The sequence below is a fragment of the Anser anser genome, assembly GCF_964211835.1.
Source record: "Anser anser genome assembly, chromosome: 29".
In the NCBI taxonomy this organism is placed as follows: Eukaryota; Metazoa; Chordata; class Aves; order Anseriformes; family Anatidae; genus Anser; species Anser anser.
The window spans coordinates 579,720-650,107 of NC_139750.1; the positions used below are offsets into that span (position 1 = coordinate 579,720).

Consider the following 70,388-nt stretch of genomic DNA (forward strand, 5'->3'; position numbering starts at 1 on the left):
GCTCCACCAGTCTATCTCCCGCTCACACTCCCTGATAGCCCTCAACCTCTCCACCTCCTCCCTGAGCTTTGCCACCAGGCGGACCAGGTCATCCACCTGCTCACACCTCACACACGGTGCCTCTGCCTCCCTCAGATGGCAGCAACAGGCTCAGACACTCCCTGCACCCAGAGACCTGAACTGCCGCATTGTTGGGCAGGCGGTCAGTCTGGGTGGTTACAGACTGTCTAGAGAGAGCAGTCTGCCTGGTGTAGACCATTGCAGCCCAGCTAGTGGTCGACAGCCGTTAGAGGAGTTGTTCGTATGGGTGGGGGGGGGAACGTTCTGCCATCTCTGACCCCCCTGCTCACCCTGCCTGCGCGAACTGCCGCGCAAACTGCTGCCCCCCGCCCTTCTGATGCGTCACGCCCTGTTTGCCTGCCCTGTTCGCTGCGCTCCTGGTCGCTCGCGCTCCCTAGGGGCTGCTTTTGAATGGCCGGGGAGGAGGCGCTGCTGGCTCCGCCTACGCCTCGTCAGCCTCCCTCCCGGGGGCTGCCGGATCCTGGCGGCTCCCTCGAGTGGCCTCGATGCTGGAAAAAAAGCCCTGCCTGTCCCTATCCCCCGCTCCACTGCAGAACGCGTCTGCCCCAGAGCCGATCACCTCGGCAAGTGGAGTAGAGTAGGAATGACCTTGAAATAAAGATTTACACTAGCTGCATGTCAGCAGTTCCTCAGTTGCTTATGAGAGCAAAAATGGTATCCTCATTGACCATCCATGTGCCTGAAGGTGGCCTATCAGGTCCTCAGGCAGAAGTGCCCTGACACCCATTTGCACAGCCATGGGCCTCCTGCTGCCTCCTGAGATCCTGAGGCACAGCTGACCACAGCTGACGACCCATTTCCTCCTTGAGCCCTATGACCTGACCAGGTCCATGTCACCTTACCTGCCTCCACCAAGACCAAGCAATTGCTACAGAAACTCTCAAGCCCTTCTCAGCCTCATGGGGCCAGGCAACTTGAGTTTTGTGATAAGAGTGCAGGAATGAGGGATTTGAGGATTAGGTATTCAAGACAGAGTTTAGGGATTAGATCTTGCATTCCATGTTTAGGGATTGGGCAGAGTCTTATAGGGAGGCTTTGGTGTTCTGCTTTGAGTACCCAGTCAGTGTTTAGGGTATGAGATAGATTTCTGGTTAGGCATTTATTATATGGTTTGTTATGGGACGAGGGTTGGTGTTAAGGCTGGCAGTTTAATGCTAGGGATTAAGGGATATGGATTATCGAGAGCAATGAGTTAAAAATGGAATGTGCTGATGTGGTGTGGGCTGGACTTCAAAGTAGGATTTGAGGTTGGGGATGAGAGCAGTGGATTCCTTTGAGTGTAAGGGATAGCATTTAGGGTAGCACCAGGTTTTCAGGTTCCTGGTTAGAAATATTGCCAGGAAATAAAACAAATATTTTTCCAGTGAGTCTTTTAGCAGCATCAGCCTTAACTGAACCCCTCTTACCTCTTCAAAATCTTTCTTTTCTGTTAGCCAAACCCCTCTTCCCTCCCCCAGATCTCCCACCTTTATTCTTCCAGCTTCCCCCTGGCCTCCTGTAACATGTCACCCTGTTGGGGGCAGCTTTCTGATGGCCTTTATGACCTCAGAGGCTCTGCCTCCCTGCTGTTGGCCAGCCAGGTGCTGGGACAGAAGTGACCTCACAGCCAGCATCCACAGGACCATAAGGAGCTGTTGTGCTCAGGAGGCCTCTTCCCAGCCCCCCCAGGAGCACCGGGCACAGGGGATGCCCTGCACAATCCCTCAGGTAGTCCGCCTGCCAACCAGCTCATGCTTCAGAAGGCCTCCCACACATCCGGAGTCATGTTCCCCATGCAGCCTTTAGCAAGTCCAGGGCATCCTGAAGGAAATGGCCACTGCTGTGTGGAAAATTTAATCAAGAACTTAATATATGTTGTAGGAGAGTGTTGAGAGCTCTGCAGAGAAGGAATTAGTGTGAAAGTCATGTTATTTGGCATTGGTCATATCCATATCCAGTGAACAAGGGCCCAGCCCAGACTGCACTGTGGTTCCCCCCAGCCTCTCCCAGGAGGCCAGCCCAGTCCAGACCCTCCCCAGCTCTCCACACCTCCCTCTCCTCTGTCCAGCCCAGCCAAGCCCAGCCCAGCCCAACAGAGGAACTGAGGCTGGGCTGGCCCTAAAGCAGAAAATGGAGAAGTGGAGGTCAAAGGCAGTGTCTCTGCTCCTGCCATCTGCAGGAGACTCCCCACCCCTGGGCATCCTGCAGCTCCCCAGGACAGCCCTGCTTCCCAGCACAGCACACTAAAACACTGCTGGCCCTGGGATCCTCAGGCAGCACTGCACACACACAGCGCCCTGCTCTGCTCCCGGGACACCCCATGTCCCACACAGCCTTGCCCCAGCCCACCACGTCTGGGCTGGCCTGAGCAGCCATTCCTGCAGACCCTGCCCATGTTGCCCACAGCCCCCGAGCTGGCGGTGCTGCTCTGCAGAGCTAGGGGGCTGTGGTGCGTGGGGCCGTGGGGGCACTCTGCAGGGCCGTGCTGGTCAGGCTGGGAAGGCAGAGCCAGCTGGTGGGGAGCACTGCCACTGACTGCCTCCCACACAAGTGGTTCTTTGGCCATGGAGGGTGCGCACAGACAGCCAGCCTTCTTCAGAGTCAGAGACTCATGGAAGAGAAACAAACGAAGCAAGAAGCCTCCTTTGAGTCCATCCCTTTGCAATATCCATGAGAGCAGCTTTGGGAGAAGAGCTGAGCCTTCAGACACTGCCCTCAGCACATCCCCTTTTATGCTGGAGATGCTGGTACAGAGCCAGCTGTGTTAGAGAAGTGCCCCTGGCCTGTCCCTGCCTGTGGACACAGGACTGCCAAACAGGCAGCACGGTGAGCAAGCGACAAGAGCAATCAGTCCTCACAGCAACAAAAGGGCTTTGAAGGAGAGCATGGGTGGTGAAGGAAAGCACTTCCAGACAGACCAAGCCCTGGGACTCCCTGACATTGCTGCTGTGCCAGGATTCTTTTTCCCTCCACCTCTTCACACAGCCAAGTGCCCCTGCAGCTCCACCACAGGTCTCTGAGGGAGGATCTCAGGCAAGCAAGTCATTGCCAGGTCCTTTCTATTATTTAAATACACAGAGAGCCTGGCTCCTTCACACCAGGTTCCTATGTCACAATAGACAGCTAGATACTGAAATGGAAGAGGATGAACAAATACATTTCTTATTCTATCATGAATAACGGAAATGAAATTTAAAACATAAAAATTAAAAAGCACCAAATATATTGGGTCTGAAGCTGTAATGTTACATTATGAGCAGTATGTAAAAGATGGGCAGTTTATTGCTTCAGAAAAATGTCCAGTCATCACTTTCCACACTGCATTCTTCAGCTCCTGGTTCCTCATGCTGTAGATGAGGGGATTCACTGCTGGAGGCACCACCGAGTACTGAACTGCCAGCAAAAGATTGAGGGAGGAGGAGGACATGGAGGGAGGTTTTAGGTAGGCAAATAAGCCAGTGCTGAGAAACAAGGAGACCACGACCAGGTGAGGGAAGCATGTGGAAAAGGCTTTGTGCCGGCCCTGCTTAGAGGGGATCCTCAACACAGCCCTGAAGATCTGCACATAGGAGAAAAGAATGAAAGCAAAACACCCAGATACAAAAGAGAAGCTAACAACAAGAAACCCAGCTTCTCTGAGGTAGTCATCTGAGCAGGAGAGCTTGAGGATCTGGGGAATTTCACAGAAGAACTGGTCCAGGGCATTGCCTTGGCAGAGGGGGAGGGAAAAGGTATTGGCAGTGTGCAGCACAGCGTTGAGAAAAGTACAGCCCCAGGCAGCTGCTGCCATGTTGACACAAGTTCTGCTGTCCATTATTGTCCCATAGTGCAGGGGTTTGCAGATGGCAATGTAGCGGTCATAGGCCATGATGGTGAGAAGATAAAACTCTGCTGCTACAAACACAAGAAACATGAAGACCTGGGTAGCACAACCTGCATAGGAAATGGCCCTGGTGTCCCAGAGGGAATTGGCCATGGCTTTGGGGACAGTGGTAGAGATGGAGCCCAGGTCGAGGAGGGCGAGGTTGAGGAGGAAGAAGTACATGGGGGTGTGGAGGCGGTGGTCGCAGGCTATGGCTGTGAGGATGAGGCCGTTGCCCAGAAGGGCAGCCAGGTAGATGCCCAGGAAGAGCCCGAAGTGCAGGAGCTGCAGCTTTTGTGTGTCTGCGAATGCCAGTAGGAGGAACTCGTTGGGGAAGCTACTGTTGGACATTTGCTGTCTCTGGGACCGGTCCATTGAGAAAAAAAAGAGAGAAAAGTTAGAGAAACTTCTCTGAGTAAAACCCACTCCTTCTCTCACCGAAATCACCACTCTCTGAGCTTGCATTTCAGCTATGGACATGACACTGCAGGGCAGGGACTCAGCCTCCTCGTTGTGTATCACACTGCAGGACACAGGCTCCTCTCTTCTGGAGGTCCAGCTGAGGAGGAGGTGGCTCATGCCCTAAAGCCCCTGAGGGCAGAGGCTGTGCTGGGTGTCAGAGGAGAGCAGGGGGTTGCTGCAGAGAAGGTGCCTGAACTGCAGGCCTGCCAGGGAGTGCCTGACTCCCTCCTCCCTTGGTGTTCCGGGCAGCAGCTCCCTCTCCCTCCCTGCCCAGGTCTCTGCTGCCAGGTACTGGCCCTGCTGGCAGCTGCTTCCCTGTCCCCACATCTCCTCCCTGCCATTGCTCACAGACTCTGTCCCACCAGCTGTGTGCTCAGGTCTGCCTTGCAGACACCTCCTGTCCCAGGACATATTTAAGGGACAACTCCCCAAGTTCAGAGTCTAAGGACCAGCTCTAACCTAAGAGAAGGTAACAAGAACGGGGGACTCAGTGTCTTTATCATAATGGAAAAATAAACTCCCTTCGTCGTCTGCCACCCAGTAAAGCAAGAGGAGAAATCTCAAAGCACAGAATGCTTCTCTTCAAGAATCCCTTGCTCTGGCATTTCTCTTGTGGAGTCCATTCTGAGACACCTTGGGAGTGCTCTGGAGCTGTGAGCAGCCTGCCCCAGGCAGCAGCCTCTGGGCATCAGGAGGACCCTGCCCTGTCCTGCTGGGGGGGGGGGCTCCTTCCACCCACAGCTTCTCCCCACAGCGCCCTGGGCAGCTCCCCGGGCAGGCTGAGTGCTGAGCCTGGCAGGCAGCAGAGGCCCTGCCCCAGCACACAGCCCCTGGGGCACAGCAGGGACCCTGCTCTGCACCACAGCCCTGGCCACCTCTGCCTGCACCCCGGCTGCACAGCCTGCAGCCGGCCCTGCAAGAATGAAGTCTCATGTCCTGTCCCTCTGAGAGCTTGGGCAGGTAATCCCTGCTCTGAACCTTGTCATTCTCTTCTCCAAAGAAACTCTGAGAGTCCTCCTGAAAGCTCCCATAGGCTATGGGATTTGCCAGCAAATCTGGAGATGGCTCCAGGAACAACAGCTGTATTGCCCTGCAGCCAGAGACTTACCCTGTTCAGGGCTGGGAAGATTTCTCCCGCAGTCAGCTCTCAGCAGCCCCCCTCCACACTGCCTTTAACATCTCCCTCCCTTCTCTCAGCCGCCCTTGTCCCCTGCAGGCAGTGCCCCCAGCTCTGCTGCGCTGTGCAGAGGAGCTGCTCCTGAGCAGAGCTGTCTCTCTGCAGCGCTGCCCGCTTGCCAGGAGCTCCCCTTGGGCCCAGGAGCCCAGCCCAGCTCAGCAGCACAGGGAGCCCTTAAGAAGTCCCTGGGCCTCCAAGGGAATTGGCTTTGAAACAGACTGAAGCAGTCACTGATTTTTCTTCTCTGAGCTGGAGATGGACATTTACTTCCAGTAGTGTCTTTTCCCTTAATTCAAAAGAAGAGTTTGGCATGAGAATCATCTTTTCTTGTCCCATTGTGAGACCGGACACCCACAAATGATGCAGGCTGCATTCCATCTCTTCCGAGCACTTGTTGTTTTTCAGGGGGAGGAAACTTTTTCACAGAAATAGAAATTCCTTTGTCTATACAAGCTACACAACCAATTTTGTGCCTCCACTCTCATAGAACTACGGAACGTCTTGGGTTGGAGGGGACCTTAAAGACCTTCTTGTTCCAGCCCCGCTGCCATGGTCAGAGGCACATTCCACAAGACCAGGTTCCTCACGGTCCCATCCACCCTGGCCTTGAACACTGCTGGGGAAGCGGGGTTCTACTTCTCTGAAGAACCTTTTCCAGTGCCTCACCAACCTCATAGTGAAGATTTCCTTCTTTAGATTTCAAGTAAATTTTCTCTATTGTATTTTAAAAAGATTGCACCTTGGAAGGGTATGGGATCTCCTGCAGATGGCAGCAGCAGGGACACTGCCACTGACCTCCACTTCTCCATTTGCTGCTTCGAGGCCAGCCCAGCCTGGGCTGCTCTGCTCTGCTCGGCTGGGCTGGGTTGGGGAGAGGACAGGGAGGTGTGGAGAGCTGGGGAGGGTCTGGGCTGTGCTGGCCTCCTGGGAGAGGCAGGGAGGACTGTCAGAGCAGGGGCTGGGCTGGGCCCTTGCTCTCTAAAGGCTGCATGAGGAAACATGAGTCTGGACATGTGGGAGGCCTTCTTAAGCATGAGCTGGTTGGCAGGCAGAGTACCTGAGGGATTGTGTAGGGCATCCCCTGCACCCACTGCTCCTGGGTGGGCTGGGAAGAGGCCTCCTGAGCACAACAGCTCCTTGTAGCCCTGTGGCTGCTGGCTGTGAGGTCACTTCTGTCCCAGCAGCTGGCTGGCCAACAGCAGGGAGGCAGAGCCTCTGAGGTCATAAAGGCCATCAGAAAGCTGCCCCCAGCACGGTGACACATTACAGGAGGCCAGGGGAAAGCTGGGTGAATAAAGGTGGGAGATTTGGGAGAGATAAGAGGGACTTGGCTAACAGAAAGGAAAGATTTTGAAGAGTTAGGAGGGATTCACGTAAGGCTGCTGCTGCTGCAACATTTAGTCGGAATAAATTCATGTTGGATACTGGTAATATTTCTAACAAGTAACCATAAATCCTAGGCCTACCCTTAAGTGCTATCTCTCATCCTGAAATGAAGCCTCTGTAGTAATCACCAACCTCAAACTTTACCCTGAAGACAAAGCCCATAACCACTTAGACATAACCACTTAGTGTTTTTTACCCCATTGCTCACTGTAATCCACAGCCCTTAATTCCTCGCATTAAATTGTCTTAACCCTAGCCCTCACCCAGGCAGAAATAAAACCATAACCAAAAATCCAGCCCATACCCTAAACACTGAATGGGTTCCCAAAGCAGACACTATCTATTCCCTAAATCCAAATCTGAACAACTAAGCCCTGAATCCCTCATTCCTGGACTTTAATAACCAAACTGAAGTGTCTGGCAGTGGTGGTGACTATGAGGTCACTTCTGCCTCTGGAGCTGATAGGCCATCAGTAGGAGCATGGCTGGGCAAGGGACTGGGAGCAAGCACGTGGCTTCTTTGTCTATCTGAGGAGCTGAAAGGCCAGCAGGAAGGCCACATGGCTTGGAAGACCCTGGTGAGGTTCCTTCTGTCTGAAGAGATGACTGGTCACAGGAAGGCTGATGGGTGTAGATGTCTGTGTGAAGGACAGTTTCTGAGATGTTGGAACTTTCCTTGGTCATGGGAAACTGAGTGTGAGAGAAAACTTTCTAGAAATTGAGGCTTGGATGGTGGAGACAGGGCATGAGAGGGAAGATATATCACTGAAAGGGTAATGCTTTAGTGTCAGAATTTCCCTGGAGGTAATATGTTATCACTCTATGACACTATGTTTCAGGGCACAGCTGGAGAGGATACAGACATCAATGAAGGCACAGAAATGCTAAGCTGAGAGCAAGGTAGGAAGGCAAGATGCATGTTTTCAGCCTGCAGGGAAACAGGGATGGGTATGGGACATCATAGGGCAGCCAGTGGTGGAGATGGACAAGGGCACTGGCAAGGATAGACTTAGCCAGGAATACCAAGGTCTTGTCCCCTTGGTTTTGACAGTTCTCTCTGGCACCAAGGCCTAGGAGGAGACATGTTGTCCTATTAGCAATGGGGCCTCATCACCTCTTTGCACCTCCTGAGGGAGGCCAGGAGGTGTCACACCATTGTCTTTCACTTGGCACTGCATAACCCACACCCCACTGCCTGAGGAAGAGCCTGGAGCCTCATGGGAGGGACAGGAGCTCTCTGCCCAGAACTGGCATCAGGGTTTGGCCTTTCTGGTTGATGAAACAAACCCAGCATTTTCTCAGTCTCAGAGCAACCTAAAAAGTGCCTTGGCCTACCTGTAATCATGGCCTCCAATTAACTCATCAGTCTCCTCTCAGGAGCTGATGTTGTTGGACTTTGCAGAAGCTATACTTTGGGGTTTATTAAGACACAGCAAAATCCCTGAGTGTCTCTTAAGGAGGTCTGGACAGGTAGGAGAAGCTTGACCCTTTATGGACATCTTTGCTCCTCATCTTCCAACCCCACTATTTCTGTCATTGCCCCACCAGGACTTGCATCACTTCTCCTGACATCAGACTTCTCCACTCAAGTCTGCAGTTGCACCTTGTAGATCCCTTGCACCAACTCCCTCCTTACAGAAATGGCTGCACACAGATACAGAATAATGACTCTTAAGTGCAAGCAAACAAAAATAAAGTATAATAAAGGTTAATAGGCAATAAAACACACTGCTCAGGTGTATGCTAAGTCCAGGCTGTATCCAATGATGCTAACCTCCTTTGAGGGATAATCAGGATTTTTTTCAGTAGGTTATGTAAAAACACAGCTCAGAAGTTGCCTAAAGAAACAGGGCACATAAAGAAAGGGGAATCTTTTACCTCCTCGAAGGTTAAAGCAGCAGCTAGATCACAGAATCATCAAATTGAAGAATCATACAAGCATTGGATGTTCAGCGTTGAAAGGGACTCAGTGATCATCTAATCCAATCCCCCTGCCATGGGTAAAAATCTCTTTCACTACATCAGGTTGCTGAAAGCCCCTTGCAACCTGACTTTGTACACTTTCAGTGACGGGTCATCCACTCCTTCTATCAGAAACTTGTTGCAGTGTCTCTCTACTCTCATCCAAAAATGTTTATTCCTTATACCCCACTTAAATCATCACCATTTCCATTGTCCTGTTAGTACCGACCCCTGCTTTTCTTTCTAGGAGAGCTTTTTCAGTCCTCTTTTCATTTTCGTGGTCCTCTTTTGGGTCCCCTCTAACAGGTCTATGTCTTTCTTGCACTGGGCACCTCAGCACTGGATGCAGTATTGCAGGTGGGGTCTCATGAAACTAGAGTTAAGCAGGAGAATCACTACACTTGACCTCCTGTCCACTTCTTTCATGCATCTCAGTATGCTGTTGCCATACTGCCAGATCATATTTTTCATCCACCAATATTCCCAAGTGCTTCTCTGCAGAGATGTTCTCAATCCATTCATCCCCCAATCTACACTGAGATTGGGATTTCCCTGATTCACATGAAACACATGTGAATCAACAATTTTAGGACTGTTTGCTTCTCAATTTTAAGCAAACACAAGCTACATAGATCTTTGCTGGGTGAACTCTTTGACTGATGAGGATATTTCTCTGGAGTTTCACAGAGAAACAAAATTTTTCTGAGGCCTGTAGCTCATCAGCTGAGATTTTCTCCAGATGAGACAGCCAGATGGGAGGAAGAAGAGGAAAAGGGCTTTTCTCTATCCCCACCATGGACAGTGACCCTGGAGGAATATGTATTAGGGAGTTTCCAAAGCAGTGAGCTGTTGCAGCCCACTGGGTGTTTCTTGGCAAAGGAATGAGGTGGGAAGGGTGGGGTCCAGCTCAAGGAGAAATACCATGCAGATGACAGTCTGTGAATAGGATGGGATGGCATAGCCTGGACATTCACATATCTCACATCTCAGCTGAGGATAGGGATTGTGTGGTTACTGCCACTTTTCTGATATCTTCCTCCTCCAGTTCCTGTGATGGCCCTGCTTTGGAATAATCTGCCTCATCTTCTTCTTCCTCCTTCCCCTTCTTAGCTGGAGTTTCTTCCCTTACTAACTGGGCTCACTTTCACATCCATTGTTTCATCTCCGATGTAGGGGTGACTGATACCGGCCTTTGCATTATGGTTGAGTGTGGCTCGGTAGGCATGGGTCAGGCTGCAACCCATTGCAGTGATCCATGTCTCTCTAGAATCGGCAGGATGACAGCCTACTTTTTCCAAATATTTTGCTAGTTTTGCAGGATGTTGCACTTTTCCTGGGGTGCAGTTCCAAAACATTGGAGGTGCCCAGTGTCCTAGGTACTTGCCCATACTGTCCCACGTGCCCTGCAACTCCTACTTGTCGTGCCTCGGTGCAGACCTCTGGGTGGTATTCTTCAATAGTTATTTAACATCAAACAAAGCCAGAAACACATTCAGGAGATGTAGTAAGAGGAACATGCTGATGTGAATATCCAAAGGATATTCAGTATTATCAAGGGCTATTGTTGCTGCTCCTACAGCGGGCATTTCATCATTCTCCTAGTCCCTGCCTTTGTATTCTGGGACTTGAGCAGTGTGGCAAGAGCTCTTGCCAGTGAAAACTGAGGCAAAAAAGTCATTGAGTACCTCAGCCTTCTCCATATCCCAGGTAACAAGGTCTCCTGTTTTCTTCTGGAGAGGGCCCACAATTTCACTAAGTCTTCCTTTTATAACCAATGTAACTAAAGACGCCTTTCTAGTTGCTCTTGTTGTTCCCGGTCAAATTTAATTCTAACAGGGTTTTAGCTAACCTGATCCCTGGCTGTTCAGACTGTTTCTCTGTATTCCTCCCAGGCTATCTGTCCTTGCATCCACCCTCTGTAGGCCTCCTTTTTCTACACGACTTTGTGCAGGAGCTTCTTGTTTGTGTATGCCTGCCTCCTGGCCTTTTTCTCTGACTTCTTCTTTGTTGGGATGCACACTGTGTAGTGGGTTTACGTGGCAAGCTTTGGGTAGCAGGGGGCCATAGGAGTGGCACCTGTGAGAAGAATCCAGAAGCTGACTCATGTTAGGTAAGGGGCCTGCTGCTGGCCAGACCTGAGCAAATAAGCGACGTTGTTTGTGTCTCTGTGAGAGCAGATTTAAGAAAAGGAATAAAGAAAGAAAAGAATAAAGGAAGTAAAGGAAGGAAGGAAGGAAGGAAGGGAGGGAGGGAAGGAAGGAAGGACGGACAGACGGACGGACGGACCTGCTGGGGAACAGCAGCTGAGAGATGAGGGAGAAACGGCCTTGCAGACACCAAGGTCAATGCAGAAGGATGGGGAGGAGGTGCTCCAGGCGCCGGAGCAGAAATTTCCCTATGGCCTGTGGTGAGGACTATGGTGAAGCAGGTTGTCCCCCTGCAGCCCATGGTGTACCATGGTGGAGCAGGGTTCCATGCTGCAGCCCATGGAGGAGACCATGGTGGAGCAGGTGGACCTGCACTGAAGGAGGCTGCAGCCTGTGGAAGACCCCCACCAGAGCAGATTCTGGGCCGGAGCTGTAGCCCGTGGAGAGGAGCCCACGCAGGAGCAGGTGACCTGGCAGGAGCTACTGCCTGTGGGGGACCCAGGTTGGAGCAGTGTGGTCTTGAGGGATGGACCCCGTCGTACGGAGCCATACCTGGAGCAGTTCTTGAAGAGCTGCTGCCTGTGGGAAGCCCATGCAGGATCGGTTCAGGAAGGATGGCATCCCATGGGAGGGACCCCATGTTGGAGCAGGGGAAGAGAGAGACCGAGAAGGTCAGAAACGAAGCGCTATAGTCTGACCACAGACCCCATTCCCCTGTTCCCCTGTGCTGCTCGGGGGGAGGAGGTAGAAGAGGGTGGATGGGAGAAGGGGTTTTGGGGTTCCTTTACTTTGTTTCTCACCTCTCTAACTTGCTAGTAATAGGCAATAAATTTTACTATCTATCTCCCTACTCTGAGTCTGTTTTGCCCATCACAATAGTTTTGAGCAATCTCCCTGTCCTTATATCAACTCTTGAGCCCTTTGCATCATATTTTCTCCCCCTTTCCCTTTGAGGAAGGTGGAGTGGTAGAGTGGTTGTGGTGGAGCTCAGCTGCCCACCCAAGTAAAACTACCACAGCTTGGAAGAGGAGATCCTTGAAGACTAAGCAGCTTTCTCTTCCTTGGCCCCTTTTCCCTGAAGGACTTTGTCCCATGGTACTCTACAAAGGAGATGCCCCAAGAGGCCAAAGTCTGCTCTCCTGAAGTCCAGGGCGGTGTGATTGCTCTTCTCCCTCCTTGCTGCACTTAGGATCCTAAACTGCACCATTTCACGGTCACTGCAGCCCAGGCTGCCCTCGAGCTTCACATTCCCCACCAGCCCCTCCTTATTGCTGGGAACGAGGTCTAGCATAACAATTCTCTCCGCTATCAATGGGAGAAGGAAGTTATCATTAATGCATAACAGGACCTTCTTGGATTGCCTATGCCCTGCTGTGCCGTCCCTCCAACAGATACCAGGGTGGCTGAAGTCCCCCCTGAGGACCAGGGCTTTTGAATGTGAGGCTGCTTCTATCTGTTTATAGAGGGCCTCACCTGCTGGTCTTCCTGATCAGGTGGCCTGCAGCAGACTCCCACTATAATGTCCCCTGTCTCTACACTCCCTTTACTCCTGACACATCAGCTCGCTGTCAGAACCTTGTTCGTCCCCAGGCAGAGCTCCATGCACTCCAGCTGCTCACTCACATAGAGGCCACACTGAACTGAACCAACTGAACAAGCTCCCATGGCTCTGTGGGGTGTGTGAGAGGAGCATCATCACACAAGGATCATCACATGGATCAAGGGTTACCAGATCGGGATGAGATGCCTCAGATGGATCAGTGCCCCACACAAGGGTAGCTAACCCCTCCTCATCCCTGCGTGTGTGTCCTATTTGTTATTGGCCATGAACAGAGTTTTCCAGAGGGAACGTTTGCACCTCTCAGTGACAATCAAACTCTCATAGGATTAACCATAATTCTGTACTCCATCTCTCTCCATTGTTTCAAGAGGGACATTTGGTGATTATTTCAGTTGACTTCATTATTTCAGTTGACGTTAAAGTATGTTCTGCAGAAGTGACTGTTGCCTTGCAGGAGCTGTCAGCCCTGGAGCCCCAGGGACACCTCAAGGGAGACAAGAATTGAAAACACGGTGAAACCTTGGGCTGGAGCTGTGCTGCTGAGCTGGGCCAGGCTCCTGGGCCCAAGTGGACCTCCTGGCAAGCAGGCAGCGCTGCAGAGAGACAGCTCTGCCCACGAGCAGCTCCTCTGCACAGCGCAGCAGGGCTGGGGGCACTGCCTGCAGGGGACAAGGGCGGCTGAGAGAAGGGAGGGAGATGTTAAAGGCAGTGTGGAGGGGGGATGCTGAGAGCTCACTGCGGGAGAAATCTTCCCAGCCCTGAACAAGGTAAGTCTCTGGCTGCAGGGCAACACAGCTCTTTTTCCTGGTGCCATCTCCAGATTTGCTGGCAAATCCCACAGCCTCTGGGATCTTTCAGGAGGACTCAGGACTCTGAAGATTTTTTTGGATAACAGAAGAATGACAAACTCCAGAGCAGGTATTATCTGCCAAAGCTTTCTGAGGGACAGGACATGAGGGTTCCTTCTCATGGGGTCAGCTGCAGGCTGTGCAGCCGGGGTGCAGGCAGGGGTGCCCAGGGCTGTGGTGCAGAGCAGGGTCCCTGCTGTGCCCCAGGGGCTGTGTGCCAGGGCAGGGCCTCTGCCACCTGCCAGGCTCAGAACTCAGCCTGCCCCCCATCTTCTTCCCCCCCCCACCCCCACTGCTGCTTGTGGTAGGCTGCTGCCTGGGGCAGACTGCTCACAGCTCCACAGTACAGCCTAGACATCTCTGGAGAAGACTCTTCATTAACATGATCAAAGAAGATGCTTAAGTCTGTGCCTTTCTGTAGCTTTCTTTTTAGCATTTTTCTTGTTCATGCTGATGGGAATGCAAATACAGATGCCAGGTTTAGAGGAAGGTCTCAGATTCCTAAAGTGTCACCGTGAGGTTTAAGAGGAACCTCAGCAACCATCAGCCTTCAGATAAGAACAGCATCACCCTTCTGGTTTCATCTGGGATTGTGTGAGGTGCCTGCAAACATAGTGTCCTGATCTTGGCTTGGATAGAGTTAGTTTCCTTCCCAGTAGCAGTTATAGTGCTGTGCTTTGGATTTAGGATGAGAATAATGCTGGTAACACACTACTGAGCACTGCTTACACTGAATCAAGGACTTTTCATCTTCTGATGAAGAAGATGTGAGGGGACAGAGCCAGGACAGATGACCCAAACTGGACAAAGGGATATTCCATACCATATCACATCAAGATCGGCACTAAAACCAGAGGGGTTCTTTCGGGTGTTACCGTTGCTCAGGGACTGGCTGGGCATCAGCTGGTCATGTGCAATTCCTCTGTCTATCACTTCTCTTTGTGTCCTTTTCCTTGTGATTTTTTTCCCCCTTTACTTTCCTCTTAAAATGTCCCGATCTTGACCCTCATGTTTTTTTTTCTTTTTTTTTTTTTTGTTTGTTTGTTTTTTCAGATTCTTTCTCCCATCCCACTGTGGGGAAGTGACACCGAACGGCTGCATGGTGCTGAGCTGCCTGCAGGGCTAAACCACAACAGGTGGTGATGCCCCTGGGCTGCTCCCTGCCCCTGGAGGTGTCTGCAGGGCAGAGGTGAGCACACAGCATAGGGCATGGGGTCTGTGAGCCATGGCAGGGCACAGACTTGGGGACAGAGAAACAGTTTCCAGCAGGGACAGTTCCAAGCAGCGAAAACAAAGGCAGGCACCAAAAGGAAATATTTAAGCAAAATCCTGTGTCAGGGCAATATGGGCACCTCCTGCTGTGTCATGCAGTGCAGATCCCTTCCCCTGAGCAAACCCCCTCACCTCGCCTCCCCAGTCCAGCTAGGAAAGGGGAAGCCTCGACTGAGTGCCCAGCTTTCCCTCTTCTTGTCCCTCTCCCCTACACCATCACTGTGTTTCTTCTTATTTCTCCACCTGCCTGTGCTGCTCTTGGTATTGTTGTCGGACCCTCGGGGGATGGCAGGTTCAGCTGCAGAGTCAGGCACTACCCTTGCGGCTCCCATCCCACGGATGTGTCCATGGGGCTGTGGTGTCCCAGCATTCCTCTAACCTGTGGGACTCTGGCAATGCAGATAGTGGGGGTGGGAAAAGACCTTACTTTCCCTTCACCAGATATATCTTCATTAGGACACCTGACTGAGTCCTTGAGATGTCCTTCCAAGTTGTGAGCTGCCCTCCAGACTGCAATCCCTCCCATAGCAGCTCTGCTTTAGCTGATGGAGAAGTGTTGAAATGCTATGGGCAGGAAAAGGCTGTTGGGGTGGTAAAAGGAACTTTTTGGCTAGCAGTGGGGTGCTGAGACCTTGCTGGAGGCAAGGTGAGGCACTCAGTCATCTGCAGTGGATGCCTCTGCTCTCAGAGGTCTTTGGTTTCTTCTCAGGGGGACACAGGACTGTAATCCCCCTCCATATCAAGAAGGAGCAAGCACGGGACAGATGGGAACAACACCAATGGACACACCAACTTGCCTCAGCCTGCACTGAGCCACTGTAAATCCTTTGCATCTCAGGACTCACAGGTGTTGAGCATGAGTGCCCCAGAAATGATCAGGATTTCTGCCTTCAAAGCAAACTCCCCAGGGGAGATGATTGGGGGGAGGGGGGGGAGAGGAGAGAGAAGGTGGGGCTGGGGAGGGCAGTCCAAAATACAAACACAGGTCTAAAACTCCTTTCTGCAGCCAACTGTCCTAGAATTGGGGTGCAGATGATGACAAGCCCCTCTATATTCAGAAGGATGTCACCTGGGAGATCCTGAATATGAGGTCTGGCCCCTGCAACCACCCTGTTCCTAGATACAGCAGAGCACAACCAACACTTTGAGAGTCTATGGACAGAGGCCCTGCTTCTCTTGGCATACTCAGGCAGCAGAAAGCATAACTCCAGGCAGGGAACTGCGGCAAGGTCTTGACAAGAAATACAAAGGGTGGACATGCTGTTGGGGAGCGTCTATGAGAAATGGCTTTGGTTTTGTGCAGAGAAATCTGTCCTAACTCTTCCTTGTCTTTTCCTCTTGGGACAGTCATCAGGGCCCACAGGCAGAAAATGTCCAACAGCAGCTTCCCCACAGAGTTCCTCCTCCTGGCATTTGCAGACACACGTGAGCTGCAGCTCCTGCACTTCGGGCTCTTCCTGGGCATCTACCTGGCTGCCCTCCTGGGCAATGGCTTCATCATCACGGCCATAGCCTGCGACCACCGCCTCCACACCCCCATGTACTTCTTCCTCCTCAACCTCTCCCTCTTTGACTTGGGCTCCATTTCCACCACTCTCCCCAAAGCTATTGCCAACTCCTTGTGGGAAACCAGGACCATCTCCTATTCGGGATGTGCTGCCCAGGTCTTTCTGCTAGTTTTTTTGATTTCAGGAGAGTATTTTCTTCTCACTGTCATGGCCTACGACCGCTATGCTGCCATCTACAAACCACTGCACTACAGGACACTCATAGGTGGTAGAACTGTGGACCAGTTCTTCTGTGAAATTCCCCAGATCCTCAAGCTTTTCTGCACAGATGCCTACCTCAGAGATGCTGGGCTTATTGTGGTTACAGCATGTTTACTCTTTGCGTGCTTTGTTTTCCTTGTGCTGTCCTATGTGCAGATCTTCAGGGCTGTGCTAAGAATGCCCTCAGAGCAGGGATGGCACAAAGCCTTTTCAATGTGCCTCCCTCACCTGGCCGTGGTCTCCCTGTTTCTCAGCACTGTCATGTTTGCCTACCTGAAGCCCCCCTCCATCTCTTTCCCATCCTTGGATCTGGTGGTGACAGTTTTGTACTCAGTGGTGTCTCCAGCTATTAACCTCCTCATCTATAGCATGAGGAACCAGGAGATCAAAGGGGCACTGAAGAAACTGATCCTACTGGTGGTAGTTAAGAAGAAATAAAGTGCCCGTCTCTCTCCACAGGTGATCTTTGATTGATCTCAGACAAATGTTGTGCTTTGGGGCATTCTGTCATTTATAACCATGGTTGTACACAAGTGCTTGAATTCATTTCATTTCTGCAGGGACAGGAATCCAGTCACACTGACTCAGAGGCCTTATGTAAATGTGCCTATTGTCGCATGGCAAGTGGCCTCCTCTCTTTCTTCTATTCATTATAAAAGGATGTCTTCAGTGCAGAAGCCTGCAGTCAACACCAAGCTTTTTCTCTATGTCTCCCTCACTTGTCCATAGACTGCCTGTTTGCCAGCAGCTCATTCTTTCCTCCCTGAAAGGTATGCTCCAGCTGCTTCTCATCATCAGATCGGGTGCTGGCAGTCCTGTACGCGATGATAGTCTCTGACATTGAACTCCCACATCTAATGTCTGAGGAACCATGAGTTCCAGAAGAGGAGTGAGCACTGAGAAATTTACCACAAGGAACCTTGTACCATCCACAAGAACCTGCTTCCCCTTCTCTGCACGGTTCCCAGAGTGTGTCTTTTCCTGTAGATATTTGTAGCAATTGGTTATTCCTTCCTGTACGAGATCTGGCCTCCCTACTAGCATCTCTGGAACAGAAGGGGTATCCTGAGTACACTGCCCATGTTTCCTGGGGCAGTGAAGAAATCAGGCAAGGGAGGCAGGAGACCAGCATGGCTGAGTCAGGACCGCTTAATAAAACTGAAGCACAGAAAGGAAAAGCAAAGGCAGTGGAGGCAGGGACATACAAGCTTGGAAGATTATAGGGGTACGGCCCAGGGGTGTATTGATCAGGAAAGCCAAGGCACAGATAGAGAGAAACTTGGCTAGGCATACAAAGAGTAACAAAGAGTTCCTGCAGATATATATGGCAGCAAAGAAATTGTAGCCTCCATAAAGAGTGGCATAGGGGACCTGGCTACAACTGACATGGAAAAGGCTGAGGTACTCAACAACTTTTTGGACTCGGTCTCACCATCTCATTCCAGTCACAGAATGTCAAGGCAGGGGCTGAGATAGTAAAGTCCACTCATAGTAGACAGAGAACAGGTTTGAAACTACTTGAGGAACCTGAAGGTGCACAACTCCATAGGGCCCAATCAGGTGCATTCCAGGGTCCTGAGGGAACTGGCAGATGAAGTTCCTAAGCCACTAACCATTGTATCTGAAAAGTTGTTGTGGTCATGCAAAGTCTCAAAAGGCTGAAAAAGGGGAAATATAACACCTATTTTTTTAAATGGCTAAAAAGCACAACCCCTGGGAACTACAAACTCTAGTTCAAGTCCAAGTGCAAGGTCCTGCTCTTTGGTCAGGGCATTCCCCAATATCAATACAGACCAGGTGATGACTGGATTGAGAGCAGACCTGTGGAGGACTTGGGGATATTGGTAGATGAGAAGTTGGATGTATGCAGGCAAAGTGCACTTCCATCCCAGAAAGACATTCATATCCTGGGCTGCATCATAGTAGTGTAGCTAGCATGTCTAGGTAGGTGATTCTCCTCCTCTGCTCCACCTGTGTGAGAGCCCACCAGGAGTACTGCATCCAGGTCTAGGGCTCCAGTGTAAGAAAGAAGTAGACCTATGATAGAAGGTCATAAAAATCATCACAGGACTGGAAAGACAGCAAGGTTAGACTGACAGACCTGTAGTTTCCCGGACTCTCCTTCTGACCCTTCTTGTTGATGGGCATCACATTTGCTAGCCACCCGTCGACTGGGACTTCCCCAGATAGACAGGACTGCTGATAAATGATCGCAAGCGGCTTGGCGAACATTTTGGCCAGCTCCCTCTGTACCCTCAGGTGGATCCCATCCAGCACCGTAGACTTGCACAATTCTAACTCATTTAGCAGGAAGCTAACCATTTCCTCATGGATTAGGAGGGCTTCATTCTGCTCCCTGTCCCTATCTTCCCGCTCAAGTGTCTGAGTCCCCGGAGAACAACTGTTCTTGCTGCTAAAGACTGGGGCAAAAAAAAGACATTATGTATCTCAGCCTTTTCCTCATCTCATGTCACTACAGTTCCTTCTACTTCAAATAAAGAATGGAGATTCTCCTTAGTCCTCCTGTTCTAGTTTATGCCTTTATAAATATATATATATATATAGAGAGAGAGAGAGAGAGAGAGAGAGAGAGAGAGAGAGAGTCTTTAACAACAGTAGTCAGGTTGAGCTCCAGTTGGGATTTGGCCCTTTCAATTTTCTCCCTGCACAGCCCCCAACATCTTTAGAGTCCTCCTGAGATCCTTACCAAAGATCTGCGCTTAGTAAGGGGTGTCTCAAACTCAAGGAGTAGTCATGAGACATGTCCCAGCTCAAGTGGAGATCACTGCTGTGTGGACAGCTGCTTAGCAGGAAGGGTCAAGAAATTTAAATGGTTGTCTTGTGATCAGGTTATGAAAGATGAGAAAAATAAGCATCAGACTCCTTGTACCTACAAATTGTTTTGTTCCTTGAGAAATTAGTCTTGAAAGAACCTGCTGCTATTCATACAGGAATTGCATGATTGATGGTCTGGTTTCCAAACTCATGAACATCAAAGTACATGGTGCAACCTGTTCCTGTGGGGGTAGTCAAAGAACAAGCTAGAATTCAAGAAGTTCATGGCCCGGTCAGGGTCGAGGCCTTTACTTCCTTTGGAGCCTGAACGAAAGTACCACCGTTTTGGTCAGGGACTTGAGCACATCCATCACAATAGCCAGCCCTGTGTGACCTTCTCCTAGCCCATGGGCTGCCATGGGGACTGTTCTGGGGGGGACATTTCCCTACCCCTGAATGCATCCTGGTTCGTGCAGTATCTGCCCCATGGGTCTGTGGGTAAATGGGATTTGGCCAGTCCATCTGTGGAGATCTTCTCTTCTCACCGTACAGATCCCAGCTCTGCCCAGTGGCAGCCCAGGAGCACTGCCACCATCCCTCTCTCCTGGGTGAAGGGGTGTCTCTGTGTGCCCTTCTCTGAGCCCATGCAGGGATTCACAGGGCATGTCTCTGCTTGGAGCTGGTCACTGCATCCTGCCTGCACAGACCCAGGAGACTCTGGCCAGGCTGTCCTTGGAGATGAGCTTTTATGGTCCTCAGCCCACAGCTGGACCTGAGCACTGGCCTGGAGCACCGGCCTGGGAATGCACCCCACAGAAGAGCTCATGCTGTGCTGGGGCAAGTGTAATCCCTGTGGCATGTCCTCACCACATGCGTATTCCTGGTAGAAAGAAGATTGGATTCCAAAGTAATTTCAGCTGAGTGCTGTGAGTGTTTCCCAAATGCCCTAAGATAGAAACAATATTTTCACAGAATCACAGAAGCATCTAGGTTGGAAAAGACCTCCAAAATCACCTAGTCCAGCCTATGACCTAACACTAGCAAGTTCTCCACTAATCCATATCACTAAGCTCTACATCTGAACGACTTTTAAATACCTCCAGGGATGTTGACTCCACCACTTCCCTGGGCAGCCCATTCCAATGCCTAACAACCCTTTCAGTAAAGCAGTTTTTCATAATATCCAACCTAAACCTCCCCTGGCCTCACCAGCGCCGAGTACAGGGTGTTTTTTTCAAAACAAACAAACAAAAAGCTATGACTTCTGTACAATGGGTGCACGTGCAGGAACAAGTTTGTTACCCAGCTCCACGACCATTATGACTGAAGAACATACCAGTTTTGTATTGACACTCACTTACACTGCATGGGCCATAGCTCTTGCCAAAGGTTGTCTCTAATTGAAGCCCCTTCTCAGAGAGTTCCAAATAGAGAGGAAAGTGATTTCCCTTTCCCTGATGGCTGTAGTTTTGCTAATACAGCCGAGGATGCACATGGACATCCTCACTCTAAAGGTACACTGTTCCCTTCTGTCCCACTTGTCTGCCCAGACCCAAAGGGCCTTTTCTGCAGTGCTGCTTGCCAACTGGTCATCCCAGCCTGGGCTGTTGCATGGAGTTGTTCCAGTGCAGTGGCAAAATGGCCATCACATTTGTCTTGCTTGAACTTTGTGGAGTTCTGGTTGGCCCATTTCATCAAACTGCTGAAGACTACTGCAGCCTCCTGCTACTCCTCATTCAAAGGGTCTGTCAAATCATCTTAAAAGGCATTCAAGCTGCACAATTTGCTCTTGTTGAATTCACACCAGATGTTTCCAGACCTCTCTTCATCCTTCAGGTGCTTGGAAATTGCTTCCAGGAGGATTTGCTCCATCACTTTCCCAGGGACTGAGGGGAGGCTCACCTACCTGTAGTTCCCCTGGCCTTCCTTCTTGGTCTTTCTGAAGATGGCCAGGACATCCCTTGTCCCAAGCATCAAAAACCTCCCTGACCACCAAAGCCTATCCCAGGTGACAGAAGCAGACACAATGATGTTGGCCAACACCCTCAGCACCCTGAGCTGCAGCTCATCACATCCCATAGCTGCATATGTCCAATGAGCTCACTGAAAGTGTCTCCACAGGTCCTTGGTCACTAGGTCCTGTTCCTCCTGATTAGTTTGCCCACATTTTTCTTCGCCTTCCTCTTGCTGCTAGCACACTTACTGAAGGCTTTCTTGCTACCCTCTGCATCCCTCACTGGTTCCATTTCCAGCTGAGTTCTGGCTCTCCAAGCTGCATCTCTGCATGAACAGACAAGGTCTCTGTGCTCCGCCTGAGCAGCCCGGCCCCCTTCAGCCATCCAACGCCTTCCACCCAGGTCCACCGAGCTCTGGTAGCCAGGGCAGTGGTAGAGGCTCAGTGGGAGCAGCTCCTCCAGGAAAGCTCCTCCCCCAGCTTCCTCCCTGGGAAAAGCTGTGCCCAGCCTGGGGATGCTCTCCCCTGAGCATGGGGAGATCAGAGGGACAAGGACCAGAGAAGGCTGGAAGAAGACAGAACAGCTCTGCAAACAGTCAAGGGGCACCCGCAGGATTAGGGGGTGCAAACCCATGCCCTGGCCTGCACACTGCGTGTCTGGTGCCCCTATGGGTGACCAGGCTATGGGATGAGGGTGGGTGCCAGCCTGAGGGTAGGAGTGCTGGGATTTTGTGTGGGCTTCCAGTGCAAATGGGACTGTGAGGAAGGCAAGCTGGCAGGCTCAGGCACAGGAGACTGCAGTGCCAAGGGTGGAAGAAGGACGTGGGCTGGCCTTGAGCCATGTGTGCTTGATTATATCCATAACAGCCTGGATGGTTCTTGTGCTTGGAGGAGGTTCTCCTTGAAGATGAAGCAGCTGGCTGAGGCCTCTTTGACCTCCTGGGCTGTTTCCCATGAGATCCAGCCAAGGAGCTCCCAGAACAAGCTGAATCTGCTCCCGGGAACTTAAAGGCTTCAATACTGGGATTTGTCTTGTGCATCTCCATTGGGATTTGAATCCCCACCATCTCCTGTGCACTGACCCTCTGTGGAAGAGCTCACGTATCCATGGCTCCACTGTGCTTGTGGCTCTGTGTCAAATATTCGCTCCAGAAGGTAACTACAGGCAACGTGGCCCAGCAGGCCCTCCTCCTGCATCAAGCCTCTCACTGAGCTGGACCCATTCCCAGAGGAAATGGAAAGTGGCAGCATTGGACAATCCTCTTTCCAGTGCTGAAGCCGATTTTGGGAAAGCATGGTGCTTCCCCCTGCCTCAGCACCTCCATCTCATTCATATGGGAGGAATATAACATCTGCTGGGAAGCCAGCTTGGACTCCAGATGCCACCACCATGCTCTGGGGACTTCCCTCTTTTAGCCACCAGCCATTGCTGTGTCCTGCTCCATCTGCTGCCAATGGAAGGGCAGGTTCAGCACCTTTCCTGCCCTTGGCACCTTCTGCTCTCTGTGCCTTGCTGCCCCTCCCAGCTGCTCTTTTCACCCCACTGAGGCCACTCACAGGTTTCCAACAGCACCTTTAACAGTGGCTGTAGAGGAGAGGGGAGGTACCCCTGAAGAGTGGCACTAACCTCCTGCCTACAGGACTTGACTTCTTCCTCTCAGAGCACAGGAAGTCCTGCCAAAGCATCTCCCAACTTCACTGCTGGCAGGAGGATCTCCCATAAACACGTCTGCCTTGTGCCTGCTCCTGACTTCCCATACTCTTGGGAACAGATGCTCTGCTCGGCATGGGAGGGTCAGACCATTCTTCATGGCAAAGATCTCCACAGGACTGTCTCCACATCATGCCTTGCTTCTCTTTGAAACAAAACAAAAGAAAAAATAATAAATATTAATAATAATAATAATTAAAAAAAATTAAAAAGACAACATCTTCAGGATACAAAGACATGCTTCAGGCCTGCCCATTACTCCCACCCTCATTCTCTGGCTATCCAGATGGTCCTGAGGGTTGCTGAGGCTCCTCTTCTGCAGGACATTGTCTGAATGCTCACATACCTCTCAGGACAGCAGGTGACACCATCGAGGTCCTGAACAAAGCTGCTGCAGGTCTACTGCACAGCAGTGGTTGGTGTGAGGGCCAACCACATTCTTCTCTGGGAGGTAGTTTCTTTGCTGGTGAATATACCTGCAGACCCCATGTGCATCTGGTCCTGGGGAAGGCACAGGCACACACCCCACCTGCAGCACCTGGCACTTGGTCCTTTCTGTTCATATACATGAACACACACGTGCCCACTGTCACACCAGTGCCCTGCAGTAGCTGCTTTTTGGGACATATGACATTCTTCCTCCAGGGCATGCGGTTGAAGATCCCCACTCCCTCCAGTAGCTGCACTGGGAACCCATTCACTTGAGTAGCTGTACTGGGACTCCACAGGCTGGAAATATTGCACTGAGCACTTTGGGGAGCTTTCCAGCCCAGAGCAAGGTTAGCAAATGCCCTGAGCCAAGCTGCAGTACCTCCAAGGTTTCCCCTTGGTCCTGGGATGGCCAGGGTGTGTGTCACCCAATGTGTTCAGTCGGAAAAGGCCTGGGTGTGCAGAGCTGGCCTGTGGTAGTGCAGTCCCTGTTGCTCTGGAGTGTGTGTGTATGGGGGGGGGGGGGGGGGGGTTGGGTTTGGTGCAAACTCCTAGGTAGCCCCTAGGGATGGGGTCTTTCTTATGAAGACAGACTTCAATTGACCATTTGACAGATGCTGCACAGGCAAGAACAGGACTCAGGATTGCATAGCCCTTCAGGAAGGAACTACTTTTGGGATTCCCTCAAAGGGTAGAACTCCTGGCTGTGTCACAGCTTGAGCCACTGCACTGTGTAGGCAGACCAAAGTCCCACCATGAGAGATGCAACCTCATGCTTCCTCACAGCCACCACTCCAGTACTCCTGAACTACCATTGACACTGCAGACTCAAGCAAACAGACACAAAAGGGAATGCAAGAATGACAGTGCTGTGCAAACTCAACAATGATACATGCTAGCAAGTAATTGGAACAGGAGCTGAGCACCAGCTCATCACAAGCACCAGATTCATGCTTAGTTGGTTTGAAAGGACTGAGCACAGGGCATTAGAAAAAGCATAAAAGAAGGAGCTACATCTTCTCCTTGTGGACTCAGCAGCAGCAGCCCTGCAGAATGACAACCCATCTGGCCTCTCATGGCTTGGACAAGTGTACAGTTTGCTGCTTGAAGAACTGTCTGGAAGGCCATGCTCAAAGAGTCTGAGTGAAGGGAGTTCGGTCCAGCTGGTGGACGGTCACCAGTGGCATTCCCCAGGCCTCAGTACTGGGTCCAGTTTTGTTTACTATTTTGATGGATGATATGAATGAGAGGATCAAGTACACCCTCAGTACATTTGCAGATGATAACAAGTTAGGTGGGACAGTTGGTCTTCTTGTGGGTAGGAAAGGTTTGCAGAGGGATCTGGAAAGGCTAGATTGATGGACTGAGTCCAATCACATGACTTTCAACAATGATTAAGTGCCAGCTCCTGCACTTGGATCATAACAACCCCATGCAGCAGCCGAGGCTTGGGGAAAAGTGGCTGGAAAGCTGCCCAGCAGAAAAGCACCTGGGGATGTTGGTCAACAACTGGCTGAACATGAGCCAGTGGTGTACCCAGGTGGCCATGAAGGCCAATGGCATCGTGGCCTGCATGAGAACTAGGGTGGCCATCAGGACCAGGAAACTGACTGTTCCCTTCTACGCAGCACAGAATCATAGAATGCTTTGTGTTGGAAGGGACCTTAACGATCATGTAGTTCCAGCACTGCCCCCCACTCCACCCCATCATTGGCAGGGACATCTTCCAGTAGATCATTTGTGCTTACGAGGTCACTGTCAGCTGAAGATCTGATAGGCCAGGAGCAGGCCCATGGCAGGTGAATGTTCCAGTGGTGCCTGCATAGCTGACAGGCCAAGAGCAAGGATGGCCTGTGCTACATTCTGTGAGGACCCTGGTGCCAGTAGGCCAGGAATAAGTACGTGGCTTAAGTGGGTCTTTGGGAGCTTATGATGTCACATCAGTGATGGTACTGCATGCTTGATTACTCCTACAGTCCATGTCTATGTGGTGCTTAGGTCAGTGGCTGCACGACTACCTGAGAATCAGAGAATCATGGAATGGTTTGGGTTGTAAGAACCCTAGTGACCATCTAGTCCACACCCCCCTGCTACAGGCAGGGACACCTTCCATTAGGCAACATGTGCTTATGAGGTCATGGTCAGCTGAGGAGTTGATAGGCCAGGAGCAGGCCCCTGGCCTGTGAATGCCATCTGGATGCCAGTGGTGCCTGTGTAACTAACTGGCTGAGAGCAAACATGGCCTGTGCTAGATGCTGTGAGGACCCTGGTGCCTGAGAAGCCAGTAGGCCAGGAATAAGCACCTGGCTTGTGTGGGTCTGTGGGGAGATCACTGGTGATCAATTAGCTGATAGGTCAGGGCAAGGCCCATGGATTGTCCAGGTACCTGTGAGGTCACTGGTGCCTGAGGAGCTGGCAGGCCTGGAGCAGGCCAAGAACTTGTGTAGGTGTTGGTGAGGTCATTGCTGTCTGAATACAGGCCAGGAGCAGGCCCATGGCGGGTGAGGATGCTATGGCATCACCCGGAGCTGGGTTGGACAGAATCATGAAATATCCCGTGCTGGAAAGAATTGAAGATCAGTGAGTCCAACTCCAACCTCCACACTAAAAAATAAACTATATGTATCTAAAAAACTTTGAAAACTATAAATATATATTAAAATATTAAAAAATAATAAAAAATATAAAATACATATATTTATAAAAATAAAAATTATATATAATATAACATAACATAACATAATATAATATAATATAATATAAACTATAATATATAAAATATAATATTATATTATAATATATTTAATATAATATGCGATATATAATAATACATATAAAATAATATATATAATCTAATCTGATATATAATGTATAATAGTATACTATATATAATATAGTATATATAAAATGTAATTTAAATATATATTATAAAGAAAAGCTACAATATACAATAATAATATAATGTAAAGTAATGTAATATAATACAATATAATATAATATATAATGTAATAATATATAATATAATAATATATATAATATTTTTGTATATTTATTAAATGTACGTATATTTTAAAATTATATGTATATATATATATAAAATAAGCTATATGTCTGAGAGCATTGTCCAAACACTTCTCGGACTCTGCCAGGCTTGGTGCTGGGAGGAGGCTGGGAGGCAGCGCAGGGCCAGGCCTGGGCACGGGGCCAGGAGGAAACCACCGCCTTCCTGCCCGGGCGCCATGTCACGCGGGCTGCGGTTTGTGCACCTGCAGTGGCAGGCAGGCTCCAGCTCCCGACCCGCCGCGGGGAATAACGGCCCCTGGGTGACACGCTGAGAGCCGGGGAGACGCCTGAGGCTCTGGGCTGCAGCTCTGCTGCCAGGGCAGGCCCTGGACCAGCTCTGGCTGCTGCCAGGACCCCACAGGAGGCTCCCTGGGGAGGGACGGGCCAGCCAGCGCTCCCGGCATGGGGCTCGGGCCCTGCCCAAGGGCCTTTCCCAGCTGCTGCTGCCAGCACAGCGGGGGCTGTAGCAGGGGCAGGGGCTGGGCCCTTCCCAGCCTGACACAGCCCCGCTGCAGGCCCAGCCCCGTGGATCCCATGGCGCAGGGACGGCCGGACAATCGCACCTTGGGCTCTTGGACGCTACAGCTCAGGAGATGCTCCGTGCTCCCGGTCCCCACAGCGGGCTGCAAGGGGTGTCAGACCCATCTGCCCCCACACCCAGCCCTACCCCACGATGATCTCCCACCGCAGTGACGTGAGACCCGCAGCGGAGCCGTCCCTCATATATGGTCATGAAGAGCGCTGGAGAAGTTCATTGGAGAGCTGGGCTGCGTCGGAGGGGAGATAAGTGCCGATAACGTCTAAAAAGGTGCCTGCTGCTTCGATTGGCTCCTCCTGCAGCTGGGACAGCATCTGCACAGATATATTGCTCCCTCATCACCCCCATTGCCTTGTGGGTCCGAGGAGCTCCAGCAGCAGGGCCGTGCTGTGAGGGCAGGAGCCTCAGGATGGGGACAGAGGGACTCCTGTCCCCTTGGGTGCTGTGGCTGCTCCTCTGGGTGCAGCTTTGCAGAGGTAAGTGTCAGCTGCTTTTTTCAACAGCCTGGGGTTAGTGGGCAGCACTGGGGTCATTGGGATCCCCCTGGGAGTGGGGTTGCTTTCCAGGCACCAGTGAAATGAGAAGCAGAAGGTTCTCAGTCCCCCAGCTCTGTTCTTTAACCTGTGCCTATATGGGTGGGAGAGAGTAATCCATTTCCACAGCTCCCATGTTTTTGGCAGCCCATGCCTTGCTTCATTTCTAAACACCTTGTCCTTGGGTACCCTTTTGGGACCCCTTGTTCCCCAGCACTGTGCCTCTGCATCTGGAGGAGGCCCAGACAGTGAGTGGCCCTCAGTTATCTCCAGGGTACAGCCACTGTCTGGGGTGCCCCAGAGGGATTGTGTGCTCTTCCCTGCCCCTGGGGTTTGGGGAAACACTGACTCCAGGAGGGCAGGTTGTGCCCCATTAACAGAAGAGGACTGGGGCATCTGCACCCAGACTGGGTAGATTGGTGTCCTTCTTAGGGGTCCTGGTCAAGCACAGAGGCCAGTCTGACATCAGGGACAGGGAGGGGACGTGGGTTGTTGGTACCCTAGTGATCAACTCGGATGGTGGGTTTGGGAGGTGCCTATGACAGACAATGGGCAATGGAAGCTGCTCAGGGGCATGGGGCTGTTTGTGGGATACTGGGATGGGGAGGAGTGGGAGCCCTGCGCAGGACTGGGGGTTGTGTGTGGGTGGAGATGGGCAGGGGCAGGGAGCCAGTGGGATGGGAGGAGGTGTTGAGGGCTGTGGGGCAGTGAATGTCCTAGGAGGGACAGAGCTGTGCACTCTTGGCCCAGCTCTGCCCCTAGGGAGAGGAAGGATCCCCACCACCACCTAGGAGAGCCTGTAGGGACAGGGCTCCCACCCTGGGAACTGCGAGTCTGCTTGGGCAGGGAGCACTCGCAGACCCACGTTGTGGGGCTCGAAGCTCTCCTGACCCTTCCCCTGTTGGTGTTTGAAGGGGCTGCGGAGGTGAGGCTGGCGGATGGCGGCAGGCGCTGTGCTGGGAGAGTGGAGGTGAAACTCCAGGGCCAGTGGGGGACCGTGTGCCATTACTACTGGGACATGTCCGATGCTGCAGTGGTTTGTAGGCAGCTGGGCTGTGGGGTTGCTCTTGAAGCTCCTCACTATGCACACTTTGGAGAAGGATCTGGCCCCATTTGGATGGCTGCTGTTGGATGTCATGGCACTGAGTCTGCCCTGTCTGACTGCACATACGCAGAATCGGGTCAAACAAACTGCGATCACAGGCTGGACGCTGGAGTGACATGTTCAGGTAAGGACTGAACTTGTTCCCTACCTCTGGGACCACGACAGTTGTAAAGGACCTGGCTGTGAGGTCAGGAAGCAACAAGTGGACACCAGAATATGGCTCTGTGTGTCAAGTTGCACTCTGAGCTGGGTCTGTCACTGCTGGTGTCCCTTGTCCCTGGGGAAAGCCCAGTGGGAGCGCACCCAGCCTGGCCCTGAAGCTGGAGCAGCCAACCCTGGGGAGGTGCCCGGGGCTGGCAAAGGAAAGCCCCCATCCTTCCCCATTGTGCTGGCTGGTTCCCATCTTTCTCCTCCCATTCGCCCAGGCCCTGTCTGGCAGGCTGGTCCCTATGCCAGGGGAATCTAGAGCAACTCCCCCAGCCACCAGCAGCCTCAGGGAAGGGCGTGCAATGGCCCAGGCCTTTTGGGTTGTACCCCCCATCAGGCAAGAGAAGCTCAGCCAAAGCAGAGGGGCTACTCAGAGGGCAGGAGCACTGGGCTTGAGCAGAGGGGCAGGGTGGCAAGTGGCACCTTGCTCCTGTGCCAGGGTCACACCATGAGAGCCAAACCCTGGAGACAGAGCCCCTCCAGACAGTACTGACCCACTGCCCAGCGTCTCCTGCCTGCCCTGTGCCCCAGGGGCTGTGCCAGCACCTCCTGGCTCTCCTCGGTGCCTGCCTTTGCACCGGGAGCTCATGTCAGCCCAGGGCTGCTCTCTGCCTGCTCTTTTGCCTTCTTCCCAGCTGGTGGCTGGGGACGTGCATGCCCAGCACCACACTCTTTCCCTGCCTGAGGACCCCCCTTTACCTGCTCCCCAGATGTGCCCCATCTAACAGCAGCTCCCCAAGAGCCCCAGCAGCCCCTGGGAACAGGGGGCTTTTCTGGCAGCTCCAAGGGGTTCCTCAGCCTGGCCTGAGCCCGGTGGGGCAGAGCAGGCTGCAGCAGCCCCCAGTGTCTGGGCCTATTTCCCTGGGCCCACGTGCTGCGGGTGCTGCAGTGCTGGGTCTGGGGCTGGGCAGCCCAGGGACTCCGGGCAGCAGCAGTTTGTCTGAGCAGTGCCTGCGGCTGGGAGCTTGGGAGAGAGGGCAGCCCATGGGTGCTGGGCTGGTTTCTGAGGAGCAGCAGGGGGACCCTGAGCTGTTTGTGCCATCAGCACCCACTGAGAGCTGCTTGGATGGCCGTGGGGCTCTGCATGTGGCCACCTTAGGGATGAGGTGGGAGGTGGGCATGGAAGTGCCAGAGGGCTCTGGGAACTCACAGGTCTCCTTGGTTGCTCCAGGATTTGTCCGGCTGGTCGGAGGGCACAGCCCCTGCTCAGGAAGTGTGGAGGTCTATGACAGGGACCAGTGGAAAGCTGTCTGTGACTCCCACTTTGGTGCCAAAGCTGCTGAGGTGGTCTGCAGGGAGCTGCAGTGTGGCACAGCCCTGTCAGTGCATGGGGCAGCTCACCTGGGAGAAGGGGCTGGTCCTGTCTGGGACAGAGAGCTGCAGTGTGTGGGGAATGAATCCACCATCCTCTTCTGCCCCTGGGGGGCCCCCAAGGACCAGCCCTGCACCCACAGCAACAGCACTCATGTCACCTGCACACGTAAGGACTCGGTGTGGGATGGTGCCCACGGGGTCTGTGGTGGGGGCAGGAGAGCAGGGTGGGCACTGGGCTGTGCTGGGAGGGGGACAGGTGGGGTGAGGGGGAGATCTGCAGCCCTAAAAGAGTGCTGCAGGAGGAGAAAGGCACGTTGTCCCTTTGGCCTCTCCTGCTGCTCCTGTGGGAGCAAAAGCACAAATGTGGCCTCTCTCACCCTCCTGTGTTCTTGAGTACACAGGGTTCAGGCTGGTGAACGGCAGCACAGCGTGTGCGGGCAGGGTGGAGGTCGAGGTGCTGGGGACGTGGGGGACCCTCTGTGCCTCCCGCTGGGACCTCTCGGACGCCCACGTTCTCTGTCGGCACCTCGGCTGTGGCTTTGCTGAGTCCATTCCTGGAGGAGGGCATTTTGGGAGAGGAACAGGCCCCATCTGGAGAGACTCGTTCCACTGTGACGGGACTGAAGCCCACCTGGGGCAGTGCCCGGTGACTGCCCTGGGGGCCTCGCCGTGCTCCCACGAGAACGCTGCTGCTGTCATTTGCTCAGGTGAGTGCTGGGCAGTGCTGCAATGTCCATTTGCCCCTGGTGTGTGACACGGCCACCCAGAGCTGGGGACCCCAAGGCAGCGCCTGGCTGAATTTCTGCTCTCACCAGGCCCGGCTCGCCCCATGTCCCTGCGGCTGGTGGGCGGAGGGAGCCGGTGCGATGGGCGCGTGGAGGTCTTCCAGCAAGGGACGTGGGGCAGAGTCCTGGATGAGCAGTGGGACATGCAGGAGGCCAGCGTGGTGTGCCGGCAGCTGCAGTGCGGAGAGGCAGAGGCAGCCTACACCCCTGTGAGGGCCGAGCGAGGGCTGGGCCCCGTGGGGCTGCACAGGGTGCGGTGCACAGGGCATGAGGCTGAGCTGAGCCTCTGCAACACCTCCCTGCCCGAGAGCCCACCATCAGCAGGAATCATGGAGGACGTGGAGGCCGTGTGCCGGGGTGAGTGGTGCTGCACGTCCCCCAGGTGGGGGCTGGGCAGGCAGCCAGCCCCTGATGGCCGGGGCTTCTCCCCGCTGCAGGGAGCCGGCGGGTCCGGCTGGCAGACGGGGCCGGGCGCTGTGCCGGGAGAGTGGAGATCTACTACCAGGGGTGCTGGGGCACCGTCTGCGACGACGCCTGGGACCTGGCTGACGCCGCCGTCGTTTGCCGCCAGCTGGGCTGCGGAGGAGCCGTGGAGGCAGCCGGCTCCGCTCGGTTCGGGGAGGGCTCCGGGCAGATCTGGCTGGACGGTGTCAACTGCTCCGGGGTCGAAGCTGCTCTCTGGGACTGCCCTGCTGAGGCGTGGGGGCAGCACGACTGCGGGCACAAGGAGGACGTGGGAGTTGTCTGCTCAGGTCTGTGCTGTGGGCGGGGCTGGGAGCAGTGGACAGTGAGACTGGGGTGAGGGTAGAGCCAGTTAGAGCCAAGGATGTCAGTGGCTAATGTCCAAGACCATCCTTGCGACCTTTCCTCCTTCCAGAGTTCATGGCCCTGAGGCTGGAGAACAGCGACGGCTGCTCCGGGCGCCTGCAGGTTTTCTACAACGGGACGTGGGGCAGCGTTTGCTCCAACTCGATGACTACTGAGACGGTGTCGCTGGTATGCAAGGAGCTGGGCTGTGGGAATGAAGGGTACCAGGAAATCACCTCAAACTATGCCAAGCTTTCTGGCACTGCGTGGCTGGATCATGTGGAGTGTGGGAAGAGCAACAGCTCCTTCTGGCAGTGTCCCTCTGCTCCCTGGCATCTGCAGTCGTGTGATGACCTCCGAGAAGAGGCCCACATCACCTGCAATGGTAAATCTGAGCCATCAGGGCACCAGGTCCTGCTCCCCACTGGGTATGGTCAAATGCAGAGAAGGAACCCAGAGGGACTTTGACTTCCTGCATTAGATCCTGTTGCTGCTGGTGGCACAAAGGTGACTTCAGGTCTCAGAGCCATCCATGTCCACCAGCAGCAGTCAATGGGCGGGCTGCCAGTAACGTCTGGGGTTTTGGTTTAATTGAGAGGTGCCTGGGGCAGGTGATGGACAGGAGGAAGTAGGGGCCTAGTTTCGTGGAGCTTTTCAGGGGGTGCTGGTCAGGGGAGGAGTGGTAGGCCTGTGCAGGGCTGGGGGTGGTGTGTAGGTGGGCATGGGCAGGGGCAAGGGGCCACTGGGAGGGAAAGAGAGTGTTTTGAGGGCTGTGGGGCAGCAATTGGCCCAGGAGGGATAGAGCTGTGCACCCTCAGACCAGTGCAGCCCATGGGCAGAGGAAGGACCCCCCCCCCCAACACCCCAGTGACAGTCCGTGGGGAAAGGGCTCCCACCCTAGGAACTGTGAATCTGCCTGGTTAAGGGGCACTCAGAGACCTGCAGTGTGGGGCTTGCAGCTCTCCTGACCCTTCCTGTGTTGGTGTTTGAAGGGGCTGCGGAGGTGAGGCTGGCGAATGGCAGCAGGCGCTGTGCTGGGAGAGTGGAGGTGAAACACCAGGGCCAGTGGGGGACCGTGTGCAGTGACTCCTGGGACAAGGACGATGCTGCAGTGGTTTGTAGGCAGCTGGGCTGTGGGGTTCCTCTTGAAGCTCCACGGGATGCACACTTTGGGCCAGGATCTGGTTCCATTTGGATGGATGATGTTCACTGCAATGGCACTGAGTCTGTGCTGTCTGACTGCACACACAACGGATGGGGTCAAACAGACTGCAATCACAGCTGGGATGCTGGAGTGACATGTTCAGGTAAGGACTGAACTTGTTCCCTTCCTCTGGGATGAGGACAGTTGTAAAGGACCTGGCTGTGAGGTCAGGAAGCACCAAGTGGACACCAGAACATGCCTCAGGGTGTCAAGTTGCACTCTGAGCTGGGTCTGTCACTGCTGGTGTCCCTTGTCCCTGGGGAAAGCCCAGTGGGAGCGCACCCAACCTGGCCCTGAAGCTGGAGCAACCAACCCTGGGGAGGTGCCCGGGGCTGGGAGAGGAAAGCCCCCACCCTTCCCCATTGTGCTGGCTGGTTCCCATTTTTCTCCTCCCATTCGACCAGGCCCTGTCTGGCAGGCTGGTCCCTATGCCAGGGGAATCTAGAGCAACTCCCCCAGCCACCAGCAGCCTCAGGGAAGGGCGTGCCATGGCCCAGGACCTTTGGGTTGTACCCCCAGCAGACAAGAGAAGCTCGGCCAAAGCAGAGGGGCTGTTCAGAGGGCAGGAGCACTGGGCTTAGGCAGAGGGGCAGGCTGGCAAGTGGCACCTTGTTCCTGTCCCAGGGTCACACCATGAGACGCAGCTCCAAGGGACAGAGACCCCCCCAGACAGTACTGGTCTACTGCCCAGCGTCTCCTGCCTGTCCTGTGCCCCAGGGGCTGTGCCAGCACCTCCTGGCTCTCCTCGGTGCCTGCCTTTGCACCGGGAGCTCGTGTCAGCCCAGGGCTGCTCTCTGCCTGCTCTCCTGCCCTCTGCCCGACCGGTGGCTGGGGACGTGCATACCTGATACCACACTCCATCCCTGCCTGAGGACCCCCTCTTTACCTGCTCCCCAGATGTGCCCCATCTAACAGCAGCTCCCCAAGAGCCCCAGCAGCCCCTGGGAACAGGGGGCTTTTCTGGCAGCTCCAAGGGGTTCCTCAGCCTGGCTGAGCCCGGTGGGGCAGAGCAGGCTGCAGCAGCCCCCAGTGCCTGGGCCCATTTCCCTGGGCCCACGTGCTGCGGGTGCTGCAGTGCTGGGTCTGGGGCCGGGCAGCCCAGGGGCTCCGGGCAGCAGCAGTTTGTCTGAGCGGTGCCTGCGGCTGGGGACTTGGGAGAGAGGGCAGCCCATGGGTGCTGGGCTGGTTTCTGAGGAGCACAGGGGGACCCTGAGCTGTTTGTGCCATCAGCACCCACTGAGAGCTGCTTGGATGGCCGTGGGGCTCTGCATGTGGCTGCCTTAGGGATGAGGTGGGAGGTGGGCATGGAAGTGCCAGAGGGCTCTGGGAACTCACAGGTCTCCTTGGTTGCTCCAGGATTTGTCCGGCTGGTCGGAGGGGACAGCCCCTGCTCAGGAAGTGTGGAGGTCTACGACAGGGACCAGTGGAAAGCTGTCTGTGACTCCCACTTTGGTGCCAAAGCTGCTGAGGTGGTCTGCAGGGAGCTGCAGTGTGGCACAGCCCTGTCTGTCCATGGGGCAGCTCACCTGGGAGAAGGGGCCGGTCCTGTCTGGGCCAGAGAGCTGCAGTGTGTGGGGAATGAATCCACCATCCTCTTCTGCCCCTGGGGGGCCCCCAGGGACCAGCCCTGCACCCATGGCAATAGCACCCATGTCACCTGCACACGTAAGGACTCGGTGTGGGATGGTGCAGATGGGGTCTGTGGTGGGGGCAGGAGAGCAGGGTGGGCACTGGGCTGTGCTGGGTGGGGGACAGGTGGGGTGAGGTGTTGCTCTGCAGCCCTAAAAGAGTGCTGCAGGAGGAGAAAGGCACGTTGTCCCATTGGCCTCTCCTGCAGCTCCTGTGGGATTAGGAGCACAAATGCAACCTCCCTCACCCTCCTTTGTCCTCGAGTACACAGGGTTCAGGCTGGTGAACGGCAGCACAGCGTGTGCGGGCAGGGTGGAGGTCGAGGTGCTGGGGACGTGGGGGACCCTCTGTGCCTCCCGCTGGGACCTCTCGGACGCCCACGTTCTCTGTCGGCACCTCGGCTGTGGCTTTGCTGAGTCCATTCCTGGAGGAGGGCATTTTGGGAGAGGAACCGGCCCCGTCTGGAGAGACTCGTTCCACTGTGACGGGACTGAAGCCCACCTGGGGCAGTGCCCGGTGACTGCCCTGGGGGCCTCGCTGTGCTCCCACGAGAACGCTGCTGCTGTCATTTGCTCAGGTGAGTGCTGGGCAGTGCTGCAAAGTGCATTTGCCCCTGGTGTGTGACACGGCCACCCAGAGCTGGGGACCCCAAGGCAGTGCCTGGCTGAATTTCTTCTCTCACCAGGCCCGGCTCGCCCCATGTCCCTGCGGCTGGTGGGCGGAGGGAGCCGGTGCGACGGGCGCGTGGAGGTCTTCCAGCACGGGACGTGGGGCAGAGTCCTGGATGAGCAGTGGGACATGCAGGAGGCCAGCGTGGTGTGCCGGCAGCTGCAGTGTGGAGAGGCAGAGGCAGCCTACACCCCTGTGAGGGCCGAGCGAGGGCTGGGCCCCGTGGGGCTGCACGGGGTGCGGTGCACAGGGCACGAGGCTGACCTGAGCCTCTGCAACACCTCCCTGCCCGAGAGCCCACCATCAGCAGGAATCATGGAGGACGTGGGGGCCGTGTGCCGGGGTGAGTGGTGCTGCACGTCCCCCAGGTGTGGGGCCGGGTGGGCAGCCAGCCCCTGACGGCCGGGGCTTCTCCCCGCTGCAGGGAGCCGGCGGGTCCGGCTGGCGGACGGGGCCGGGCGCTGTGCCGGGAGAGTGGAGATCTACTACCAGGGGCGCTGGGGCACCGTCTGCGACGACGCCTGGGACCTGGCCGATGCCACCGTCGTTTGCCGCCAGCTGGGCTGCGGAGGGGCCCTGGAGGCAGCCGGCTCCGCTCGGTTCGGGGAGGGCTCCGGGCAGATCTGGCTGGATGGCGTCAACTGCTCCGGGGCCGAAGCTGCTCTCTGGGACTGCCCTGCTGAGGCGTGGGGGCAGCATGACTGCGGGCACAAGGAGGACGTGGGAGTTGTCTGCTCAGGTCTGTGCTGGGAGTGGGGCTGGGAGCTGGGGACAATGAGACTGGAGTAAGGGTAGAGCCAGTTAGAGCCAAGGATGTCAGTGGCTGATGTCCAAGACCATCCTTGCGACCTTTCCTCCTTCCAGAGTTCATGGCCCTGAGGCTGGGGAACAGCGACGGCTGCTCCGGGCGCCTGCAGGTTTTCTACAACGGGACATGGGGCAGTGTTTGCTCCAACTCGATGACTACCGAGACGGTGTCGCTGGTGTGCAAGGAGCTGGGCTGTGGGAATGAAGGGAACCAGGAAATCACCTTAAACTATGCCAAGCTGTCTGGCACTGCGTGGCTGGATCATGTAGAGTGTGGGAAGAGCAACAGCTCCTTCTGGCAGTGTCCCTCTGCTCCCTGGCATCCGCAGTCGTGTGATGACCTCCGAGAAGAGGCCCACATCACCTGCAATGGTAAATCTGAGCCATCAGGGCACCAGGTCCTGCTCCCCACTGGGTATGGTCAAATGCAGAGAAGGAACCCAGAGGGGCTTTGACTTCCTGCATTAGATCCTGTTGCTGCTGGTGGCACAAAGGTGACTTCAGGTCTCAGAGCCACCCGCGTGCACCAGCAGCAGTTAACAGCCGGGTTGCCAGCAGCCCCTGGGGGATACAGAGGCATCTCCAGGCAAGGTCTCAGAGGAGACCATGCAGGGCTTGCAGGAGTCCTCCATCCACGGACAGCCTCCTGCTGCTCTGTGAAGCAGGGACCCTGTGGGGATGCGCATTCAGGTCCCCCTTCAGTGACGTTTGTGTCCCCTGCATGAACGGGGTTCTGCTTCTGCCCTGACCCAGGCAGCATGGGGACATGCAAGCAGAGGTCAGCCCAGCTCTCTTCTGCACGACCCCCAAAGCAGTCCCTTCAGCCCAACTTCTCTTTCCTTTGGGACATGGACAGAAAGGCCACAGGTGGCTGCATGCCCCAACTCCACGAGCTGCACAGGTAGGGAGCTGCCCCTGCATGTCCCCCCCTCACCTGGCAGGGCTGTCCCAGCTGTCCTGGTGCAATGGGAGGTCACTGCCTCCCCAGACAGGGAGAAGATCCGCACTGTGGGAGGCGAGGATGGCTGCTCGGGCAGAGTGGAGGTCTGGCAGCGCGGCGCCTGGGGGACGCTGTGTGACAATGCCTGGGACATGCGGGATGCCCAGGTGGCATGCAGGCAGCTGGGCTGTGGCCCCCGCGGTCTACGCCCTGGGCCAGGCTGCCTTTGGAGAGGGGACGGGCCCCATCTGGCTGATGGAGTGCAGGGGGACAGAGCTGTCTCTGCAGGACTGCTGGGCCCAGCCAGGGGACAGCGGTGCCTGCCAGCATAAGGCAGATGCAGCTGTGCATTGCTCAGGTGAGCAGTGGGGCTGGGAGACATCGCTGGGGGCTTGGCAAAGAGCTGGCTTGGGCGTCTCCAATGCTGGAGCTTCCTCCCCACCAGCTCTGCCCATCCCAGAGGGGACAGCCCCTCTCTGCCTGGCCCTGCACCCTGGGGACATCCATGTCCCCAGTGCGGGCCCGAGCAAGGGTGTCCCTGCAGAGTGGGAGGCTGGTGGTGGGTGGGGAGCAGCCTCTGTGGGGCTGGATGTCCCCGCACATCCCCTGGGCTGCCTGCACATTCCTGTGAGCAGCCGAGAGCAGTGGTGCTGTGCCCTTTCCCTGCCACCCTGCCCAGCCCCGCAGGAGGGACAATTCAGGTGGCACATGTTGGGGCCGTCTGCCAGGGAGGCTGCCTGGTACCGCAGCCCCAGCCTCTCAGCCTGGCTCTCCTTCTCCTCCCCTGCAGCTGCACCCAGGACAGCAACACCCCCCCCACGAGCAGGTAAGTTTTTCTTCCCCTGGGGCTGGGTCTGCCCATGGCCAGGCTGTGACCCACAGCCAAGGGAAGGGGCTCCCTGCTGGACTGTGAGACTCCCAGGAAATCGAGGGATCTGGGGGAAGTCTGTGATGTACCCAGCAGGGTGGGAGCTGCCCCATCACCCAGCCCTGTCCCCCCCAGCCCCTGCTGCCTTGTGTGGTCAGGAGTGGCGTGTCCTGCCCCCAAACTCTCCCTTGCCTGATGCTGCCCCTGCCATGTTCCTGCCCATGCAGATCCCCCCCGGGGCCCTCTGACCACCACCAGTGAGAGACTCTCGGTGCCTGTCATCATCTGCATCATCCTGGGGGCCCTCCTCTGCCTGCTCCTGGCCCTCCTGGCTGGGCAGGTGCGAAGTGCCAGGGCTCGGCGCAGAGGTGGGTCCTTCCCCAGTGGTCCTGGGGGGGAGATACCTCCTGGCAGGGCTGGGTGTGCTGGGGGTGTTGGTGTCCTGGGGCACAGAAACAGCTATGTGCTGCCTCCTGCCCCATGTGCTGCCCCACTGACTGACAGACCATGGGGCACTAGCAGCAAGGGGTGGAGAGAGCCCAGACCCTGGGGCATCAGTCCTGGGGTGAGAAGAGAAATGTGAGAGCTGGGCTGGGGGAGACAGGGAGGATGCACTGCTGGCAGTGCTCTGGGCAGCACTGGCAGGAGGAGCGTGGGGCAGCGGGGTCCATCAATGTGGTTCCAGCAACCCCCCATCAGGGCACGGGCTGTGCTATTGACGCGTGGGGCAGAGATGGAGCAGCTCCATGGGGAGGGGAAATGCGGGAGCTGGTGCAGGGTCTGCACTGGGACGTGACCCCAGGAACAAAGCGGCACAAGGGCTGTCTCCAGAAGGATGGTGCGAGGCTGACGCTGCCCCAGACCATCTCCATGGGGATGCTGCCATCCCCGGCGTTGTGGCTGCAGTGCCAACACAACACAATGGGGCTGTGCTGTGGGGACAACCCTGTGCTGGCCCAGGGAATGGGGCTGGGGGATCCCAGTGGGGTCCCATCCCTCTCTGCCCATCCCCAGACCAGCCCTGCCTCTGTCCCCAGGCTCTGGGAGAACTGGGGAGCCCTTCCCTGAGGCCGTGTATGAGGAGATCGCTTACAGCCTGACATGGGAGAAGCAGCCAAGGTTCAGTCTCTCAGGTGGGTGCATGTCCCTGTGGGGGCACATCTGCAGGGCCCTTTCTCCCTGTCCCAGACCAGGGTTGTCCCCTGAAGCTCCTGCTCATGGTTCCTGAAATGGTTGGGCCATGAGGTCTGTGGGAGAGCATCCAGGTGCTGGTCCCCACAGAGGAGCTTCCTCCCCACCAGCTCTGCCCATCCCAGAGGGGACAGCCCCTCTCTGCCTGGCCCTGCACCCTGGGGACATCCAAGGGCTGAGTGAAGGGGCTGTCTTAGGGCAGGTCTGGGAGCCTCTCTGAAAAATGCCTCGTGCCAAGGGAACTGGTCTCCTCCCCACGGTGCCCATCCACAGCAGTGCTGACCACAAGTCAGGGCAGAAGGGCTCATCCCAGAGCACCGCTGCAGCTCTCTGCAGGCTCCTCTTCAGAGGCGTCCCTGACCTGGCTGCAGCCCTACCCCAGGCACAGTGAGGAGGAGGATGGTCTGGAGCCACCCCAGGGATCAGAGCTGGGATGGGGGGAGAAAGAGCTCCATCTCTCCTGCCTGCAGACCGACAGACAGCGGTGCCACTGAGTGCCATCATCAGAGCTGGAAGGACGAGGGCTCTGCTTTGGCCCTGACACCAGCAGCATGTCAGCCCTGTGACCCCGCACACCCTCCCATCCTCTGCTCTGCACGACATCCCTTCTCACTGCCACCACCTACTCTCGTTTCAGATGTCCCTGTCCTGCCCGGAGGTGACCCAGCAGATGGCTACGATGATGCTGGGGAGGTGTCTGACCCTGGGGAGGATCCTGTCCCTGGGCAGGGGGACTGGGAAGTGCCCAGGATACCAGAGGAAGGAGATGGGCCCAGGGATGCAGCCACAGGTGAGAGGGCAATGCAGCGCTGCCGCTTCCTAGGTGACAACCCCAGGGCCAGACAGGTCCATGCTGTATCGAGAGCCTGATCACCCGACATGGAGAACCTGCCCTGGGATATTTCCGGGGGCCTGGAGAATGGGCTGAATGTCTCAGAGCTGGCGAGGAGGAGGAAGGTGATGTACAGCCCGGAGGGGCACCCTACAGACCCAACCACAGCAGCCTGCCTTGATGCTTACAGGGGGAAGCCTGCACTCCCAGAGAAGTACTGGGGACCCTGGAGCTGAGGGAGACACCTCGTCCCCCTTCCCGGGAAGCATGGGCTATGACGATGCTGAAGAGGTGTCTCTGGCATGTCCCCACGAGGACACCCAGGATGTGTCACTGGAGCCCCATGCACAAGGGTCCCAGAACCCCAGGCCAGCAGAGCCCAGCCCTGCCCAGCAGCTGGCTGCAGCCGGGAGGGAGGAGAGCTCAGTGCCACTGGGAGAGCTGTGAGCACCAGGGAACGGTCTCCCTTTTCCAGCAGGTAGCAGACACACATGGGTATTTCCCCTCTTGGTATTCCTCTGTTTTTATGCTGTGTGTTGGCAAATGTTAATATTAAAACCCTCTGGGGGCTTTGCCCCAGATCCAGTGCTTCCTTGCCCAGGTGTCGGGGTGTCTCTCTGAGGTTAACCAATTGGAGTAGAGCTCAAAGCTGTAATCATGGGGAACGGGCATGTCTTGGGACCAACGGGATAGGGGTCTGGCTGGGGGGATGCCAGAACCCCCAGTCCCTGGACAATGTTCCTGCTGACGGAGACATTTCCATCCCGCCAGCCACAGGCAGTTTCCAGCAAAAGTGGCTCTGTGTGATGCCTCATGATGTACTCGCTGGTAGCACCCATCTTCTACAGCCTTGGGCCCCCAAGGAGCCCAAGGATGCCTGCCCAGCACCCACAGACAGAGTAACCTCTCCTGCAGGATCTAAGTGGAGAGAAGGGTTGGACCCCTGGCAGGAACTGGCACCCAAACTGCCCTCCCTGATCCTGCTGGTAGGTCCTCCGCAGCTCTTCCCCAGCAGACTCCTCTGCTGCAGCCTGAGAGATGCTTTTGGTAGTGGGGTGGTGGGCTGCAGGGGCTGCTGGATGGTCTGGAACATCTGTTTAATCCCTTTGGGTCAGCTGTCCTGGCTGTGTCAGGGACACCTTCCTCAAAATCATGTTGCTCAAAGCCCCATCCAGCCTGGCCTTGAAGGCTTCCAGGGATGGGGCACCATCCGACAACCTTTCTGGGCAACCTGCTCCAGTGCCGCACCACCCTCAGAGTAAATGATTTCTTCTGAATATCTAATTTCAATCTACCTTCTTTGAGTTTAAAGCCATTACCCCTTGTCCTATTACTACATCTTCTAATAAATTGCCTCTCCAGCTTTCCTTTAGGCCCCCTGTAGCTACTGGAAGGTTACTCTAAGTTCTTCCCAGGGCCTTCTGTTCTTAATTCCCCACTTCTCCCTCTTCATAGGAGAGATGCTCCAGCCCTCTTACCGTTTTTGTGGCCATCCTCCGGACTTTCTCCAACATGTTCATGTCTTTCTAATGTTGGGGGCCCCAGAGTTGAACACAGTATTTTAAGTGGGGTCTCACAAGTGCAGAAGAGAGAGTGAGAATCACCTCCCCTGACCTGCTGGCTATGCTTATTCTGATGCAGTCCAGGATTTTGCTTTCAGGGCTACAAGTGCATATTGCCTGTTCGTGTTGAGTTTTTCAAGCACCAACACCCCCAGGATCCTCTCCACGAGGCTGCTCTCACTCCCTTCTCCACCCAGCTTGTATTTATGCACAGGACTTCTTCAACCCATGTGTGGGACTTTACACTCAGCCTTGTTGAAGTTCATGGGTTTCACACAGGCCTGTCATGGCCCCTCTAGATGACACCCCTTCCCTCCAGCATGTCAACCTCACCACACTGCTTGCTGTCATCAGCAAATTTGCTGAGGGTGCACTTGATCCCACTGCCCATGTCACCAACAAAGATGTGAAATAGTGCCGGTCCCAGTACCAACCCCTGAAGAACACCTTTTGTAACTGATCTCCATTTGGACATTGGTCTGTTGACCACAACCCTTTGAGTGTGACCATCCAGACAATTCCTTATATCCACTGAGTGGACAACTGTCAGATCCATGTCTCTCCAGTTTAGAGACAGGAATGCCACAGAGGATGTGTCAAATACTTTGCACAACTCAGGTAGATGGCGTCAGTTACTCTTCTCTTACCCACAAACAATGTAACCTTATTGCAGTAGGCCAACAGATTTGTCAGGCACGATCTGCCCTTAGTGAAGACATGTTGGCTGTCACCAATCACCTCTTTGTCATGTGCCTTAGCAGAGTTTCCAGAAGGATCTGTTCCATGATCTTGATGGGCTCAGAGGTGGGTCTGACTGGGCTAGAGTTCCCTGGGCCTACTTTTATTTCCTTTTAAAAAGTGGGGGTTATGTTCTCTGTTTTACAGTCAGTAGGAACTTCACCAGACAGCCACCACTTTTCAAATATTATGAGTAGTGTCTTTGCAACTTCATCTGCCAGTTCCCTCAAGACTCTGGGATTCATCTCACCTGGTCCCATGGACTTGTGCACCTTCAGATTCCTTAGATACTCCCGAACCTGATCTTCTGCAATAAGTGGTTCTTCTCTCTCCCAGTCCCTGCCTTTGCTTTCTGGGATTTGGATGGTGTGGCTAGAGCTCTTCCAGTGAAGACCGAGGCAAAGAAGTCATTGCGTACCTCAGTCTTCTCCATACCCTGGGTAACCAGGTCTCCTGTTTCCTTCTGGAGAGGGTCCATGTTTTCCCTAGTCTTCCTTTCATTACTGACATACTTATAGAAACCCTTCTTGTTGCCCTTGAACTTCCTGTCTAGATTCAATTCTACCAGGGCCTTAGCTTTCCTGATTTGATCCCTGGCAGCTCAGGCAATGTCCCTGTATTCCTCAGTTTACCTGTCCTTGCTTCCATTTTCTGCAGCCTTCTGTGGTGGTTTTACTCAGGTAGGCATCTGAGCTCCAGCACAGCTGCTCTATCACTCCCCCTCCTCAAAGGCAAAGGGGGAGAAAATATGATGAAACCGGCTCAAAGGTTGTGATAAGGACAGGGAGATCACTCAATAATTATCATCATGGGCAAAACAGACTCAGAGTAGGAAGATATTAAAATTTACTGTCTATTACTAACAAGCTAGAAAAATGAGAAACAAAGGAAAGAAACACAAAACATCTTCCCCCCATCCACCCTCTTTTATCTCCTCTGCTTAAGCGGCGCAGAGGAATGGGGGAATGGGGCCTATGGTCAGTCTATAGCACTTCGTCTCCACCGCTCCTTCTCAGTCACTCTCTGCCCGTGCTCTAAAGTTGGGTCCCTCCCATGGGATGCTGTCCTTGTTGAACTGATCCTGAGTGGGCTTCCCACAGGAAGCAGCTCTTCAAGAACTGCTCCAGATATGGGTCCGTACCACAGGGTCCAGTCATCAGGAGCAAATTGCCCCAACCTGGGTCCCCCGTGGGCAGCAGCTCCTGCCAGGTCACCTGCTCCTGCATGGGCTCCTCTCCACAGGCTACAGCTCCGGCCTGGAATCTGCTCCAGTGGAAGTCTTCCACAGGCCGCAGCCTCCTTCAGTGCAGGTCCATCTGCTCGACCGTGGTCTCCTCCATAGGCTGCAGCATGGAGATCTGCTCCATCATGGTACATATGGAGCCCCAGGGGGACAACCTGCTCCACCACGGTCCTCGAGACAGGCTGCAAGAGAACTTCTGCAGAAGGGGGAGAACATCCTCCCCCTCCTTCTTTGCTGACCTTGGCCTCTGCAAGGCTCTTTCTCACTCCTCTCTCTCCCAGCTGCTGTTGAGCAGCAGGTTTTTTGTTTGTTTGTTTGTTTTGTTTTTGTTTGTTTGTTTGTTTGTTTTTCCCTTTCTTAAGTATGACCTCAGAAAGGAGCAAACAACATCACTTATTGTCTTGGCTCTGGACAGTGGCAAGCCCCTTATCTAACGTGGGACAGCTTCTGGCTTCTCCTCACAGAAGCCCCTCCTGAAGCCCCCCACTAAAAAAAAACCAACCTTGCCATGTAAACCCACTACACCTTCTTTTTTGTGTTTGAGTTTGGCCAGCTTCTCCTTGATCATCCATGCAGATCACCTGTCATTTTTGCCTGACTTCCTTTTTCCTGGGATGCATCACTCCTGAGCTTGGAGAAGGTGATCCTTGAAGAATAGCCAGCATTCCCGGACCCCTTTTCTCTCCAGGGCTTTGTCCCATGATACTCCACAAAACAGATCAATGAAGAGGCCATAATCTGTCCAGGGTTGGGAGCTTATTCTGTGCCCTCTGACCTGCCTGAGAGATGCTGGACTCCACCAGTTCATGGTCACTGCAGCCAAGGCTGCCCTTCAGCTTCACATTCCCCACCAGCTTCTCATTGCTGCTGAGAATGAGGTCCAGCATAGCACTGGGTACTTCAGAGTAAATGAAATCTATCCAAATGAACTCCAAATGAGCCGGGTCCAGCCAGACCAAGTATACTGGGTAAAATCTTGAGATGCAGCCAGAGGAGCACAGCTGGAGCTGGGACGTAGAAAGCTTCAGCTCATTTGAGACAGTGGGGCCTGTCTTGTTGGAGGCTGAGGGGAGCAGAGAAATCCGCATGTCCTTCCAGACACGATTCCTCTTTCCAGCATGGAAGGTGCACAGGGGCCTCTTCTGGTAGCCAAGGGCAGCAAGTGTCCATGACTCCTCCCGCATGTTGGACTTCCACTGCAGGAGAAGCATTTCTTCTGCCTCTGCCCTAGCTGGAAATGCAGAAGAGGGCAACCCAGTGGACACAGCTGTTTGTGCTTGTGCTGCTGAGGACAAGAGATATGCATCCCGGTCTACCTTAGGAGCCTCACACTGAAACATAGGTGCAAGGGGTCTATGTCCAAGCCTGATACATGGACTCCTCATCCCGGTGGTGATGTTCAAGGAAGAGGAGCACTCTTTTGTCTTTACCCTGCAAGGCAGTGCATAGCAGCTGTCCCAGTTCATGTCTTTTCTACCTCCTGTAGCCACTGCCAATGGAGGACAGTCACCTTGAAGGACTATGCCATGCTCTTCTGATCCATGCAGAGGTTTCAGATACCCAGAAGTATCGGAAATAGCCCCAGAAACCAATATCCAGGTTAACCCATCCATTTTTATTCACAGACTGTCATCCACATCATACTTCTCCTCCAGCCGGAGTTCACCCTTCCCACATCATTGTTTTGCCAAGGACCCCCCTGTACAGTGGGCTGCATCAGCTCAGTACTTTGGCAACTTGATTGTACACGTTTGTGGTGGTTTTACTCGGGTGAGCGGCCGAGCTCCACCACAACCGCTCACTCACTCCCCCTCCTCAAAGAGGAATGGGGAGCAAATACGATGAAAAGGGCTCAAGGGTTGAGATAAGGACAGGGAGATCACGCAGTAATTATTGTGACGGGCAAAACAGACTCAGCATAGGGAGATAGTAAGATTTATTGCCTATTACTAACAAGCTAGAGAAGTGAGAAACAAAGGAAAGAAACCAAAAGCATCTTCCCCCCCATCCACCTTCTTCCACCTCCTCCCCCCGAGCAGCGAAGGGGAACGGGGGAATGGGGGTTATGGTCAGTCTATAGCGCTTCTTCTCCGCTGCTCCTTCTCGGTCACTCTCGTCCCCTGTGCTGTGGGGTCCCTTCCACGGGATGCAGTCCTTGCTGAACTGATCCGGCGTGGGCTTCCCACAGGCAGCAGCTCTTCAAGAACTGCTCCAGGTATGAGTCCGTACTACGGGGTCCATCACTCAGGAGCAAATTGCTCCAACCTGGATCCCCCACAGGCAGTAGCTCCTGCCAGGTCACCTGCTCCTGCGTGGGCTCCTCTCCACGGGCAGCAGGTCCGGCCCGGAATCTGCTCTGGTGGGGGTTTTCCACAGGCCGCAGCCTCCTTCAGTGCAGGTCCACCTGCTCCACCGTGGTCTCCTCCACGGGCTGCAGGGTGGAACCCTGCTCCACCGTGGTAGTCCATGGACTGCAGGGGGACAACCTGCTTCACCATGGTCCTCACCACAGGCCACAGGGGACTTCTGCTCCGGCGCCTGGAGCACCTCTCCCCCTCCTTCTTCACTGACCTTGGCGACTGCAAGGCTGTTCCTCACTCCTCTCACTCTCCCAGCTGCTGCGTGGCATAGCATTTTTTTTTTTCGCTGTCTTAAATATGCTCTCACAGAGGCGCAAAACAACATCAGTTATTGGCTCAGCTCTGGTCAGCAGTGGGGCCCTTACCTAACATGGGGCAGCTTCTAGATCCTTCTCACAGAAGCCACCCCTATGGCCCCCTGCTACCAAAACCTTGCCACGTAAACCCACTGCAATGTTGCATCTGGGCCATGTCCATGGTGAGTGAGTGTCCTGGTTCCAGTTAGGACAGAGTTAAGTAGCTCATAGTAGCCGGTAGGGTGCTATGTTTTGGATTAGGATGAGAAGAGCGCTGATAACATGCTGATGTTTTAATTGTTGCAGAGCAGTGTTTACACCAGGCCAAGGACTTTTCGGCTTCTTGCTCTGTCCTGCCAGCGAGCAGGCTAGGGGTGCAGCAGGAGCTGGGAGGGGACAGACCCAGGACAGCTGACCCAAACTGGCCAAAGGGGTATTCCATACCATCTGACGTCATGCTAAACAATATATAGGGGTGGCTGGCCGGGGTGGGGGGGCCGGCTGCTCGGGAATAGGCTGGGCATCGGTCAGCGGGTGGTGAGCAATTGCATTGTGCATCACTTGTTTTCTTACACATTATTATTGTTAATACTATTACCATTATCACTATTATTATTATTATTGTTATTATTATTTTCCTGTCTTAATAAACTGTCTTTATCTCAACTCACAGGCTTCACTTTCCCGTTTCTCTCCCCCATCCCAGAGAGGGAGGGGGGAGGGTGAGCGAACGGCTGTGTGGTGTTTAGCTGCCAGCCGGGTTAAACCACAACAGTCTTTTTGGCGCCCAACGTGGGGCCCGAAGGGTTGAGATATCGACAAATCTGACCAGAGTGTGTTAAACTAAAATTGGTATAAGTATTGTACCTGCTTAATAGTTGCTAGTCACGATGTTGATTGCCTTAATCTCCAGTCTGCTGTACCTGTATTCCAAATTGAGTTTTATGGTGCGTTACTTTCTGTATGTGCTCCCTGTTGCACTGTTTATCCTTTCCGGGCCCTGGTTTAAGATTGTTATGGTACTGTGCGGTGTAACAATGGCTTATGAAATGATGAAATATCTGGTCACGACTTTAACCTGGTATTTGTACTCAGCACTGACGTCGACTCTATACTTTGGAACCCATATCTCGGAAACTATTAGCAATTACACCTATTGCCTGTTTTCGTTAGGGAGCCCATCTGTGAAGGGGACAGGGGAAGACATGTTTCCCTACCTGTTCACTCTCCCTTTCTCCTTCACCACCACCCTCTTATCCCCCGAGTTAGTTACGGTGGTTCTCCGAGATGTTGAATATCCTTGGGATACTCAGACCAGCCTGCTCTTGTTGTTATGTCTCCTGAATGCGCTTCAGATTTTGTGGAGGGTTAAACAACTACTTAGGAATCTCATCCGGAGATCTGTCTTGAGGCGGGATAGTTGCGAGTGGCAGGGAGTGTGGGAGGATATGGGCAGGTTTCTAGAGCAGTGGTCACCTCCAGTGTTTTGGACATTCACCCCTGAACAACTGCAAAATCCTAAAAAGCTGGCAGAATGCTTGAAAAAAAGGTGTCATGACTCTGGCAGTTCCAAAGTGACACAAATCACTGTAGCGTGCTGGGGTCTGGCTTGTGCCTATCGAGCTGCAATTGATGCTATTAGCAACCTAGCTCCAGCTCCTGCAGCCGTTCCAGTTCCAGCTCCTGCAGCCGCTCCAGCTCCTGCAGCCGCTCCAGCTCCAGCTCCTGCAGCCGCTCCAGCTCCAGCTCCTGCAGCCGTTCCAGCTCCAGCTCCTGCAGCTACTCCAGCTCCAGCTCCTGCAGCCGCTCCAGCTCCAGCTCCTGCAGCCGCTCCAGCTCCAGCTCCTGCAGCCGTTCCAGCTCCAGCTCCTGTAGCTACTCCAGCTCCAGCTCCTGCAGCCGTTCCAGTTCCAGCTCCTGCAGCCGCTCCAGCTCCAGCTCCTGCAGCCGCTCCAGCTCCTGCAGCCGCTCCAGCTCCAGCTCCTGCAGCCGTTCCGGCTCCTGCAGCCGCTCCAGCTCCTGCAGCCGTTCCGGCTCCTGCAGCCGCTCCAGCTCCAGCCCCTGCAGCCACTCCAGCTCCAGCCCCTGCAGCCGCTCCAGCTCCTGCAGCTGCCCCAGCTCCTGCAGCTGCCCCAGCTCGTGCAGCTGCTCCCACTCCTGTGGCTGGGTCAGAGAAACGAGCTGTAGCAGTGCAAGTTGACCCCGCAGAGGGTATTCCAACCCCTGTGGCAGACCCTGTGGCTGGGTCAGAGAAACGAGCTGTAGCAGTGCAAGTTGCCCCTGTAGACAAGGTGAAAAAATGGTATAGAGGCTCAGGTCGTTTAAAACGCAGACAGTCTTCTGCTAAGTCTGGGCGTAGTGAAGACGAGGCTGGGCCATCAAAGGTGCAGGAGACTGAAGATGAGGATGAGGATGGCGAAAAATCAACAGTAACTACCCGGACTCCATACCAGCCATCAAAGGTGCAGGAGACTGAAGATGAGGATGAGGATGTCGGAAAATCAACAGTAATTACCCGGACTCTATACCAGCGTGAGCTACGAGATGTGCGAAAAGATTTTGGTCGCTGTATAGGCGAGCAGCTTGTCACCTGGCTGCTCCGGTGCTGGGACACGGGAGCCAATTATGTGGAATTGGAGGGCAAGGAAGCCAGGCGGCTGGGATCCCTTGCTAGGGACGCATGCATTGACAAAGCAATTGGAGATGGAGCACAATCTCGCAGCCTCTGGAGGCGTCTCCTGTCAGCTGTGAAGGAAAGGTATCTCTTCAAGGAAGAACTTGTATGTTTACCAAGCAAATGGACCACCATGGAGAAGGGAATTCAGTACCTGAGGGAATTGGCCGTACGGGAAGTAATTTATAAGGACCTAGACGACGCACAAACATCCGCTGATCCAGATGCAGTCCGGTGTACACCACCCATGTGGCGGAAGTTTGTACAGAGTGCCCCATCATCATATGCCAACTCATTGGCAATACTAGCCTGGAAAACGGAGGAGAATCCCACAGTGAATGAAGTGACTAAAATACTCCGGCAGTACGAAGGAAATCTCTCCTCTTCCCTACAGGCCTGTGTCTCAGCTGTGGAGAAACTCTCTGAAGAGGTCCACCAACTTAAAGAGAATTTATCTTCCCCTCCACCTGAACGAACCAGTGTCCACCAGCTAAAAGAGAAGGCTTTAGAGAAACTTTCTGAAAAGATCCACAAACTTGAAGAAAGATTATCTTCCCCTTCACCTGAACGAACCAGTGTCCACCAGCTAAAAGAGAATGCTTTGGAGAAACTTTCTGAAAAGATCCACCAACTTGAAGAAAGATTATCTTCCCCTTCACCTGAACGAACTAGTGTCCACCAGCTAAAAGAGAATACCTTGGAGAAACTTTCTGAAGAGATCCACCAACTTAAAGAGAGATTATTTTCCTCCCCACCTGTACAAACCAGTGTCTCAGCTATTAGGGGTAAACGTTCATCTATGCAAGGAAGACAATATGGTGGGCACACACACCGCGCCACCCTGTGGTTTTACCTACGTGACCATGGAGAGGACATGAGAAAATGGGATGGAAAATCTACTGCGACCCTAGAGGCACGGGTACGTGAATTGCAAAGGAAAACAATTGGGAAAAAGGAGTTCTCTGAAAGGTTTGCTGCTCCAACTTCCAGCAGGCAGTCCTTTAAACACAGAAATGAAGATTCTGACCAGGACTAGAGGGGCCCTGCCTCCAGCCAGGGGGAGGAAAGGGACAATCGAGTTTATTGGACTGTGTGGATTCGATGGCCTGGCACGTCAGACGCACAGAAGTATAAGGCTTTGGTAGACACCGGTGCACAATGTACTCTAATGCCATCAAGCTATAAAGGGCCAGAGCCCATCTGTATTTATGGTGTGACGGGGGGATCCCAGCAGTTAACTGTATTGGAGGCTGAAGTGAGTCTAACCGGTAATGAGTGGCAAAAGCACCGTATTGTGACTGGCCCAGATGCTCCGTGCATCCTTGGCATAGACTATCTTAGAAGAGGATATTTCAAGGACCCAAAAGGGTTCCGCTGGGCTTTTGGCATAGCTGCTTTGGAGACAGAGGACATTAAACAGTTGTCTACCTTGCCTGGTCTCTCAGAGGACCCTTCTGTTGTGGGGTTGCTGAGGGTTGAAGAACAGCAAGTGCCGATCGCTACCACAACTGTGCACCGGCGGCAATATCGCACCAACCGAGACTCCCTGAGTCCCATCCATAAGCTAATTCGTCAACTGGAGAGCCAAGGAGTGATCAGCAAGACTCATTCACCTTTTAATAGTCCCATATGGCCAGTGCGAAAGTCTAATGGTGAGTGGAGACTAACAGTGGACTATCGTGGCCTGAACGAAGTCACGCCACCACTGAGTGCTGCAGTGCCGGACATGCTAGAACTCCAGTATGAACTGGAATCAAAGGCAGCCAAGTGGTATGCCACAATTGATATCGCTAATGCATTTTTCTCCATCCCTCTAGCAGCACAGTGCAGGCCACAGTTTGCCTTCACTTGGAGGGGAGTCCAATATACTTGGAATCGGCTGCCCCAGGGGTGGAAACACAGCCCTACCATTTGCCATGGACTGATCCAGTCTGCGCTGGAGCAGGGGGAAGCTCCTGAACACCTGCAGTACATCGATGACATCATTGTGTGGGGTGACACTGCAGAAGAAGTTTTCGAGAAAGGGAAGAAAATAGTCCAAATCCTTCTGAAGGCTGGTTTTGCCATAAAACAGAATAAAGTTAAAGGACCTGCACGAGAGATCCAGTTTTTAGGAATAAAATGGCAAGATGGACGCCGTCAAATCCCAATGGATGTGATCAACAAAATAACAGCTATGTCTCCACCAACTAGCAAAAAAGAAACACAAACTTTCCTAGGTGTCGTGGGGTTTTGGAGAATGCATATTCCAAATTACAGTCTGATTGTAAACCCGCTCTACCAAGTAACCCGTAAGAAGAATGCTTTTGAATGGGGCCCTGAGCAACGACAAGCCTTTGAACAAATTAAGCAGGAAATAGTTCATGCAGTAGCCCTCGGGCCAGTCCGAACAGGACCAGATGTAAAGAATGTGCTCTACACCGCAGCCGGAGAGAATGGTCCCACCTGGAGCCTCTGGCAGAAAGAACCTGGGGAAACTCGAGGTCGACCCCTGGGGTTTTGGAGTCGGGGATACAGAGGATCTGAAGCCCGCTATACTCCAACTGAAAAGGAGATATTGGCAGCATATGAAGGAGTTCGATCTGCTTCGGAAGTGGTCGGTACTGAAGCGCAGCTCCTCCTGGCACCCCGACTGCCGGTACTAGGCTGGATGTTCAAAGGAAGGGTCCCCTCTACGCATCATGCAACTGATGCTACATGGAGCAAGTGGGTTGCACTGATTACTCAGCGGGCTCGAATAGGAAACCCCAGTCGCCCAGGAATCTTGGAGGTGATTATGGACTGGCCAGAAGGCAAATACTTTGGGATATCACCAGAGGAGGAGGTGGTTCGTGCTGAAGAAGCCCCCCTGTACAACAAGCTACCGGAAAATGAGAAGAAATATGCCTTGTTCACTGACGGGTCCTGTCGTATTGTGGGAAAGCATCGGAGATGGAAAGCTGCTGTATGGAGTCCTACACGACGAGTTGCAGAAGCTGCTGAGGGAGAAGGTGAATCGAGTCAGTTTGCAGAAGTAAAAGCCATTCAGCTGGCTTTAGATATTGCTGAACGAGAAAAGTGGCCAGTTCTCTATCTCTATACTGATTCATGGATGGTAGCAAATGCCCTGTGGGGGTGGTTACAGCAATGGAAGCAGAACAACTGGCAGCGCAGGGGCAAGCCCATCTGGGCTGCGGCATTGTGGCAAGATATTGCTGCCCGGGTAGAGAACCTGGTTGTAAAGGTACGCCATGTAGATGCTCATGTGCCCAAGAATCGGGCTACTGAAGAACACCAAAACAACCAGCAGGTGGATCAGGCTGCTAAGATTGAAGTGGCTCAGGTGGACCTGGACTGGCAACATAAAGGTGAATTATTTATAGCCCGATGGGCCCATGACACCTCAGGCCATCAAGGTAGAGATGCAACCTACAGATGGGCTCGTGATCGAGGGGTGGACCTGACCATGGACACTATAGCACAGGTTATTCATGACTGTGAAACATGTGCTGCAATCAAGCAAGCCAAACGGTCAAAACCTCTTTGGTATGGAGGACGATGGCTGAAATATAAATATGGAGAGGCCTGGCAGATTGATTACATCACACTCCCTCAAACCCGCAACGGCAAGCGCCACGTACTTACAATGGTGGAAGCAACCACCGGATGGCTGGAAACATATCCTGTGCCCCATGCCACCGCCCGGAACACTATCCTGGGCCTTGAAAAGCAAGTCTTATGGCGACATGGCACCCCAGAGAGAATTGAGTCAGACAACGGGACTCATTTCCGAAACAACCTTATAGACACTTGGGCCAAAGAACATGGTATTGAGTGGGTGTATCACATCCCCTATCATGCACCAGCCTCTGGAAAAGTTGAACGATACAATGGACTGTTGAAGACTACACTGAAAGCAATGGGTGCTGGGACATTCAAAAATTGGGATACACATTTGGCAAAGGCCACCTGGTTAGTCAATACCAGGGGATCTGCCAACCGAGCTGGACCTGCCCAATCAAACCTGTTACGCACTGTAGAAGGGGATAAAGTTCCTGTAGTGCACGTAAGAAACATGCTGGGTAAAACAGTCTGGGCTACTCCTGCCTCAGGAAAAGGCAAACCCATTCGTGGAATTGCTTTTGCTCAGGGACCTGGATGCACTTGGTGGGTAATGCAAAAGAATGGGGAGGTCCGGTGTGTACCTCAAGGGGATTTGATACTGGGTGAGAATAGCCCATGAGTTGAATTGTAGTATGTTAATTATTATATAATAATGTATGTCATCACTACCATGATTGCTATATATCATAGATGAAAATGGTGATTAATTAGAATGTATTGGACAGAGTGTAACCTGAGCATGACATAAATGGTATGGAATAAGGGGTGGATATCTGTCCTGGTTCCAGTTAGGACAGAGTTAAGTAGCTCATAGTAGCTGGTAGGGTGCTATGTTTTGGATTAGGATGAGAAGAGCGCTGATAACATGCTGATGTTTTAATTGTTGCAGAGCAGTGTTTACACCAGGCCAAGGACTTTTCGGCTTCTTGCTCTGTCCTGCCAGCGAGCAGGCTGGGGGTGCAGCAGGAGCTGGGAGGGGACAGACCCAGGACAGCTGACCCAAACTGGCCAAAGGGGTATTCCATACCATCTGACGTCATGCTAAACAATATATAGGGGTGGCTGGCCGGGGTGGGGGGGCCGGCTGCTCGGGAATAGGCTGGGCATCGGTCAGCGGGTGGTGAGCAATTGCATTGTGCATCACTTGTTTTCTTACACATTATTATTGTTAATACTATTACCATTATCACTATTATTATTATTATTGTTATTATTATTTTCCTGTCTTAATAAACTGTCTTTATCTCAACTCACAGGCTTCACTTTCCCGTTTCTCTCCCCCATCCCAGAGAGGGAGGGGGGAGGGTGAGCGAACGGCTGTGTGGTGTTTAGCTGCCAGCCGGGTTAAACCACAACAGTGAGGATGGACAGAAGTTCCTTTCCTCTTCTTGCCTCCCACAAGGCTGTCTCATCTGGAGAAAATATCAGCTGATGAGCTAGTGCCTTCAGAAAAATTTGACTCTCCAGAAACCTTCAGAGAAGTATCCCCATCAGTCAAAGATTTCATGCAGCGAAGATCTGCATAGGTTGTGTTTGCTGGAATTTGGGATGCAGACAGTCCTATAATTGTGATCCCTGGTGAACTAAAGCAGCCCTGTGTTTCAATTCTCTTCTTCTGTGTTGAGGAAGGATGTAGGCAGCTGGCACTGAGCAAACCAGAATCTTTGTAAGGAAGCCTCAGAAACCTGGGGTACAAAAAGGATTAAAAGCTTTATTTAATCACCCCTGGAGATTTTATTTCACTTAATTGCTTTGATTAAGGTACTCATTCATGGTGCCAATTTATTCCTTCAATGTGAGAATGTTGTTTGATATGTTACACCAAGGGTATATGATACTCTTCAATATACTAGAAATATAGAGAAATTTGTTATATATATTCTTCAGAGGCCTTGACATGATAGCATGCAATATATATATAACTACAAACTTTTTAATAAACTTTTATAGCTATAATTTTTGTTCTTCTTGTTGTTTTTATACACATAAAGGATTTCATTTGTCATGTTCTGTTCTTTGATATTCCTCATCACACAAGGGAAGAGCTACTAATGTCATCTACCTGGACTTCTGTAAAGCCTTTGACGTGGTTTCCTGCAACATTCCTACCACTTCCCTGAGGAACGTGGTTTTGAAGGATTTACTGTTATTTGGACAAAAGATAGAAACATCCAACAAGTTGCAGTCAACAGCTTATGGTCCAAGTAGAAATCAGTAAGGAGTGTCTGTGTTGAGACCTATACATTAATATCTTCATTAACAAAGTGGAGAGTAAGTGTAAGTACGCCCTAAGCTAGCTTGCTGATGACACCAAGCTGAGTGGTGCAGTTGGTATGCCAGTGGGAGGGGATGTCATTCAGAAGAACCTGGAAAGATTGGAGAGGTGGGCCTATGTCAACCTCCTGAAGTTCAACAAGGAGAAGTGCAAGGTGCTGCACCTGGGTCAGGGAAATAAAAACTATCATTATGGTTTGGGGGATGAATGGATTGAGAACAGCCGTGCTGAGAAGTACATGGGTGTATTGGTGTTTGAACACTTGGACGTGAGCTGGCAGGGTGCGCTTGAAGCCCAGAAAAACAAACATATCTTGGGCTGCATGAAAAGAAGAGGGAACAGCAGGTCGAGGCAGGTGATCCCCCCTCAACTCTGCTCTTGTGAGACCCCACCTGCCTTGCTGCATCCTGTTCTGGGGCCCCCCGTGCAAGAAAGACATAGACCTTTTAGAGTGGCTACAGTGGAGGGCAATGATCAGAGGGAAGAAATAGCTCTCCTACAAAAAAAGGCTGTGAGTGATGCAGTTGTTCAACCTGGAGAAGAGAAGGCTTCAGACAGACTTATTGATTCCTTTCAGTGTTTCAAGGGAGCTTATGAGAATGACAGGGTTTGTATTTATTTATTTATTATTATTATTTTTTTAATCATGGCCCAGAGTGACAGGACAAGTTTGGAAAAGTCTGGTGTCAGGAGAAATGATGCAAGTCCTAGGGGATCAATGAGAGAAATGGTGTGAGGTTGGGAAGTGAGCAGCAAGGTTGCCTGTACAGCGTCAAACTTCTACCTGTCCAGACCTCCTTGAGAGACTCTTAGGGCTTTCTGTGTCTTAATAAGCCCCAAGGTGTAGTTGGTGACAATTTTATCACCTTCAGCTCCTGAGAGCAGACTGATGAAATCTCTCAGAAAACCCAAGTCAGAAGCCAAAGTCCAAAGTTCTTCAAAGCACTGATTGGTCCCACTGAGGGTATTACTGACAAAGCCCCATGAACTCTTTAGGGCAGGTAATTGGAGGCCATGATTACAGGTAGGCCAAGGCCCTGTGCAGGTGGTTCTGAGGCTAAGAAAATCTTGTGTTTTTTTCATATAGCAGAAAGGTGAAGTCCTGCTGCCAGGCCTGGGCAGAGAGCTCCTGTCCTCATATGGGGCTCTGGGCTCTTCCGCAGGCAGTGGGATGTGGGGTATGCAGTGCCAAGTGAAAGACAATGGTTTGATATCTGGCCTCCGTCACGAGGTGCAAAGAGGAGATGAGGCCCCAGTTGTACTGTCTTGTTACAGTACAATGTCTCCTCACTGGCCTTGGTGGCAGAGAGCTGCCGTAGCCAAAGGGACAAGACCTTTGTTTTCTTGGCTAACTCTCTCCTTGCCAGTGCCCTTGTCCATCTCCACCGCTGGCTGTCCTATGATGTCCCACACCTGTCCCTGTTTCCCTGCAGGCTGCAAACATCCATCTTGCTTTCCTACCTTGCTCTAAGCTTGGCATTTCCATAGCTTCATTGATATCTCTACCTCCCTAGTGTTTCTCTCACATGCTGTTTCCAACTAACAAGAAAAGCTCCATCATCTTTCAAACTATCCTTCACAGAAGCATGCTAAATCATCCTTCTTGTTTCCTGTCATCTGACTAGACAGAAAGAACTTCACCATGATCTTCCAAGCCATGTGTCCTTCCTGCTGGCCTTTCAGCTCTTCAGAAAGACACAACTAAGCCACATGCCTGCTGTTCCCCAGTCATGTACTCAGGCACAAGACACTTGACAACCCACAGCCAAGGCTGTTACTGCGTGGGCCGTTCAGGTACTTGGGCAGAAGGCATCACACAAGCACCATGCCAGCCAGGTGCCTTCTGCTGGCCTGTGAGAGATGCTGGGAGATGTGAGCCTAAAAGCCCATCTGCCAGCCAGGAGGTGAGGGATGACCTGGCAGCTACTTCCGAAAGATGGGACCTCCCAGTGCCTTGCCCAGCCATGCTCCTGCTGCTGGCCTATCAGCTCCAGAGGCAGAAGTTACCTCACAGTCCCCACCAAAACCATATCTTTCCTACTGGATTCACAGTTTCTTATGCACAATCAACACCTTATAGGAACGTACCTACCGGGCAGCCTCCTTGACGCCCAACACCCACCAGATAAAAGCAGGTTGTTGTTTTTTTTTTTTTTTTAATTGTTTTCATCCTACAAGGCCATGCATCTCCTGATGGCCTTTCAGCTTCTCTGATGGGCAGGAGAGCGCGTTCTGCAACCTCTATTTGGTAGTAGAGCAGAAATGACCTCAAAATAAATAATCATGCCATCTTCATGTCAGAGCGTTATCAGTTCCTTCTGCACTCCTAAAATGACACACGCATACACCAGCCATGTGCCTGAAGGGGGCCTATCAGGCCCTCAGGCAGAAGTGCCCTGACACCCACCTGTAGAGCCATGGGCCTCCTGCTGCCTCCTGAGATCCTGAGGCACAGCTGACCTCAGCAAAGCATTCCCACCCATCACCTCCTTGAGTCCTGTGACCTGACCAGATCCATGTCACCTCACCTGCCTCCTCCAAGACCAAGTGACTGCCGCAGGACCTCTCAAGCCCTTCTCAGCCTCATGGGGTCAAGCCACTTCAGTTTTGTGATAAGAGTGCAGGAATGAGGGATTTGAGGATTAGGAGTTCTTTTTGCATTCCATGTTTACAGATCAGACAGAGTCGTAGAGGGAGGCTTTCGTGTTCTGCTTTGGGTGGCCAGTCAGTGTTTAGTGTAAGGGCTAGACTTTTGGTTAGAGTTTTTGTTTGTTTATTTGTTTTTTATGGTGTTTTACTGGGTGAGGGCTAGTGTTAAGGCTGGCAACCTAATGCTAGTGATTAAAGGCTAGGGATTAGTGAGAGTTAAGACTAACGGTTACAGGTAACATGGCTGGGGTTTGACTTCAAGGTAGGATTTGAGGATGGGGACTAGAGCAATGGATTCCTTCCAGGGTGACGGATAGTATTAGGAGTAGCTGTATGTTTTAAGGTTATTGGTTAGAAATATTAGCAGGACATAACATGAAGATTTTCCCAGTGAGTGTTGCAGAAGCAGCAGCCTTACCTGAACCTCTCTCACCTCCACCTAAGCTTTTCTTTCTCTTAGCAAAGCCCCTCTTCTCTGTCCCAAATCTCTCACTGTTATTCACCCAGCTTTCCCCTGGCCTCAACTAATGTGTCACCCTGTTGGGGGCAGCTTTCTGATGGCCTTTATGACCTCAGAGGCTCTGCCTCCCTGCTGTTGGCCAGCGAGATGCTGGGACAGAAGTGACCTCACAGCCAGCATCCACAGGGCTACAAGGAGCTGTTGTGCTCAGGAGGCCTCTTCCCAGCCCCCCCAGGAGCAGTGGGTGCAGGGGATGCCCTGCACAATCCCTCAGGTACTCTGCCTGCCAACCAGCTCATGCTTCAGAAGGTCTCCCACACGTCCTGACTCACATTTCCCCATGCAGCCTTTAGCAACTCCAGGGCATCCTGAAGGAAATGCCCACTGCTGTGTGGAAAAGTGAATTAAGAACCGAATACATATTTTAGGAGAATGTTGAGAACTCTTCAGAGAAGGAGTTGCTGTGAAAGTCATGATGACTAGCATTGGTCATATCCATATCCAGTGAACAAGAGCCCAGCCCAGACTGCTCTGTGGTTCCCCCCGGCCTCTCCCAGGAAGCCAGCCCAGCCCATGTCCTCCCCAGCTCTCCACACCTCCCTGTCCTCTCCCCAACCCAGCCCAGCCCAGCAGAGCAGCCCAGGCTGGGATGGCCCCAAAGCAGCAAATGGAGAAGTGAAGGAGTGGAGGTCAGTGGCAGTGTCTCTGCTGCTGCTATCTGCAAATTACCTCACCTCTTCACCTGCTCCTTGTGGAAGGGACACACAAGGCTCACTGTGTCAAACTTATTTCCAATGTCAGGAGATGTTTTGGGCTGATTCACTCGAGACAGTTTATGAAATTTCACCAGAGGTGTAATAACTACTTCAGAAGACTGCTTTCCCGATGCCTTGTGCTTTCCTTGGAGTTGTAGAGCTCTCCTTTGCCTGTTCCCAGCCAGATTTAGTACTTTATCTCTGGGTTGCTCCACCTTGGACATGCTCGTGCACTGTGGGTGGGCTCCATGCCCTGCTGACTCTCTGACACACACTGTCCCTGCCAATCCCCTGGCCTCTCCTGACAGCTCCTGCTTCCTTCCAGAAAGAAGCCCGCCTGCCATCAGCCCAGTTGCATGCTGTGGACACAGGCTGGTGAAGTCACGATATCCATGGGTGCAGGGTAACAGCAGACAATTCCAGAATCAACCCTCCTGAATCAACCCTGACTAAATCCTGATCCTGGGACTCTAATCCCCATGAGCCCACAGAGAAACAAGCAAAGCAAGGAGCCTCCTTTGAGTCCATCCCTTTGAAATATCCATGATAGCAGCTCTGGGAGAAGAGCTGAGCCTTCAGGCACTGCCCTCAGCACATCCCCTTTTATACTGGAGATGCTGGTACATAGCCAGCTGTGCTAGAGAAGTGCCCCTGGCCTGTCCCTGCCTGTGGACACAGGACTGCCACACAGCAGCACGGTGAGCAAGCGACAAGAGCAATCAGCCCTCACAGCAACACAAGGACTCTGAAGGAGAACGAGAAGTGAAATGGAGAGCAGCTTGGGAAAGACCAAGCCCTGGGGCTCCCTGGCAGTGCTGCTGTGCCAGGATTCTTTTTCCCTCCACCTCTGTATACAGCCAAGAGCCCCTGCAGCTCTACCACAGGTCTCTGAGGAAGAATCTCAGGCAAGCAAGTCACTGCAGGCGTCTTTCTTATATTTAAATACAAAGAGAGCCTGCTTCTTCATTTACACCAAGCCTCTGAGTCAAACAAAACAGAAAAACTTTTAAATAGAAGGGGATGAAGAAAAAACATACTTTGGAGAAAACACTACTGGAAGAAAATAAAGAAGAAATACACACACACCCCAAAAATAAAATAAAATAAAATAAAATAAAATAATAACAAAATCTGGACTTATAATGAGTTACATTATGATTAATATGCAGAAGATAATACGCAATTTATTTGTTCTGAAAATCATCCAGTCATCAATTTCCACACTGAACCTTTTAGCTCCTGATTCCTCATGCTGTAGATGAGGGGGTTCACTGATGGAGGTACCACCGAGTACAGAACTGCCAACAAAATATTCAGGGATGAGGAGGACATGGAGGGAGGCTTCAGGTAGGCAAATATGTCAGTGATGATGAACAGCGAGACCACGGCCAGGTGAGGAAGGCATGTGGAAAAGGCTTTGTGCCGTCCACGCTGTGAGGGGATCCTCAGCACGGACCTGAAGATCTGCACGTAGGACACCACAAGGAAAACAAAACAGCCAGATGCTAAAACAGCACTAACCACAAGAAGTCCAGCTTCTCTGAGGTAGGCATCTGAGCAGGAGAGCTTGAGGATCTGGGGAATTTCACAGAAGAACTGGTCCAGGGCATTGCCTTGGCAGAGGGGGAGGGAAAAGGTATTGGCAGTGTGCAGCACAGCATAGAGAAAAGTACTGCCCCAGACAGCTGCTGCCACGTTGACACAAGTTCTACTGTCCATTATTGTCCCATAGTGCAGGGGTTTGCAGATGGCAACATAGCGGTCATAAGCCATGACGGTGAGAATATAAAACTCTGCTGCTACAAACATAACAAAGAAGAAGACCTGGGTAGTGCAACCTGCATAGGAGATGGTCCTGGTGTCCCAGAGGGAATTGGCCATGGCTTTGGGGACAATGGTTGAGATGGAGCCCATGTCGAGGAGGGCGAGGTTGAGGAGGAAGAAGTACATGGGGGTGTGGAGGCGGTGGTCGCAGGCAACGGCTATGAGGATGAGGCCGTTGCCCAGGAGGGCAGCCAGATAGATGCCCAGGAAGATCCCAAAGTGCAGGAGCTGCAGCTTGCGCGTGTCTGCGAATGGCAGGAGGAGGAACTCATTGGGGAAGCTGCTGTTGGACATTTGCTGCCTCAGGGCATAGTTGGCTGTCCATGGTGGGAAAGACAGGGAAAAGTTAGAGAGACATCTCTGAGCTAAACCAATATGTATTCTGTTTTATCGAAACCTCCTCAGCAAGACAGACTCCTACTTCCCTTTGAGGAAGATGTTCTTTTGCTTCGAGTTTCCCGTTTTACTTCCTAAGGGTAAACAGGAACCAGAGAGATCTTCTCTGGGCTCATCCAGAATCAGTACTGCCCTAGACCAGCTGCTAAATACCACTGGGGATAGATCTCAGGTGCCCACTGGCCAGAGGCATCTGCCTATTTTGGGTGCTGAGCAGGACATCCAACAAACCTTCAGGAAAAAACGAAGGTGTTGGTGGTGTTGTATGCAGGCTAAAGAGCGTAGAGTAAAAATGTGAGGTTCCTCACAGACCTACAGATCCCTTTGAGTGTAATGGTCTAACAGCCTCAGTGACTGACACAACCTGACAACTCCATTAGCATTCCCCTGACTGCTATTCAGGGCAGGAAAGTGAAAGCAGAGACCCCAGATGGTGCCTTCCCTGCAGGTAATGCAGGAGTTGGCCTTCTCTGTCAAGAATCACACCCAGAGTTATCTTGTGGGTGCTGTGGAGCTGTGAGCTGCCTACACCAGACAGCAGCCTCTGGGCACCAGCAGGACCCTGCCCTGCCCTGCCCTGATGGGGAGGATCCTTCCACCACAGCTTCTCCCCACAGTGACCTGGGCAGCTCCCTGGGCAGGCTGAGTGCTGAGCCTGGCAGGCGGCAGAGGCCCTGCCCCGGCACACAGCCCCTGGGGCACAGCAGGGACCCTGCTCTGCACCACAGCCCTGGGCACTCCTGCCTGCACCCCAGCTGCACAGCCTGCAGCTGGCCCCATGAGGAGGAACCTTCATGTCCTGTCCTTCTGACAGCTTTAGCAGGTAATCCCTGCTCTGGAGGTTTTCATTTCTCTACAGCAGAGAAAGCAGAGTCCTCCTGAAAGATCCCAGAGGCTGTGGGATTTGCCTGCAAATCCGAATATGGCAACAGGAACAACAGCTGCCCTGCCCTGCAGCCAGACACTTACCCTGTTCAGGGCTGGGAAGATTTCTCCAACACTGAGCTCTCAGCAGTCCCCCTCCACACTGCCTTTAATATCTCCCTCCCTTCTCTCAGCTGCCCTTGTCCCCTGCAGGCAGTGCCCCCTGCTGCGCTGTGCAGAGGAGCTGCTCCTGGGCAGAGCTGTCTCTCTGCAGTGCTGCCTGCTTGCCAGGAGCTCCCATTGGGCCCGGGAACCCGGCCCAGCTCAGCAGCACAGGGAGCTCTTGACAAGTCCCTGGGCCTCCAGGGGAATGGACTTTGAAACAGACTGAAGCAATCACTGATTGTCCTTTTGTCAGCTACGGAGAGACACCTACTTCCAGTGTTATCTTTTCTCCTAGTTCAAAGAAAGAGTTCGTTATGAGAATCATCTTTTCCTGTGCTGTTAGAGAGGACCCCCACAAATTGCCAGGCAGGTGCATCCCATCTCTTCCAGGCACTTGTTATCCAGGGGGAAGAAAGATTTCACAGCAACTGAAATCCTTCTGTCTACACCAACTGCATTACCAGTTGTTGGCCTGCAGGCTCATACAGTCATGGATTCTCCTCATCTTTCTCCTGTTTTTCTGTTAAGACGACGGGGTGTGGGGTGGTGGGGATTGGGGCGTTGTCAGGGAGGTAGAGAAGGGGGAAGCAGACCTCACCAGTTACACTGATTAATGATCACAGAATCACAGAATCATCTAGGTTGGAAGAGACCTCCAAGATCACCTAGTCCAACCTATGACCTAACACTGACAAGTCCTCCACTAAACCATATCTCTAAGCTCTATATCTGAACATCTTTTAAAGACCTCCAGGGATGGTGAGTCAACCACTTCCCTGGGCAGCCCATTCCAATACCTAACAACCCTTTCAGTAAAGCAGTTCTTCCTAATATCCAACCTAAACCTCCCCTGGCACAGCTTTTGCCCATTCCCCCTCATCCTGTCACCAGGCACATGGGAGAATAGACCAACCCCCACCTCGCTACGGCCTCCTTTAAGGTATCTGTAGAGTGTGACAAGGTCGCCCCTGAGCCTCCTCTTCTCCAGACTGAACAATCCCAACTCCCTCAGCTGCTCTCCTAAGACTTCTTCTCCAGACCCGTCACCAGCTTTGTTTCCCTTCTCTGGACTTGCTTGAGCACTTCAATGTCCTTCTTGCAGCGAGGGGCCCAAAATTGAACACAGTACTCAAGGGGTGGCCTCACCAGAGCCAAGTACAGGGGGACAATCACTTCCCTAGTCCTGCTGACCACACTGTTTCTGATACAAGCCAGGATGCTGTTGGCCTTCTTGGCCACCTGAGCACACTGCTGGCTCATATTCAGCCGACTACCAATACTCCCAGATTCTTCTCTGCCAGGCAGCTTTCCAACCACTCATCTCCCAGCCTGTAGCACTGCTTGGGGTTGTTGTGCGCCAAGTGCAGGACCCAGAACTTGGCCTTGTTGAACTTCATACAGTTGGCCTCAGCCCATCGGTCCAGCCTATCCAGATCCTCCCGCAGAGCCTTCCTACCCTCGAGCAGATCAACACATGCACCTAACTTGGTGTCGTCTTCAAACTTACTGAGGGTGCACTCGATCCCCTCATCCAGTTCATCGATAAAGATATTAAAGAGAACTGGCCCTAATACTGAGCCCTGGGGGACTCCACTAGTGACCGGCCTGCAACTGGATTTGACTCCATTCACCACGGCTCTTTGGGCCCGGCTACCGAGCCAGTTTCTAACCCAATGAAGTATACACCAGTCCAAGCCAAGAACAGGCAGTTTCTCGAGGAGAATGCTGTGGGAAAGGTTTTCAAAAGCCTTACTGAAGTCAAGGTAGACCACATCCACAGCCTTTCCCTCATCCACTAAGCGCGTCACTTTGTCATAGAAGGAGATCAGGTTCGTCAAGCAGGACCTGCCTTTCATAAACCCATGCTGACTGGGCCTGATCGCCTGGTTGCCCTGCAAGTGCCACGTGATGTCACCCAAGATAACCTGTTCCATGAGCTTCCTTGGCACTGAGGTCAAACTAACAGGTCTATATTTTCCCAGGTCTACCCTCCAGTCCTTCTTGTAGATGGGCATGACATTTGCTAGCCGCCAGTCAACTGGGACTTCCCCTGATAGCCAGGAATGCTGATAAAAGATTGAAAGCGGCTTGGCCAGCTCTTCCGCCACTTCTCTCAGCACCCTCGGGTGGATTCCATCCAGCCCCATCAACTTGTGTACATCTAAGTGCTGTAGCAGGTCACCAACCATTTCCTCATGGATTGTGAGGGCCACATTCTGCTCCCCATCCCCTTCCACCAGCGCAGGGTACTGGGTATTCAGAGAACAACTGGTTTTGCTGCTAAAGACTGAGGCAAAAAAGGCATTAAGCACCTCAGCCTTTTCCTCATCTCTTGCCGCTAAGTTTCCCCCTGCATCCAGTAAAGGATGGAGATTCTCCTTAGTCCTCCTTTTTGTGTTTATGTATTTATAAAAACATTTTCTGTTGTCTTTAACAGCAGTAGCCAGACTGAGCTCCAGATGAGCTTTGGCCTTTCTAATTTTGTCCCTACACATCCTTACAACATCCTTATAATCCTTCTGAGTGGCCTGCCCCCTTTTCCAAAGATCATAAACCCTCTTTTTTTCCCTAAGCTCTAGCCACAGCTCTCTGATCAGCCAGGCCGGTCTTCTTCCACACCCTCTCGTCTCTGGGCATGTGGGGACAGTCTGCTCCTGAACCTTTAAGATTTCCTTCTTGAGGAGTGCCCAGCCTTGCTGGACTCCTCTGCCCTTCAGAACTGCCTCTCAAGGCACTCTGCCAACCGGCGTCCTGAACAGCTTGAAGTCTGCTCTCCGGAAGTCCAAGACAGCAGTTTTATTGGTCCCCCTCCTGACTTCGCCAAGAATAGAGAATTCTACCATTTCGTGGTCACTCTGCCCAAGACAGCTCCCACCCACCACATCTCCCACCAGTCCTTCTCTGTTTGTGAACAGCAGGTCTAGCTGGACACCTCCCCTGGTAGGCTCACTAACCAGCTGCATCAGGAAACTATCTTCCACGCTCTCCAGAAACCTCCTAGACTGTTTACTCTGAGCTGTATTGCATGTCCAGGATACGTCTGGGAAGTCCCCCATGAGGGCAAGAGCCGACGATTTTGCAACTTTTGCCGGCTGCCTGTAGAACTACTCATCCGTCTCCTCATCCTGGTTCGGCGGTCTGTAACAGACCCCCACCTGGATGCTTGCTTTGTTGGCCTTCCCACTGATCCTATCCCATAGGGACTCAACCTTACCATTCCCAGACTCAGTCTCAAGTTCCACAACGTCAAAACACTCTCTAATATAGAGAACCATACCATCACCCCTTTTGTGCTGGCTGTCCTTTCTGAAGAGCCTATAGCCTGTCATTGCCGCACACTAGTCATGGGATTGGTCCCACCCTGTTTCAGTGATAGCATACAACTCAGACCTAGCCTGGTGCACAATGGCTTCCAGCTCCTCCTGTTTGTTGCCCATGCTGTGCGCATTAGTGTAGATGCACTTCAGCTGGGCCATTGCTTTCTCCCCCAGCCCAGTCATTGTTCTCTCTGACACACCTCTAATGATTCTTATTCCCTCCCTGTCTCCCTACCTAGTTTAAAGCCCTCTCAATGAGCCCTGCCAGCTCCTGCACTAGTGTCTGTTTTCCCCTTCGAGACAGGTGGGACCCATCTGCAGTTAGTGGGCCAGGTGCCGAGTAAAGTGTCCTGTGGTCAAAAAACCCAAAATTTCTGTGTTGGCACCAGCCTCTGAGCCACCTGTTCAGGTGGGCTTTCCGGGTCCTCTCTGTACCCCTCCCTGCCACTGTAGGGATGGAGGAAAGTATGACCTGTACTCCCGCTCCATCTATTAATCATTGCAGTCCCCTAAAGTCCCGTTTGATAGCCCTCAAGCTTCTCTCTTCAGTATCACCTCTTCCAGCCTGGACTATCAAAAGAGGATAGTAGTCAAAGGGGCGAACCAGGTTAGGAAGCTTTCTGGCAATGTCCCTGACCCTGGCCCCAGGGAGGCAACAGACTTCTCTACGGGTAGGGTCAGGCTGACAAATAGGGCCCTCTGTTCCACTGAGAAGGGGTCAGCCTCTTCTCTCAGATAACTAATGATAGGACTCAAGGAAGTGGCCACTAGTTCCACCTGGGAAGATTTAGATTAGATATCAGGAAAACCTTTTTCTCTCAAAGAGTGGTCAGGCACTGGAACGGCCTGCCCAGGGAGGTGGTGGAGTCCCCGTCCCTGGCGGTGTCCAAGAAGCACCTGTATGAATTGCTACGAGGTATGATTTAGTAGCTTAGGGGGCAGTATTAGTGATAGGAGGATGGTTGGAATAGATGACCTTGTAGGTTCTTTCCAACCCTGTGTTCTTATGATTCTATGATTAATGGTAAGAAGTAATGTGTTTGGGGTTTGACTTCAAGTTAGGAAATGAGGTTGGGAATTAGAGCAACAGATGCTTTTCAGGGTGAGAGAGAGCATTTAGGGTAGCACTAGATTTTCGGGTTGCTAGATAGAAATATTTCCAGGACATAACATAAATATTTTCCCAGTGAGTGTTGAAGAAGCATCAGCCTTACCCGAAAACCCTCTTACCTCTTCCAAATCTTTCCTTTCTCTTAGCAAAGCCCCTCTTCTCTGTCCCAAATCTCCCACCATTATTCACCCAGCTTTCCCCTGGCCTCCCATAATGTGTCACCCTGTTGGGGGCAGCTTTCTGATGGCCTTTATGACCTCAGGGGCTCTGCCTCCCTGCTGTTGGCCAGCCAGGGGCTGGGACAGAAGTGACCTCATAGCCAGCATCCAAAGGGCTACAAGGAGCTGTTGTGCTCAGAAGGCATCTTCCCAGCCCCCCCAGGAGCACCGGGTGCAGGGAATGCCCTGCACAATCCCTCAGGTAGTCTGCCTGCCAACCAGCTCATGCTTCAGGAGGCCTTCCACATATGTAGACTCACATTTCCCCATGTAGCCTTTAGTAACTCCAGGGCATCCTGAAGGCAATGGCCACCTCTGTGTGGAAAATTGAATCAAGAACTGAATACATATTTTAGGAAAATGTTGAGAACTCGTCAGAGAAGGAGTTGCTGTGAAAGTCATGATGACTAGCATTGGTCATATCCATATCCAGTGAACAAGGGCCCAGCCCAGACTGCTCTGTGATTCCGCCAAGCCTCTCCCAGGAGGCCAGCCCAGCCCAGCCCCTCCCGAGCTCTCCACACCTCCCTGTCCTCTCCCCAACCCAGCCCAGCCCAGCAGAGCAGCCCAGGCTGGGATGGCCCCAAAGCAGCAAATGGAGAAGCGGAGGTCAGTGGCAGTGTCTCTGCTGCTGCTATCTGCAGGGGACTCCCCACCCCCAGGCAGCCTGCAGTCCCCCAGGCCAGTCCCACTCCCCAGCACAGCACACCAAAACACTGCTGGCCCTGGGGCTCCTCAGGCAGCACCACTGCACACACACAGTGCTCTGCTCTGCTCCCGGGACACCCCATGTCCCACACAGACTTGCCCCAGGCCAGCACATCTGCTCAGGCCAGCCATTCCTACAGCCCCTGCCCATGCTGCCCACAGCCCCCAAGCTGGCGGTGCTGCTCTGCAGAGCGAGGGGGCTGTGATGCACAGGGACGTGGGGCACTCTGCAGGGCCGTGCTGGTCAGGCTGGGAAGGCAGAGCCAGCTGGTGGGGAGCACTGCCACTGACTGCCTCCCACACAAGTGGTTCTTTGGCCATGGAGGGTGCGCACAGATAGCCGGCCTTCTTCAGAGTCAGAGACTCATGGAATAGCCTGAGCTGGAAGGGACCCACAAGGATCATCTAGTCCAACTCATTTCCAATGTCAGGAGAAGTTTTGGGGTGATTCACTCGATCCAGACTATGAAATTTCACTGATTGAATAACTAATAATTTTCCCAGTGCTTTTCCCATTTCCTGGTGTTGCAGAGCTCTGCTTTGTCTGTGGAACGCAAATAATGATCATGTTTCTCTCTGGACTACCTTATCATCAGTAAAAATGTAAAAGTAAAGATAAAAGGAAAACAAAACAAAAACAATATCTCGGTCTGTAATGAGTTGCATTATCAGTGATATGCGGAGGACAGGAATTTTATTGATTCTGAAAAACACGCAGACAACAGTTTCCACACTGCATCCTTCAGCACCTGATTCCTCATGCTGTAGATGAGGGGGTTCACTGATGGAGGTACCACTGAGTACATAACCGCCAACAAAATATTCACGGATGAGGAGGACATGGAGGGGGGTCTCAAGTAGGCAAATGTGCCAGTGCTGATATACAGGGAGACTATGGCCAGGTGAGGGAGGCATGTGGAAAAGGTTTTGTGCCGTCCAGGCTCAGAGGATATCCTCAGCACAGCCCTGAAGATCTGCATGTAGGAGTACAGAATGAAAAGAAAACACACTAAAAGTGAACATGCAGTAAAAACAATATGCCCAGGTTCTCTGAGGTAGGCATCTGAGGAGGAGAGCTTGAGGATCTGGGGAATTTCACAGAAGAACTGGTCCAGGGCATTGCCTTGGCAGAGGGGGAGGGAAAAGGTATTGGCTATGTGCAGCACAACATGGAGAAACCCACTACCCCAAGCAGCTGCTGCCATGTTGACACAAGTTCTGCTGTCCATTATTGTCCCGTAGTGCAGGGGTTTGCAGATGGCAATGTAGCGGTCATAGGCCATGATGGTGAGAAGATAAAACTCTGCTGGAATAAAGACAGCAAATATAAAGACCTGGGCAGCACATCCTGATAAGGAGATGGACTTGGTGTCCCAGAGGGAATTGGCCATGGCTTTGGGGAGTGTGATGGAGATGCAGCCGATGTCGATGAGGGCGAGGTTGAGGAGGAAGAAGTACATGGGGGTGTGGAGGCGGTGGTCGCAGGCTACGGCTGTGAGGATGAGGCCGTTGCCCAGGAGGGCAGCCAGGTAGATGCCCAGGAAGAGCCCGAAGTGCAGGAGCTGCAGCTCATGTGTGTCTGCAAATGGCAGGAGGAGGAACTCTGTGGTTAAGCTGCTGTTGAACATTTGCTGCCTCAGGGCATGGTTGGCTGTCCATGGGGGAATAGACAGTGACAAGTTACAGAGACTTTTCTGAGCAAAACCTAAACCATATTTCACAGAAACCTCCTCACCAAGACTGCATCCTCGCTGCATCTTCATCTGAAGAAGACTTGCTCCTGCCTGGAGCTCTGGGTTTCTCTGCCTAAGGGTGCTACAGAGAACATGCAGACTCTCTGTAGGCTCGGCAGGAGTCAGTACAACCATACAGTGCATGGTAAAGAGCACCAGGGATGGATATCAGGCATCCGCTTGCCAGAGGCATCTCCCTACTTAAAGGTGCTGAGAGGGAGTTCCAACAATCCCACAAGAAACAATGAAGGTGGTGTTGGTGCTGTCTGTAGACTAAAGAGTGTGGAGCGAAATTGTGAGGTTCCTCAAAGACCTACAGATCTCTTTCAGTGTAATGCCCTGTGAGTTTCAGTCCCTTCTACAATCCTGACAACACCATTATCATCCCGACTGCCCTCGAAAAGCAGGAAGATTAAAGCAGAGACCTCAGAGAGTGCCTTCCCTTCAGGTACAGGAGGTGTTGTTCTTGCCTTTCAGGAATCTCCCACAAAGATGCCCTGGGGGTGCTGTGGAGCTCTGAGCAGCCTGCCCCAGGCAGTAGCATCTGGGCACTAGCAGGATCCTGCCCTGCCTTGCCCTGCTGGGGGGCTCCTTCCACCTGCAGCTTCTCCCCGCATCTCTAAGGGAAGCTCCCCGGGCAGGCTGAGTGCTGAGCATGGCAGGCGGCAGAGGCCCTGCCCTGGCATACAGCCCCTGGGGCACAGCAGTGACCCTGCTCTGCACCACAGCCCTGGCCATCCCTGCCTGCACCCTGCCTGCACAGCTTGCAGCCAGCCTCGTGAGAAGGAACAATCATGTTCTGTCCCTCTGAGAGCTTTGGCAGATAATCCCTGCTCTGGAGGTTTTCACTCGTCTCTTATACAAAGAAACTCTGAGGGTTCTTCTGAAAAATCCCTACAGGCTGCAGGATTTGTCAGCAAATCTGGAGATGGCACCAGGAACAACAGCTGCACTGCCCTGCAGCCAGACACTTACCCTGTTCAGGGCTGGGAAGATTTCTCCCGCAGTGAGCTCTTAGCAGCCCCCCTCCACACTGCCTTTAACATCTCCCTCCCTTCTCTCAGCCACCCTTGTCCCCTGTAGGCAGTGCCCCCAGCCCTGCTGCACTGTGCAGAGGAGCTGCTCGTGGGCAGAGCTGTCTCTCTGCAGCACTGCCCGCTTACCAGGAGCTCCCCTTGGGCCCAGGAGCCCAGCCCAGCTCAGCAGCACAGGGTGTTCTTCAGAAGTCCCTGGACCTCCAAGGGAATTGACTTTGAAACTGACTGAAGCAATCACTGATGTTCCTTCCCTCCACTGGAGAAGGAAACTCATTTCCAGCACTGTCGTTCCTCATATCAGGAAAAGTATGATGTCCAGAAATCACCTTTCCATGTCCTGGTTTTAGGCAGAACACCCAGGCAAGGACAGGGAGGGATCTGCCTTCCCCCTGATGAGGGAAGTTTTTCATCTGAGTCAACCAAGGCATCTCTTTCTTTTTTTGCAGTCCAGATGCTAGAAGGGGTTCAGCTGCCTCTCATGCCTCACACAAGCCCACAGGAGCTGGGATTCCTCTTGCGTTTTTTCACGTGGG

At 53.1% G+C, this 70,388-nt stretch overlaps 3 protein-coding genes and 1 long non-coding RNA gene across 4 annotated transcripts; 2 read left to right on the top strand and 2 right to left on the bottom strand.

Moving 5' to 3' along the window:
• Positions 1-3,310: 3,310 nt before the first annotated feature.
• Positions 3,311-4,273, bottom strand: LOC310887729 (olfactory receptor 14A16-like; the record flags this gene model as incomplete). The annotated part of the gene is made up of 1 exon (XM_083813903.1): positions 3,311-4,273. One exon carries the CDS (start codon positions 4,271-4,273, stop codon positions 3,311-3,313), a length of 963 nt encoding a protein of 320 aa, XP_083670029.1.
• A 25,667-nt stretch (positions 4,274-29,940) lies between these two features.
• LOC310887730 (antigen WC1.1-like) lies at positions 29,941-36,491 on the top strand (the record flags this gene model as incomplete). The annotated part of the gene is made up of 9 exons (XM_083813904.1): positions 29,941-30,301; positions 30,537-30,842; positions 30,951-31,277; positions 31,358-31,672; positions 31,798-32,112; positions 34,832-35,137; positions 35,246-35,572; positions 35,654-35,968; positions 36,094-36,491. The coding sequence occupies 9 exons, from the start codon at positions 29,941-29,943 to the stop codon at positions 36,489-36,491; spliced, it is 2,970 nt and encodes a 989-aa protein (XP_083670030.1).
• Positions 36,492-38,075: 1,584 nt separating this feature from the next.
• LOC310887895 lies at positions 38,076-39,905 on the top strand. The gene is made up of 3 exons (XR_014575787.1): positions 38,076-38,212; positions 38,882-38,977; positions 39,673-39,905. It is a non-coding gene; the product is annotated as an uncharacterized lncRNA (long non-coding RNA).
• Positions 39,906-59,682: 19,777 nt separating this feature from the next.
• Positions 59,683-60,742, bottom strand: LOC310887731 (olfactory receptor 14C36-like; the record flags this gene model as incomplete). Its single annotated transcript, XM_083813905.1, has 1 exon — positions 59,683-60,742. Exon 1 carries the CDS (start codon positions 60,598-60,600, stop codon positions 59,683-59,685), a length of 918 nt encoding a protein of 305 aa, XP_083670031.1. The 5' UTR covers positions 60,601-60,742.
• Positions 60,743-70,388: the final 9,646 nt, after the last annotated feature.